Source organism: Zingiber officinale, chromosome 4A (assembly GCF_018446385.1).
Source record: "Zingiber officinale cultivar Zhangliang chromosome 4A, Zo_v1.1, whole genome shotgun sequence".
Taxonomy (NCBI): Eukaryota; Viridiplantae; Streptophyta; class Magnoliopsida; order Zingiberales; family Zingiberaceae; genus Zingiber; species Zingiber officinale.
The window spans coordinates 132,111,675-132,183,763 of NC_055992.1; the positions used below are offsets into that span (position 1 = coordinate 132,111,675).

General features: G+C 36.7%; 2 protein-coding genes and 1 pseudogene across 19 annotated transcripts; all 3 read left to right on the plus strand.

Moving 5' to 3' along the window:
- Nucleotides 1-6,387: 6,387 nt before the first annotated feature.
- Nucleotides 6,388-9,115, plus strand: LOC121971285. Of its 13 annotated transcripts, none has more exons than XR_006109099.1 (5): nucleotides 6,388-7,201; nucleotides 7,869-7,950; nucleotides 8,012-8,139; nucleotides 8,339-8,395; nucleotides 8,904-9,115. XR_006109099.1 is itself a non-coding variant. In XM_042522464.1 (2 exons), exons 1-2 carry the CDS (start codon nucleotides 6,658-6,660, stop codon nucleotides 7,907-7,909), a joined length of 585 nt encoding a protein of 194 aa, XP_042378398.1. In that variant the 5' UTR covers nucleotides 6,391-6,657; the 3' UTR covers nucleotides 7,910-7,951. The 13 variants fall into 13 exon arrangements, 4 of the variants coding, with proteins under 4 accessions (XP_042378398.1, XP_042378399.1, XP_042378400.1 ...); XR_006109101.1 differs by having other exon boundaries at nucleotides 8,023-8,139; XR_006109103.1 differs by having other exon boundaries at nucleotides 7,877-7,950.
- Nucleotides 9,116-13,204: 4,089 nt separating this feature from the next.
- On the plus strand, nucleotides 13,205-15,009 carry LOC121972801 (annotated as a pseudogene).
- A 53,553-nt stretch (nucleotides 15,010-68,562) lies between these two features.
- On the plus strand, nucleotides 68,563-69,730 carry LOC121973688. 6 transcript variants are annotated; one of them, XR_006109704.1, is made up of 2 exons: nucleotides 68,563-69,054; nucleotides 69,308-69,730. XR_006109704.1 is itself a non-coding variant. In XM_042525075.1 (2 exons), the coding sequence occupies exon 1, from the start codon at nucleotides 68,606-68,608 to the stop codon at nucleotides 68,996-68,998; it is 393 nt and encodes a 130-aa protein (XP_042381009.1). In that variant the 5' UTR covers nucleotides 68,563-68,605; the 3' UTR covers nucleotides 68,999-69,022; nucleotides 69,308-69,730. The 6 variants fall into 6 exon arrangements, 2 of the variants coding, with proteins under 2 accessions (XP_042381009.1, XP_042381010.1); XR_006109705.1 differs by having other exon boundaries at nucleotides 69,313-69,730; XR_006109707.1 differs by having other exon boundaries at nucleotides 68,563-69,049.
- The last annotated feature ends 2,359 nt before the right edge of the window (nucleotides 69,731-72,089 follow it).

Consider the following 72,089-nt stretch of genomic DNA (forward strand, 5'->3'; position numbering starts at 1 on the left):
GAAATAGTATACTCATAAATATGGTTAGATTTTTTATAAGTCATGTAAGTCTTCCATGTAGGATCGAAAAGAATTTAGATATCTCCACAATGGTATGATATTGTCCACTTTGGGCCTAGACCCTCATGACTTTGCTCTTGGGCTCTCCCCAAAAGGCCTCATCCCAATGGAGATGTATTTCTCTTTATAAACTCATGATCTTTCCCATGTATTTTTAATGTGGGACTATGTTTGTAACTTTACAACACTAACAATCCCCCACTCAAACAAAGGACCACAGGCTTCCCATGTCCGATCCTCGACCCACCAGGTCTTCCTGCCACTCGGTCCACCCGACCTATTAGGACTTCCTTGCCTAGCCGCAACTAGGACTTCCTGCCTAGTGTCTGGTCCTCTTGATCCGAACATAGGAGCCCCCACTTTCTTTGTTCGTGGTCAATATTGTACCCACATGGCTCAATCAGACCATAGCTCTTGTGTACAGTCGACGATTAAACCTTCTAACAGTTCGGACTCTGATACCAATTGTAGGATCGAAAAGAATTTAGATATCTCCACAATGGTATGATATTGTCCACTTTGGGCCTAGACTCTCATGGTTTTGCTCTTGGGCTCTCCCCAAAAGGACTCATCCCAATGGAGATATCTTTCTCTTTATAAACTCATGATCTTTCCTATGTGTTTTCAATGTGGGACTATATTTGTAACCTTGCAACACCAACATTCCAATATCATTCTGGGGCTATGCCTTAGAAACAACAGCACACACACTTAACCGAGTTCTAACCAAGACAATAGATAAGACTCCTTATGAATTATGGTTTAAAAAGAAACCAAATTTGTCTTACTATAAGATATGAGATTATGATGCTTATGTGAAGAATGAAAATTCTAATAAGCTTGCAGCAAGATCCATAAAATGTACGTTTGTAGGTTATCCCAAAGTTACAATGGAATACTATTTTTATCTTCCAAGTGAGCACAAAATTATTATGCTCGATATGCTACTTTCTTGGAAAGAGAGTTTATTTCTAAAGAAAGTAATGGGAGTAAAGTAAGTCTTGAAAAAATTATAGACTCTACAAATAGGTTGGTAGATGAACAGTTAGATAATGAGACGGTGCCACAAGTACAAGTGTCTTCTTCATCCGAGACTGCTCATGAAATACGAGATCAATGTAAGTCTACAAGAGTACACCGAGAGCCAAACATATATTGTTGGTTGGTAACCCAAGATGAGGAAGTACTACTTATCGAAGATGATGAGCCATCAACTTACGAGGAAGCAGTTGCTTCAAATGATTCTGAGTAATGGATAGAAGCCGTAAAATCTGAAATTGACTCTGTGCACAACAACCAAGTTTGGGAGTTGGTTGATATACAGTTGGGGTAAAAACTATAGGGTGTAAATGGATCTTTAATAAAAAGATTGACATGGATGCGAACATAAGTACCCATAAAACAAGGCTTGTGGCAACGGATTTCAATCAATGTCAAGGAATTGATTATGATGAAATATTTTTGTTTGTTGCAGTGCTTAAGTCTATTAGGATTTTGCTAGCTATAGCAGTTTACAAGGACTACGAGATTTAGCAAATGGATATTAGAAATGCTTTCCTAAATGGAAAGTTATAGGAGAAAGTATATATGGTATAACCTCCCAGTTTTATAATATCTAAGAAAGCCAATAAATTATGTAAACTCAGAATTTATGGACTAAAACAAACATCTCAGAATTGGAATCTGCGATTTAAAGAAACCATTAAAGATTTTTTTTTCTTTGTCAAGAATCTAGAAGAACCTTGCATGTACAAAAAGGTTAGTGGAAGCAAGATTACGTTCCTAGTATTGTATGTTGATGATATACTTCTTATAGGCAATAACATCCCTAACCTAGAATCTACCAAGACTTGGTTGGGAGAATATTTCTCAATGAAAGATATTGGAGATGCAACCTATGTCTTAGGTAGAATATACTGAGATAGACAAAGTATGTTACTAAAGTTGAGTCAAGGTATATACATTGACAACATGCTGAATAGATTCGGTATGCAGGACTCTAAGAGAGGATACTTACTAGTGTCACATGGTGTACATCTTTCTAAGGTTATGTGCCCAAAAACATAAGAGGAGAGGAGTAGAATGGACAAGATACCTTATGCTTCGGCTATAGGGTCCATTATGTATGCTATGATATGTACTCGACCAGATGTCTCATATGCTTTAAACATAACAAGTAGATATCAGTCAGATCCTGGAGAGGGACATTGGACTACGGTAAAGACTATATCCTCAAGTATCTTAGAAGAACAAAAAACATGTTCTTAGTTTTTGGAGGAGACGAGGAATTGTTTGTTAGAGGATACTGATGCAAGTTTTCAAACAGATTGGGATGATATGAAATCGTAGTAATGTTATGTGTTTTGTTTGAATGGTGCAATTGTTTATTGGAGGAGTTCCAAGCTGGAGATAGTTGCAGATTCAACAATTGAGTCTGAGTATATAGCAACTTCGGAAGTAGCAAAGGAAGCTATGCGGATCAATAATTTCATAGCGGAGCTTGAAGTGGTTCCTAACATTGTTAATCTAATTGTGCTATACTATGACAATACTGCGACCATAGCACATACAAAGGAGCCAAGGTCTCACCAACGATCCAAGCATGTTCGGAGGGGTGATGTGTTGATTGACAAAGTAAATACTAGCAAGAACATCGCAGATCCACTCATAAAGGCCTTACTTCTACATAAACATGAGACCCATGTGAGGAGCCTAGGATTAAAAGTCTATAATGTTTGGTAATAGTACAAGTGAGAGATTATTACTGTGCACTTATGTGTAAAGACACTCCTTATATATTTTGTGGATAATCATTTCATAAAGGCAAGTTTTTATCATTAATCATTTACTTTACTATATGTATATGATTAATGATAAAGTTTTACGGATTAATAAATATATTAATCTAAAAACAGACATTGATCGAATAGATATCTAAAGGAAACATGAATATTTAGATCAACGCTGAGTATGACTAAATTGAGATAGATCGAGGGATAGATATCCAAGTTATATTTCGGGGTGTCTTGAGTTTAGAGGTACACTATACACGATCTGCTTAAGAGGAGACCACATATTAAGCATCATTGATCATTTCTCTAATGAACGACTGTAACTGATCTTTTGACTTGAGACATTTATTTATTCGATATGTGGAATTATGTACTTTAACGTTATTAAAAGCAATCTTTAATTGGTTGTAATTAATATGATAGTTGGGTGTATGAGAAAGCGTAGAGAGAATAATATTGAGTCAATAGAGGATTCATCGCTCTCTTGGATAAGGAGTTAACATCCTGGCCTCTTAATAGAGATATTAGTGACTCGAAATCCATGTCTATAGGAGGAATATTTTATCATTCAAGAGGAGTATATTATATACTAGAAATCAAGTAAAACAATTAATTTGGTGATGATGTGTAATGTACTGGATTAATTGGAAGTTAGGCTTAGGCTTAGATGAAGAAATTGAATTACATAGTAATCGGTTCATGATGGCTTATACTTTATGACTAATACTAATTTTATCATGTTGGGTGACTAAAAACTGTTACTAGACGGTTACCTTAATCTGTGAATGGATTTGTACTGTCTTCATGTATAAAACCTAAAGGGTCGCACGCATAGCATGAAACATGAATATTATCGATAATTAATTATTTTAATGGATACTAAAATTAATTAATTAATTATTTCTAAATTAGAATTAATTGGATTATTAATTAATTTTAAAATATTGGAAGCTATAACATATCAAGATCAAATATGGATTTATTTGATCCAAAGGATGATCAATAGAGAATTCGAATAGCTATAATCATGATGATTAATAGATAATTTGAATAACCATAACCATGATGATTAATGAAGATTTTGAATAGTCATACTTCTTCATCTTCCTTGGAGGCTATAAGTAGTCATCCTTGGAAAGATTCTTTAACGATCTCTCTCTCCACTTCTCCCTTGAAGACTTCATCTTCACTTTCTTCTATCGAAAGAGATCGATAGTGCTTCCAAAAGGTTTTGTCAATTTAAGAGGTTAATACCTAACAGATCATGTTAAGTTTGTAATTTAATACGCGTGGATACTGCTAGAGGAGTCACACATGGGACTCTCATTTGTTTGTGATATCTATTCTATTAAGGATTACAAGGTATGTTTTAATTCATGTGATTTTATTTAAAATTATATATTGTACAAAGAGATCCATGATTTAAGGAAAAACATCTGATGCTAATATATGTATTTTGCTGTGCTCCTATTTCAACAGTGGTATCAGAGCTAATTCGTAGTTAGATTATATAGCACGAAACCTCTTCTTAAATTTTTTTTGTGGAATTAGTATTTCGTGAGGAGATGAGAGGGAGACGAAGAGGTGGAGGAGTTCGTATTTGATGCTGTGTTTTTTTTAGGGTTTTTAGAAAGGGTAAAATAGGAATATTACTAAATTTATTTAGAAAAAAATGTGATAAAAAAATTATTGATGAGTCTATTTAGAAAATGAGGTTTGTTTAGTAATAGATAGGGTGTGGATATAAACTTGACCATGGTTCAAAACTGCAGGTTCGACGGTTCCTAATAGGTCGATCATTAACTTTAATCGTCCAAGACGATTACGGTTCATGGTTCGAAACTGTCGATTCACGGTTCGTCATGGTTTATCACGATTCAAGATTATTATATTAAAAAATTATAAATTGATAAAATCGTTTATTAGAGATGATTTATAATTATTAAGAGTAATCATAAGGCAAACGAAAATATATTAATAAGTTATTAAATAATTAATTAGCATATTAAATTATTTATTCATAAATAATTATAAATTAACTAATAAATAAATATCTATATAAAACTATTTATTAGTTATTAAATAATTAACTAATATTAATAGTTACAGTTTAATTCGGTAGAATATTAAGATTTTATTTGGAGACCAATTTAGCTGTTCATGGGCCATAAAGTGGATTTAACCATTTAGTTGTTTATGGGCCGTCAAGTGGTTGCATTATGTGCACAGGTTCAATCGCATGGGAGCATTAAGAAAGAAAGAGTGCGGGCGACGAGTAGAAGCTCAGAGCTCTGGTATGAATCCACATCATGCCTACGCCAATTTCGCAATTACAACGACGACGTTCGCTGCTGCCTTCATAGATTGCGCCGAGGAAGTTACCGCCGCCCCTGCTGCCGCAGCCGCCATCGGCCCCGTCCCCGCAGCCGCCATCGGCCCCGTCGTTGAAGGGCCTGCTGGACTGACTGGGATCGTTATCGTCATCTTTTCTATGAGTTAGGTTATGGGTAAGTTGTTGCGCAAAGAGAGGGCAACACCTCTCAACCTCTAAACCGCGGAAGAAGAGGAAGAGAAAAAAAAGATTGCGCGGAACAACAAGACAAAGACGCACAAAAGGAGAGTAAACACGAGGAAGGAGAAGAAGAAGAGAAAAAAAAGAGTTACCGTGGTTCGGCGACTTGCCTACTCCACAAAACGACCGAAGATTTATTAGAATTCTCTCTACACAAGAGAATCACATCTAATGATTCTTGTGTTTTGTTGTTGTACAATAGGCTTACAATAGTCCCTATAAATAATGCTAAACCCTAGATCCAATAAAATCGTAACAGAATTTTGTTATGAAAAATCACAACAAAATTCTGTTATATAAAATCTTAATAGAATTTTATTAAGAAAAATCTTAACAGATTTTTCTTTTATAACATCCCTCATATTAACCTTTATCCAAATATGAGTCACCCCTCAACAATCTCCACCTTGGCGAATATTCACCCCTTCGAAGAACATGAGTATCTGAACAAAACTCCATCTGGATCTCTGGGTCTGGGCTTCCTTCTTCTAGCATCTAGAGATATGGATCAAGTTCAAGCAATGTTTAAACTTTTCTGTGGTCACTGGCTTTGTTAGCATATCTGTAGTGTGAACTTTCTCAAGTTGAATTTCCCCAGAAGAAATCAACTCTCTGATCTTGTGAAACCTCACATCAATGTGCTTGGTTCTCCACTACAAGAAAATTGGGATTCTACAACACTTAAACGACAACGCTTTTTATAAAAAGCGTTGTCTATTTTTTTTTAACAACGCTTTTAGTGAAAAGCGTTGTCTATTTCATTATTTTCTTATTAATAGATAACGCTTTTCTAAAAACCGTTGTCTATTAGTGATTTTTACATGTCAAAGACAACGTTTCGTAAAATGCGCTGTCTATTAGACTTTGTTTTAGTGTCTACGACAATGTTTTTTAAAAAGTGTTGTCTATTGTTAAATTCTTATCTAAATCTTGATTAATAGAAACCATTGGATCTAAGTAAGAAGTAGAAAACCTGAACCCTTCTCCCAACTCCTATCTTCCGATCGTTTTTATCCCGAACCCTTCTCCCAACTCCTCATCTCACGCGGCCTTCTCCATCCAACTCCTCTCCGGCGAACCACTCCGAACTCCTCTCCGTCAAGACCACACCTTCGTCCACCTTCGTCAAGCCGTAGATCCTGGTGCTAAGGCGATCGACCCCGACAGATCGACCCATCTCTTCGCCTCCTTCACCCCCGACGTTGAGGCAGTGACTGGTATAAGGAGGACAAGATGAGCGTGTGTCCAGTGCTGGCCTCGGACACCCATGGCAACCTGGACGAGCAGATCATGAAGCTCATGCAATGCAAGCCCCTCGCCGAACAGGAGGATACATCTCGCCCTTTCCCTCGCTTATCTTATTTTCGTCCGATCGCTCCTTCGATTTATTCCTTCTCTGATCAGGATGTTTGTTTTGAGGGTTTTCTGCTCGATTCATGTGTATTCTTTATAGATCTGAGGTTGAGTGGATATTTAGCAATTTACAGATCTGCGATGCGTATTCATGCATACCTCTCTTCCTTCCTTGCAAAATTTCCATTTTTTTTAACGTTCTTCCATGATCTTATCACTGCCTGTGGATGCGAGGGGCAGGCCCCGATCGAGCCCAACAAGCAGATTTCCTCCATGGTAGAGGAGGCAGCGAGGTTAGCTAGGCATTTCTGCGAGATGGAGTGGCCTGTGCTCGTCTTCCTCGATTCCCACCACCCAAACAAGCCTGAGCCTCCTTATCCGCCTCACTGCGTTGTGGGATCAGGGGAGGAGGATCTGGTTCCAGGTACCTTCTCACTACTCGTTTAGGGTTGAAGCTAACTTGTTTGTTGAATTGCCTGTGTGGATGAGTTCTAGTGGGATCTGTATATTGACGAGATATTTGTTTCTAGTGTTTCTGTATATTATTTTTTATCTCTTGGATGTTTGCACAATGTCATCTGGAAGCTTCAAGACAGGATGATGCCAATACTGAGTTTGTCTAATAGTTAAAAGCTCTAGATTAACACCCATACTCTCCAAATTTAACACTATGAAAATGCTAGTTTAATTTTGTTTCTTCTATATACTAGCTGCCACATAAGCAATCTCTATTGGTTAAATTCATATTTATTCTACTCACCCTGCACAGACTAAAGGCGCCATCCATTAATCTTTCTTCACGAGAATTCTGTGTTGCCGAACCAGAGTGTTTCCCCCTCCTGTTTGGCTTTAGCAATCATTTTTTGTCCACACATTTAAACTTGTAAGATAAGATAAACAGAGAGATTAAAGATGAAGAGTTTGAATTTGAAACAAGGTATATGGAATATCCTAAAACTTATTATGGGACTTTCGAGCACCAGTAGTACCACAGCTTACCTCTACTACTAAACTGTTCTAAGTTGATCGAAAACTTGTAAATTAGATGTCTGTGCTTTACCACTATTTTGTAGCTGGATCCTTTTACTCAGTTTTGCAGTTTTATGGTTGTATAGCAGATGAGTTGAGCTAGAGCATTTAAAGAGGAGGATTCCGTTGTCATGTATAAAGTTGGTGAGCTTAACATGCCTGTTGGGTTTCTATTCTTTCACAAAGCTTTCATATTGAGCCGCAGGAGGCAAGCAGGAAGAAATCAAACGCCCTGTTGATGGACCAGCCGCAGGAGGCAAGCTTCCAGATGACATTGTGATTGGGTTTCTAGTTACATGCATTAACTGTTTGTTCTATTAACAAGGAATAGAGGTAAATGCTTCTATTCCCTTCTTGTGTCTTGCTAATTGCTAAAAGTTCACAATAAGTTCACATTGTTAAGACATTAGCTTTTGCAGTCCAATGTTTGTTTAGTGTTTTTTTTTCCCTATGAAAATAATATTTGGAATTTCTTGCAGTTTATCATTGTGAGTTAATAACTATATTTATAAGTTTTTAAATAAAATTTCAGGTTAGGGTGCTTTGCGAAAAAGCTAAGGAGGTTTTAATGGAAGAAAGCAATGTTCAGGTAGACATTACTTCTTCTAAGTAAGTTATTCAATTTAGTTAAGGCCCTTGTTAAAGTATAACATTGCTGAATTTCCTTGAAGTTGTTCACTCGCATGCTGGCCATGATCATTCTCTATTAAAATTAGAAAGGAATGTAAACAACACAAACCTCAACTGATGTCTCATAAGAAGTTCTTATAGAACTTCATTGGTTGCAGGCGTAGAAGCTTACTATAGATCTGTATTATTGAACTTCAAGATATTTACATATATTACAAGATATATACTTCATGTAAATATGAAATAAAAAACACTTCAAACTTACTATATATACTTCATGTATTACACGATATTTGCTTTCTTTCTGCAGTTTGAAGAAACGTTGCATTTTTGCCAGCTTTCTTTCTTTTTTTTTCTGCAAGCATTTCATTTCTGAGTTATGAGTTTTGGTTCATTTATAGAAAATAGCTAGTAGAAGTAATTTTTTGGTTCAAACTATTGACTGTAATTTTTTGTTTATATTTCAGGCCAACTGTTCAATCTGTTCAAAGCTCACAAAGATCCTAGACAAAATCCAATTGCTTATTCCTGTAATAGATTGAGAAAGACAAGCTACTTCTTCAGTATTGTGGTAGTAATTACTGTACTGTTTTGTTCTGTTCTCAAGCCGAAAATAATTTTTGAGTGTAGCTAGTAGAAGTAAACAGATTGTTGGCTTCGAGGCCGGCTAGTTATTTTGTGCTCTTTTGTTTTATTTGTGAATATCACTATCTACTTTGAAACAGAATTAGTGTTAATTTCTCATGTAATTAAATACTAATATTATTTCAATGTCAGAATTCTATTATTTTGGTATGAGTTTGAAATCATTAGCTGAGTTGATTATATGTAAAATTCGAATCTAGACATGGTAAAAGAAAAATAATAGTTTCGTAAATATAAAAATAATGATTTTTAAATATTTTTTTTAAATTTTTTTTCTTTAAAACGACAACGCTTTTAAAGCGTTGCAAAAAGTGTTGTCTTTGTAAAAAAACAACGCTTTTAAAGCGTTGTAATAGTGTTGCAAAAGCGTTGTCTTCGCTACAAACGACAACGCTTTAAAAGCGTTGTCGTTGAGCAGACTTTTAACAACAGTGCCTTTAACAACGCTTTTTCAGGCACAAAGACAACGCTTTAAAAGCGTTGTCTATTAGCTTTTTTCTTGTAGTGCTCGCATGATACACTTAATTCTTCGCTAAATAGATAGCACTCTAACTATCGCATAACAACTTGACTCCACCTTGCTGAACACCCAGTTCTCTGACCAACCCTGTAAGCCATAAAGCTTCCTTCGCTGCTTCAATTGCTGCCATGTACTCAGACTCCGTAGTAGATAATGCAATAATATATTGTATCATAGATTTCCAACAAATAGGTCCTCCTGCCATAGTGAACACGTATCCTATAGTAGATCTTCTGTTATCTAAATCTCCTGCATAGTCTGCATCTACATGTCCAGCAACTGAAGGATCTTCCGGTTGTCTACTGAACATGATGCCATAATCAGTTGTATTTCTCAAGTATCTGAAAATCCATTTCACTGCATCCCAATGCGGTCGACCAGGATTTGAGAGAAACTTGCGCACCATACTAACTGCTTGTGCCAAATCTGGTCTTGTGCAAACCATGGCATACATCAGACAACCAATTGCACTGGCATAAGGAACTTTTGACATCTCTTGGATCTCGTCATCCATTTTGGACACTGTGTACTGGATAACTTGAAGTGATGCGCCAGGGGTGTACTTACCGACTTTGCATTCTTCATGTTAAACCTATCCAGTACCTTCTCTACATAGCTACGTTGAGACAACCATAATCTCCCTGCAGCTCTATCCCTATGAATCTCCATCCCAAGAATCTTCTTTGCTTCTCCCAAATCTTTCATGTCAAATTCCTTGCTCAGTAGTCTTTTCAATTTGTCAACCTCTTTCATCTTCTTCGTAACAATGAGCATGTCATCTACGTATAGTAGTAAGAAAATAATGATTCATCTTCAAGGCTCTTCACATATATGCATCAGTCATACTCACATCTCCTATATCCGTTTTGAATCATGTATGAATCAAAACATTTGTACCATTGCCTAGGAGATTATTTTAATCCATAGAGTGATTTCTTCAACTTGCAAACCAACCACTCTTGTCTAGGCTGACTAAATCCCTCGGGTTGTGATATAAAAATCTGCTCCTCCAAATATCCATGAAGAAATGTCGTCTTCACATCCATTTGCTCAAGATGCAAATCGTGATGTGCCACTAAAGCTAACACCGCTCTAATTGACGTATGTCATACCACCGGAGAGAAAAATTCTTCATAGTCAATCCCCTTTCTCTGTGAATACCTCTTTGCTACCAACTGAGCTTTAAACTTCACTTCTTCTCCCTCTGACATTGCTTCTTTCTTCTTGAATATCCACTTGCACCCTGTAGCTTTCTCTCCTTCAGGAAGTTCCACTAGATCCCACGTTTGGTTCTTATGCAACGACTCCATCTCCTCTGTCATAGCACCTGTCCACTTGTCCTTCTCAGAGCTATGTATCACCTTCTGAAAAATTGTAGGGTCTCCGCTACTAGTAATAAGTGCATAAAATACCAAGTCTTCGAATCTGTATCTAGTGGGTGGTTTTACGACTCGTCTCGTTCTACCACTAGCTATAGTGTGATGCTCCTGTGCTCTAAGCTAGAATCATCAGAGTCATGAGTCTTTAGCTCCACCTGCACAATATCTTTCTCCATATTACTTTGTGGTGTTTCCTTTCCTTCTTCCCAAGTACGCTGTAACATGACTTTCTCGTCAAACACCACATCTCTGCTGATCATCACCTTGTTTGCCTTAGGATCCCAAAGCTTGAAGCCTTTAACTCCTTTTTGATACCCTAGAAATATGCACTGTCTTGACTTCGCATCCAGCTTTGATCTTTCTTCACTAGATATGTGCATATAGGCTGGACATCCAAAAACTCGAAGATGAGAGTAAGCTATTTGATTCCCTGTCCATACTTTCTTTGATACTTTGCCTTCTAGTGCTACCCTTGGTGATCTATTAATGAGATAACATGCCATGTTAACTGCTTCCGCTCAGAAATTATTTGTAAGCCCTGCATTCAGCCTGAGACATCTTGCCTTCTCAATGATTGTCCTGTTCAACCTTTCTGCTACCCCGTTTTGTTGAGGTGTTCTGCGAACCGAGAAGTGCCTCATTATCCCATGCTGCTCACAAAATTCTTGAAACCTTGAATCCGTGTACTCAGTCTCATTATCTAACCTAAGGCATTTGATCTTCATTCCGGTCTGGTTCTCTACTTCAGTTTTCCACAATTTAAACTTTGCAAAAGTTTCTGACTTGTGATACATAAAGTATACCCAAACCTTTCGTAAGAAATCATCAGTAAAATTCACAAAATACAAGTGCCTTCCACGTGATGCTACACTGGCTGGTCCCCAGAGATCCGTATGTACGTAGTCTAGAATCTCCTCTGTTTTGTTTGTTGCCGTCTTGAATTGCACTTTGCTCTATTTTCCAAGAATACAGAATTTGCAGAATTCAAGCTTACACGTCTTGACACCCTTCAACAAATCTCTCTTGTGAAGTTCTAGCATCCCACGTTCACCCATATGCCCTAGTCACATATGCCACAAGACAGTACTATCTGATTCAGACTCTACCGAGGCGACTCCACCTACAACTGTAGTCCCTATCAACTTGTAGATGTTTCCTGCTACCTTTTGTCCTTTCATTACCGTCAAAGCTCCCTTGCTGACCTTCAATACCCCGCTCACTGATTTGTAATTACAACTAATACCATCCAGTGTGCCTAGTGAGATCAAGTTCTTCCTTAGCTCTGGTATATATCTGACATCACATAAAGTTCTGATCACACCATCAAAAATCTTGAGTCTGACATTCCCTATGCCAATAACTTTGCATGACTCATCGTTTCCCATCAACACTGAACCAGAATCCACTGCCCTATAGGTATCAAACCAATCCTTGTTTGGAGTCATGTGATATGAACATGCAGAATCTAAAATCCATGCATCCGTCAGCTGCTCCGAACTTGACATAACTGATAGCATATCTCCATCACCGCTCTCTGAATTTTCTTCTTCAACTATGTTTGCAGACTTTGCCGAACTACTTTTGTTCTTTGCAACATATTTCTTTATCTTTGGACAATCTCTTTTGATATGACCTTTGCCTCCACATTTGTAGCACGTGATCACCTTCTTTCTTCTTGATTTAGAATGAGTCTTGTTGTTGTTACCCAATCCATGTCGAGATTTGCTCCTACCACGCGCTCTTGGTTGCTATTTACCACAAGTCCTTCTCCTTGAGAAATTTCATCGCTTGTTTTCTTCCTTTGGTAAAAACTTAGCAACGCACTTGTGATCTTCTCCAATTTGAGAGTTTCCTTACCCCACATCAAAGTAGTAACGTCTTCGACCTGCTTCAGATCACTTACAATGTTGAAAACATTGATGTGCTGACTCAGATTGGTTCCTTCTGTCATTTTTAGCCCGAATAATTTCGCTTGAGATACAGCTTGTTTGTCAATGATTTTAACATGCACCGGCTTTCCAGCTTTTGTCAAACTGTCACCGGTGACTCCTCGTCCATGACATGGTACATCACGCAGAAGTCGCCCCCGACATGTTGAAGAAATCTGCCAAAAGACCTGTAGCTCTGATACCAATTTGTTGTGCCCAAAGGATGTCCACATATCTCCACAATGACATGATATTGTCCACTTTGGATCTAGGCCCTCATGGCTTTGCTCTTGGGCTCTACCCAAAAAGCCTCATGCCAATGAAGATATCTTGCATCCTTTTAACCCCATGATCTTTACTAAATCTTTCCAATGTGGGACTTTGATTGAACCCCAACATGCAAGATGGAGGAGGAGGGAGAAGAACATTTAGGCGTTTAGATGCCTCAGAAGAGATGAAACTGGAACTAAGGCTTGGACTCCCTGGAGAAGACTTGGAAGAAGAAGAAGGAGTCCTCTGTTTTATCGCTTGGTTTCATCTCCAAGGCTTCAAAGACCTCCTCCATTAGGGTCTTTGGAGCAGTTAAATCTAAAAATGAAGGTATTTCTAGTACTAAAAAAGTGTTTTCTCTATCAAGTTTTCTTCTTTTGCATACTCTTCTATTTTTGTTCTTAGGTTTTCAGCATCAGAAAACTGGATTTTTCAAGTTGCAGAGCCAAGCTGGGACTGAAAAGGAACACAAGACCACTTGAGCTAATGGGGAATTTGAACAACAATAAAGCCTCGAGAAGGAGAAAGCATATGGAACTGCTGGACCCAGCACCAGCTCCCAGAAGAGGTTAGTAATGATGATTGGCCTATATGCCATTGTGGCTGTGTGGCCTATGCCATCTCTTCCAAGATGGCATTTTGAGAGTAGCACTTTGAATGCTTAGATGGCAAACTTTGTTGTTTACTTGTGCTAATTGCTAGATTATGTATTCATTCCTTTACTATATTCCTGCCGTCATATTTTGATACTGAAAACTACCTTTCTACTTCTTATGTGACTCACAAGGGAGTTACATTTGGTAGTCGAAACACTTCAATTGTCCCAGTGAATATCTTTTCTCGGCTTCCTAATTATTAGTATAATCTGAACATCAAATTAGAAAATGTGAGCCTATAAAAGTTTTTCTGTCGATGCTAAATTATTCCTTAGTCTTTCATATTCTAAAAATTAACGAGATGGTAGATTTTGTAGTTGAAAGATACACAATTGAGTTGTTGTACTTCTACTTGCTACTACTGAAGCCACTGAAATACATTTTACATCATACTTCATTTATGTGGAAAATATGCAGAGCTGCTGCTGTTCCTGTTGTTGGTTGGCCTCCCATTAGATCCTTCAGAAAGAATCTAACAACTAATTTAGCCAAACAAACAGTGGAGCCAGAGACTGGAAGAATAGTGGAAGAAGTGAAGCTTGAGAGCAACAAGGGTTTGCTTGTGAAGATCAACATGGATGGTATCCCAATTGGGAGAAAGTTGATTTAAAAGCTTATGATACCTATGAGAAGCTCTTCAATGCAGTGGAAGAGCTCTTTCTAGGCTTTTTGAAGGTACTGGAACTTTAGGTAGACAATTTTGTGTTCTAGAATGATGCTAATCTTTGCTTGTCTTAAGTTATCAGAGTTGGCTAGGATTCACACAATAGATGAAGAATTCTTCCTTTTTCAGTTTTCTAAGTACTTTGTTCAATACCCCCCATTTCCTCCCGTTAGTAGGTATATGCACATGTTGCTTTCACAAACTATAATTATAGGGCCTTAAAGGTGTTCTTGATTTTCCCATCCATTTTCTTTTACTAAATGGACAGGTCAAAAGGATATCTCTGCAAATGGCATTCAGAAGGATGAGGAAGCAAAAAAAGCATTCACAGGTTTAATGGATGGCTCTGGTGACTACACTTTGGTTTATGAAGACAATAATGGTCACAGAATGCTTGTTGGGGGATGTTCCATGGGAGTAAGCCTTGTTTTTTTCTTGAACTTACCTAATTCCATCATTTGTCTTTTTGTAATGCCAAAGTATGAACATGACAGCACTTTCGGCTTGATTACTGCTTGCTCCCTCTTAGAAAATCAACGTAGATGCATGCCTATGGCCAGCAAGGTCTAGAAAAAAATGATCTTGTAATATATGTTTCTTTAACTAATACCATTGACCACTTGCTTGTGCTACTACACTCTGTCATTAGAATATTAGAAAGCTTTTAATGACCTCACAAGCTACAGAACAAACTATCGCCTAATTCTCCTGGCTGGTTGTATCTTTGTTTAATTGATACTTGTTTACTTTGAAAACTATAAGTTCTAACTCCCATAATTGAACTGATCAATATTTAGCAAGAAGGAAAAACTACTGAAATTTTCAATTAGATCCTAGTACTCTCTAACTCATACCAAATTAGGATACTGAATCTCAAAACCTTGTTGGCACCTTAAATAGTCAGCAGTGATTCGGGGATAATTCAGCTCAAGCTTGAATGTAAACCATGAAAAAAACACAAATTAAAAAGAAGAAACTTGATTCAATTTTCTCTAATGAATTATAGTACATATTGTAGTAATGAGAAACAACCAATTCCACCTTTATTGACATCAGTTCTGACACTTGCAGGATGTTTGTATGCGCATGATGACTTGTATCTGTTTGTTAATATTACAGAATAATTAGTTGGTGCTTCTGTTCCCTCTAGTAGAAGTTCATTAACATACCAAAAAGTATTATTATTATTATTATTATTATTAAATAGAAACCTAGTTTACCCTATTCTAATGCAAGCAGTAGGCTATGAAATCATTACTGTCAAGCAATTAAGCAAGGAAAAGGACTAATTTGCCATGATATTGCAAACAAAATGCATCCTAGGAATTGGAGGTGTAGAATATACAACTAATGCGAGTGTGGACCTTTAGGAAACCGATACACTGTCTGCCTGAAAGGTCACTAAGCACTTGTTTGTATACTAGTGACTCAGCAAAAGGCACCCTTAAGCATTGCAGATGAAAGAGTAGCTTTCACACGGATTTTTTTCCTAGATACGTGATGCAGTGGGTGGAAATCATAAGAGCATTCATAATAATTTGGGATATTTTTCCCAAATATTTATGATCCCATTTTTACATTATCTTTCAAATATTTTACTATTTAAATATCTTAACTTTCATAATAAAATATCCCACCAATCAAATATGATGAGACTCACCATATTCAATTAAAAAATAAAAAAAAAATCAAAAAGTAATGACAACCCACTTTTTTGAGCCCCACGTGAGGAAATCATCGAGCACATATCTATGTCGGGTGATTACCATTAATCCCTCAAATATTCCCATAATGGGGGATATTTGAGAGGGGGGATATTTAAAAAAATATCCCCTCCAAATATCCCTCATTGAAGATATCCTAAGGGACGAAGCCACGTACGGACTGTCCTAGGCTATAGCCCAGCCCTTGAGTGACTCCATCATTCATGGCACCAACTAAAAGAGAAAAAAAAAAAAAAATACAAAAATCATAATTCTCAAGTCCCAATCATCTGGTAAATACCAAGTCACTGAAAAAAATGAAAAAACAACCTATGCTATTTTATTTTCAATTATTTTCTTTTTATTAATTAAAATCTTTTAATTTACTTGTAAATTAGAGATATTACGGCTGTTAGTCTTCGTATTTTTACAAACACATTTTAGCTCCCTATAATTTTATTTTTAATTCAATTATATATTTATTTAATTATTATTTTTATTAAAATTATAAATACGAATCTCATTTTTCGATCTAACTTGTAATATGCTTGTTTGTTATTTCCTTAGCTATCAGTTAACTCTGATCGTGGGTTATAACTATTGCTTCCACCCTCCTTGTCTTCGACTTTGAGACCACGTTCCAATTCTCTTTTGACTTTAGTTGTCTCACTCGCCCTGCTCCTCCCGTCATCCTCCTCTGTTCGTCCTCCGTTAACTATATTGTCTGCTTTTTCAGCATCGCTTATTCATCTCCATGCCCTTTCCCTGTTGCTGCTTGTGGCCATTCCCTCACCCCCGAGATGTAGTTATCAACATGACCGCCCTCAGTCGTTATGACCTTCAAATTTCTAATATCTACGAATTAGATAATATCGATAAATTAACTTAACAATTCATAAATAATAAAAAAATATTTTCTAAAAATAATAAAATTGGGTGAAATATAGAAAATAACGAGATGGTAGACTTAGCTAATTTAGAATCAGTTTAGTTCATCTCTAATGCCTGATCCATCCTTGAGAAAGCTGATCCAATCCACTGCAATAGCAGTGTGAGTCATCCGGCTAGATTCCAAGATGTTCAATCCGAAGTGGTGAATTCACAAGGTGACGCTGACGCTGATGCATACAGTGACCGTTACCTTCCATTTGGACCGTCTGATCGTCTCAATCATTTTTGAGGTACTAGGCGGAAATTTTGATCTGTATTGAGATTTCAGTCTTAGATCGGAATGATACGATTTTGGTACCATATCGTGTCGTGTCGATATAACTTCAGTTTTTTTAAAATATAAAATATATTAATTAAAAACTAAAATATTTAATATAAATATTTAAAAAATAAATAAGATAAAAAATAATCTTTTTAAAAAAAAGAAAAGATATGAAAATAAATAAATAAATAAATAAAAATTTTATTATAATTTTTAAATTAAAATAAATGAAATATAAAATTAATTAGATAATTTTAGTAGACTTTAATAAATTCTCTTTAAATTATCTCTATCATAACTAGGAGTTGATTAAAATAATTAACCTAAGTTTAATTTAAAAAAAGTCTGAAATCCGACACCACTCGCGAGCCTGCACGACTTCGGCGTTGTCGCGGGGTTGCGCTTCGGCGCTGTCGCGGGGTTGTGTGATCAGCCATGGCTGCGGGGATTGCGTGATTCCTTCGGTGCGACTACGTTGGCCGTGTGACTCCTCTGTAGTGATCGCAGGGTCACACGATACCTCTGCAGCGACAACGGAAGGATTATGCGACCCCTCCGCTACTGTTGCAGGGTCGAACGACCCCTCCGTTGTGACCACGTGGTCGCGCAACACGTCGCACCTGTCGTGGGTCTGGTGCAGGAGTCGTGCCGGTGCCGGTCGCCAAGCGGAACGACACGTTTCGCCCGTTTCGACATGACACTTTAAACCATGAAATTTTTTTAATATTTTTTAAAATAAATATTATTAGAAATATTTAATTTTATTAGTTATAGCAAAAGGTGGAATTTGCCACATAACAGCCCAACATGACCGACCCTACAAGCATTTGTAAGGAGATAAATCGGGAAGTGTGCAGTTGGTCACTACAGGAAGAGCATTTTTCTTGATTTTGTCGAGATTCGACATCTTGCTCATTGTAACAAGTATTAGTCAACTCAAGTATGTCCCTGGACGATATTTATTTTTATTAGTAAAATGGGTAATTTCATATATTGCCAATGATTATTTATTGTGCAAAAGGCGGGTCCCGCCGCCCAGCGGCCCCCTAGGCCTGGCCGCCAATGATTATTTATACAATTGGAAGCAGTGGTCAACTAGGCCACGTATCAATAATTTTAAAAATATCAATTATTTTTAACTCCGAGAAAGGAAAGTCTCAGACATAGCGGTAAAATTATTGTATGACCTAGAAGAAATATATTTGAGTACTAGATATAGTCACTACTTATAATATACTATTCCTCGAAATCCCGTATTGATGGGAGTTTCGTGAACTAAATTATTTTTTTATCAAATTTAACTTTGATAAATTATTAGCAAAATTTATTTAGTCAAAAATATTTAACTAGAAAATATTGATGGTGAATTATTAAAAAAGTGAAAGGAAAATAAAATTTAAGAAAGAAATAATATTACAATATTAAATATGTTTTTAACTTTGAAAAGTAGTTTTATAAAAAATATTAATAAAGTATAATCAATAAATATTTTTAATTTATTAACAAAATTTAATTTTGATTAATAAATTAAATTTTTAACAGTAAAAAATTTAAAATTACTAATTAAATTTTAATAAAAAAATAAAAAAAAAATAGCAACCAAATGTAATTTTAATAGTAAAAAAATTAAAATTATCAATTAAATCTAGCACGAGTAAAAAAATAAAAATGATCCAGATTTAATCTATAAAAAATTTAAAATTTTTGACGAAATATAATTTAGCTAGTAAAAAAATTAAAATTACCGATGAAAATAAATCTCAACTAAAATATATTTTAATTATAATTTTAAATAGTTAATATCTAAACTCATATATTTTTAAATTAATATTCATATTTGATTTATGGAGATATATATATGTAAAATTTATAGACTCCAATATAATAGAGGCTCTAGACATAGATCTTAATGGTCTATACCTTCCTTCCATCCCATCCCACTCGTGCTTGTGGTTAATAATTGGACTTTCATGGATTACGACTCAGTCAAACTATCTATCTTTTGTTTGTTCTCATAAAATTTCTGGTTCAATGAAAGCATAAGAAAAAGAAAAGAAGGAACAAAACATCAGGAACGTTGACTCTCTGTTTCCTAAATGAAAAATGATATGGATCATAAAACATGAAATAATAGATCATGATTTTGCATGTTTGTTTTTGAATTTTTTCTTAAATTTTTTTCTTAAATTTTTTTCTTTTGAACATATCATTGTTCTTCCTAAATTTCGTGCCCATAAAAAAAAAAGGGAAGGTCTCTTTCGCTGGGCCAAGCCTGATCTAAGGACAGTCAAGAACATGGAGACTTTGCTAGGCACACGAAAGGAATACGAGAGCTTTGTCATGTAGCGAGACAGCTATACCTGCATCTATATCTCCTTTCAATACAACCCTCTTCCCCACATCAAGTTTCTTTTAGAAAATACTATTCTATTACACACCGTATGCTTTCGAACTCGGGAACTCGGATTAGTGAAAAGGAAGAGAAGATCGACACCAATTTTCTTATTAAAATATATAATTTAAAATAAAAAATTATTTTATTAAATTTAAATATTTATTTTTCACTATATATCATATCATGTATTAATTTTTCTATTCAAAATTTAAAGAAGTATTATTTATAAATATAAATTTTAGAAAATAGATAGGGTAACTGATACAAAGATTTTTTAACTACTCTATTCAAAATTTAAGATTTAGAATAAAATCTTTGAATACAGTAACTGATGTGGATGTTCTAAGATTTATTTTGCAATATTGTTTTCGAGAATTTACCAAGGGCACATAGAGATTTGAAAAATTTTCGAATCATGCATTATGGGAATGACTAAAGCACACATTAAATTAGATGATTTTTCTGTTTTATCCCTCCTGTCAACATTAACTTTCCACATGTCGATTTCTAATGCATCCGAATTATATTTGAAACGTTTAATTTTAAAATAATTTTGATAATTCAAATGCATGCAATCTCAATATCTCTCTCTCCACTCATGAAAAGCAAATCTCTTCCTTCCATTTACTTGTCAATTTATATAACTCATTTTTTTTTAAATTTAATTAACTACTAAATCAGAATCAAGATTTGACATCAAATCTACTTTCTCTAAACTCTACTATTTCATATGGGAATTCATAAAAAATCTAAATAGTCTAACTTTATCAGTAAATTTTGATCAAAATTTATAGATCGACCTAAAGTGCTTCGATTGCACTCATTCCAAGTCTTGTGAGTTTTTGAAGTACTAAGGAGTCCAAATGTAACGCCTCAAGTTTTTTTTAAAGAATTCATAATTTTTAAGAAAATACATAAACTGTGGACATCACTTATTCATACTTCTATAACAGTTTCTTAGTTCAAATAAAACTACATAGACGGTTCGAAAGAAAAGATAACTAAATGCGGAATTTAAATTTGATGGTCTTCGGGTTGTACTGCTCTTGTTCCGAGCTGGCTCACTGGTCAATGCCTCCTGTCTCATTCATCTCATTGTCTGGAAAAAAAGTTATAATCTGTGAGTTGAGAGACTCAACATATTCAAAACTATGTTAAGCAGTAGTTAACATCTATAATCTAGTGTATTAAGGGAGACCGCATTCAAGGTAACTTGGGACATCCCTATTAACATACTATGAACATATGCTCAGACAGTGACATAAGCGTGACAACATAGAGATAAGCATGGTACATGAACTAAGCATAATGACAGACTTGATCACGAGCATCTCCATAGGCATAGGCATAAGAATAACATAAACATAAACATAAACATAAACTTAAACATAATTATAAACCTAAACTTAAAGATAAAGATAACATAATCATAAACCTAAACATAACATAATCATGAACCTAAACTTAATCATAAACATAAACATAAACATAACATAATCATGAACCTAAATATAAACATAAACATAAACGTGAGCATAGGCATAAACATGAATATAACTTGTGTTGGTTGCTACTCGGAAAACCTAATGGTTCCACTGTACAAAAATTTTGTACAAAGGTCTGAACCTTTTTCCTAGCTACCATGTGTTCTTTTATATTAAACTTGGATCGCCTGCGGAACTTAACACGTTTGATCCAAATTTAATCTATTTGTTCTTTTAGGTTTTGACTTGGATCTCCTGCGGAACTTAACACGTTCGATCCAAATCACCTAGGTTATTAATTCCATTAAATATTAATTTCCATAATTGGTTCCCAGTACTGACGTGGCGAGGCACATGACCTTCTTGGATATGGAGCAACCACCACCGACTAGACAAAACCTTTTAAGGAAAGCTAATATTTAATTTCCTAAAATAACTTTAGGTCAACCGAAAAGAACAATCAAATCACAAGGAAAAGAAAAATAAAAGAACATTACATCGAAAACAAATTCGAAACACTAAAATCGTATGCCTCTTGTATTTGGTATTATTTCCAAAAATAACTAGTATGATGCGGAAAGGAAAAATATTAGTTATATCTTCTAGAAAGACCTCTTGATCTTTTACCGTATTTCTCTTCTAACCTCGGACGTTGTGTGGGCAACGATCTTCCAAGATGAGGACCACCAAAGCACCTTCTTCTCCTCCTTGCTAGGTTCGGCCAAATCAAAAGCTTTACCAAGGATGAAGAAAAAACACCAACCAAACTCCAAGGGATGAAAGCTTTCTCTCCTTCTTCTTCTTCTCCAAGTAGTATCCGACCACCACAAGAGCTCCAAGCAAGAGAAGGTTTTGGCCACCACAAAGAGGAAGAGAGGGAGAGAGGATGGCCGGCCACAACACCAAGGAAAAGAGGGAGAGAATAATAGAGGTTGTGTTTCATAAAGGCACCCCAACCCCCTCTTTTATATTCCTTAGCTTTGGTAAATAAGGAAATTTAATTACAATAAAATTTCCTTAATTTTCCTTGACATGAATTAATTAAGAAAAATAAAATAAAATTTTCCAATTAAACTTGTAATGGTCGGCCACCTCATGGAGAGCAAACAAGACAATTTTCAATCAACAATTAAAAATTCCTTATTTGTCTTCGAAAATTTAAAAAAATAAAATTTCCCTTTAAAATCCCTTCATGGTTGATAAAAAGAAATTTCTATAATTTTAATCTTTCAACATGTGAATAATTTTCAAAGAGAAAAAATAAAATATCTTTCCTATTTACAAATAAGGAAAGAGATCTAATCTCTTTTCTTAATCTTTTGTAAAAGAGATATTTTAATTTTAATTCTCTTCAATAAATTATATCTTCCACATAAGAAAAATTTAAAATTAAAATTCTTTTAAATTTAATGGGGGCCGGCCACCTAAGCTTGAGTTCAAGCTAGGGCCGGCCACCCATGAACCAAGGCTTGGTCGACCCTAGCTTGAACCACAAGCTAGCTTGGCCGGCCCCCTTATCATGGGTATGAAGGTGGGTATAGGTGGGTATAGTACTTTATAAATAAGAGGCTACGATAGGGACCGAGAGGAGGAATTGGTTTTGGTCTCCCGATAAAATTAAGCATCCCGTGTTCGCCCCGAACACACAACTTAATTTTATCAATAATAATTCATTCCACTAGAGAACTATTATTGAACTACCGCACCAATCCCAAATTACATTTTTGGGCTCCTTCTTATTATGAGTGTGTTAGTCTTCCTGTGTTTAAGATGTCAAATGCCCACTAATTAAGTGAGTTACTGACAACTCATTTAATTAATATCTTAATCCAAGAATAGTATCACTCAACCTTATCGTCATGTCGGACTAAGTCCACCTGCAGGGTTTAACATGACAATCTTTATGAGCTCATCTTGAGGACATTATCAACCTAGATTACTAGGACACAGTTTCCTTCTATAATCAACAACACACACTATAAGTGATATCATTTCCCAACTTATCGGGCTTATTGATTCATCGGACTAAATCTCACCCATTGATAAATTAAAGAAATAAATATCAAATATATGTGCTTGTTATTATATTAGGATTAAGAGTACACACTTCCATAATAACTGAGGTATTTGTTCCTTTATAAAGTCAATATAAAAGAAACAACCTCAAATGGTCCTACTCAATACACTCTAAGTGTACTAGTGTAATTATATAGTCAAGATAAACTAATTCCTAATTACACTACGACCTTCCAATGGTTTGTTCCTTTCCATTTTGGTCGTGAGCTACAGTTTATAATTTATAAGGTACTGATAACATCATCTTCTGTATGTGGCACCACATACTATGTTATCTACAATATAAATTAATTGAACAACTACAACTAAATGTAGACAATTTGACCAAATGTGATTCTTTATTTAAAATAAATGTTTACAAAAGCTTAGGCTTTCAGTATACACTCTAACAATCTCCCACTTATACTAACGACTAAGGTACCATATCTTCTGCCATACATCTGATTCCCATTCTCTCCACATGCCGATCGAAAGCTTTTGCTGGAAGGGCCTTAGTGAAAGGATCTGCCAGGTTATCTGCTGATGCAATCTTGGCGATGACAACTTCTCCTCGCTTCACGATATCTCGTATCAGGTGGTACTTGCGCTCTATATGTTTACTTGCCTTATGGGCTCGTGGTTCCTTCGAGCTTGCAACTGCACCGCTATTATCACAATAAATTGTGATGATTTTGGGCAAACCAGGAATCACATCTAAGTCCATTAGAAAGTTCCTGAGCCATACTGCTTCTTTAGCCGCCTTAGAGGCTGCTACATACTCAGCTTCCATGGTTGAGTCCGAAACACATTTCTGCTTAACACTCCTCCATGCAATGACTCCATCTTCTAAAGTAAACACATAGCCTGATGTAGACTTACTGTTGTCCCTATCTGATTGGAAATCTGAATCCGTGTAACGCACAGGGAGCAAATCGTCTGCTTGGTAAACTAGCATATAATCTCTAGTCCTTCTCAGGTACTTTAATATATGTTTTACCGCAGTCCAATGTCCTTGTCCAGGGTTACTCTGATATCTGCTAACCATGCCCACGGTAAAACAGATATCAGGTCTCGTACATAGCATTGCATACATTAGACTTCCTACAGCCGAAGCATAAGGAACTGCTTTCATGTCCTCTATCTCCTTTGATGTTTTCGGAGACATTTCTTTAGATAGAGCTACTCCATGCCTGAAAGGTAAGAAACCTTTCTTGGAATCCTGCATGCTAAAACGAGCAAGGATTGTATCTATATATGAAGCTTGGGACAGACACAACATTCTTTTCTTGCGATCCCTTATAACTTTGATCCCAAGAATGTGTGCACAATTTCCTAAGTCCTTCATATCAAATTGTTTGGACAACCATACCCTTACGCCCGATAATACCTTGACATTGTTGCCAATTAACAAAATATCATCTACGTATAGTACAAGAAATACCACCACGTTTCCGTTACACTTCTTATATACACAAGACTCATCCGAACACTGAATAAATCCATATGACTGGATTACTTCATTAAACCGGATGTTCCAAGACCTTGAAGCTTGTTTTAGTCCATAAATGGACCGATTGAGCTTGCACACTAGATGCTCTTTGCCTTTTTCAATAAACCCTTCTGGTTGCTTCATATGGATGTTCTCTTCAAGACTTCTATTAAGGAAAGCTATCTTGACATCCATTTGCCAAATCTCATAATCCATATGAGCAGCAATGGATAAGAGTATCCGGATAGACTTAAGCATGGCTACCGGTGAAAATTATTTTTAAAGTTTTTAAAATAATTTTTAAAAGAATTTTAAAATGAGTTTTAAAAGTTTTTAAAAGAATTTTTTAAATGATTTTAGAAGTTTTTAAAATAATTTTTAAGATAGTTTTTAAAATGATTTTTAATGTTTTAAAATAATTTTTAAAATAATTTTTGAAATGATTTTAAATTGTTTTTTAAAATTTTTTTTAAAGAAATTCTAAAATGATTTTTAAAGTTTTTAAAATAATTTTTAAAAGAATTTTAAAATGAGTTTTAAAAGTTTTTTAAAATAATAACTTATAAGTTAAAATAATTTTTTAAAAAAATTTATGTTTAATTTTTTAAAAAAATTTATGTTTAATTTTTTTTTAAAAATAAATTTTAAGTTAAAATAAATTAAAAAAATGAAGTTTGATTTTTTTAAAAAAATTTAATTTAATTTTAATTTAATTTTGATTTAATTTAATTTAATTTAATTTTAATTTAATTGTCATCTCACCCGATCTATGTTTTCAATTAGGGAATCCTCTAATTTTGTGAGATGAGTTAGGTTCAATTTTAGAGTTTGATTTTAACTTGTGTTAGATTCAGGTTTAGCTTTGGGCTCAACAAATAGGCATTATTTAGATAAACTTCTGGGCTATGGTGAGTCACTTGGATATCATTAAAGTAACAATGCCTTCGAGGTTTTCCAAATAGTCTTATCCATTGAACTTACTACAAAACCTTGGTCTAACTGGTTAGGATCCGTAAAGGATAGCTTTGACTAGTTCCACTTAGCCAAATGCACCAGGCCGAAGTCATATCTTCCTAGACATGCATAGACTAAGCTTCCCTAACGTACTATCATCCAAAACTTCACCAGTACCATTTTTCAAGTTAAACTTGAACCCTTTTTAACTAGTCCTAATTACACTGTCGGGTAGGTTGGTTAGAGTTACCCTGTCGGGTAGGTTAGTTTTGGAGGTGCTAGCTATTCTGGAGCCTCCCCCTGAATTATTAGTTTTTTATTTTAAGATTTTTGTATAATTAGAGTTGGTTTTAGTTAAGTTTTAATGTTTAATTTGTAATTTAAATTTAAGTTTTTAATTTTGAATTAATTAAATTGGTTAAATAATCTTTCTTTAAAAGAGTATATTTAATATTTAAATTTTTTTTCAATTTCAATTTTATTGGGTTAATTGAATTATCTCTCTTTAATAGATTATTGTTAATGTTTAAGATTTTATTAATTTTTAAATTTGAATCAATTAAATTATTTGAATTATATTTTCTTAAAAATTTATCTTTTAACCTTTTATTAACTATTAATTTTGAATTTTCTAGATTATCTTTGTTTAATATGTTATCTTTAACATTTAGTTTTAAGTTTGTTAAATTTATTTTTGATTTTATCAGAGTGTTTGACTTTATCCTTGTATTTTCATTATCTTTTAAGTTGACATAATTAGTGGAATTTATTAAATAAGTCTTATCTTTAAAATTTAATTTTTTGTTAATTAAATTATCTTAGGTTTGGATAAGATTTTCCAGATTGATATTGTCTAGATTATTAAACAATTTATTAATTATGTCTAGATTAATATTGACCTTATCATCATTATTATTTGAACTTTCAGATTTATTTAGGTTTAAATTTGAATTTTTAGGGTTATTAATTATTTTCAGATTTTCTGAATTTTCCAAATTAATTAGATTTATTTTATCAGAAAATATCCTAAGGGTATTTTTGTAAGTATTGCCAGCTACATTATTTTCACAGATATTTTCAGAAATATCTAAATTAACATGTATATTCTTTAAACTACTATTAGCAGGGGTAGTTTGGTAAATATTACTCACTTTAACCGCATCCCCTAATTCAGTAGGCTTTTCGATTGGATCTGACCCGAGTTCGGATTCGATTTTTTACTTGATCCTCGAGCTCCATTGGCTCCTCGTGAAGTTTGATCAACTGGGTACAAAGCTCATGTGCATCTTTGTACTTTTCTAGTCTGCATGAAATATTGTTAGGTAAAACATTACAAATAATTTTACTTACATTTGTGTTTAGTTCTAAGTTTTGAGAAGGTTTTCTCAATATCAGCCAATAATCAAAGTTTACGCTTCCTAAGAAGCATTCCATTAATCGCTTCCAGTAGTTGAAATCTTGATCGTATGGTGGTGGTTCGTGGGGGTTTCGTCCTTCTTGAAGAGTCATTGAATGCTGAAGATGGAAAACTAAAAAGTGGTACCAAGACTTGGTCTTGGATTAGCAGTGTTGGAGAAAAAAAATATAATTTTTCACCAATTTTTTTAATAATAAAATATTATTAAAATATTAATAAAAAATATTATCTCAAATTTTTGAAAATGTAATATTTTGTTGATACTAAATAATGGTGAAAAGATGATGATGTATTTTTCAAAAGTAGTTTTGGAGGGAAAAAAACAAAAGGTTGGTGGTTGCACCAAATCAGAGCGTTACCTGCTCTGATACCACTTGTTGGACCGTGAGATTCGATAGAGGGGGGGAGGGTGAATATCAAATGTAAAATTCGTTCGAGTATAAACGCAGCGGAAATAGAAAGACAATGCTAACACAAACTGATTTTACTTGGTTCGGAGCCTGTGTCGACTCCTACTCCAAGGCCTGCGGTCGTTGACCGCTTTCGGTGGGCAATCACTAGCAATTCAAAATTTATTACAAGCTACGTACAAGAAATGCTAATGAAACTTAAAGAAATACCGACAACGGAATAAAATGAAAGGAAGAAGTGTGTTGTCGGAGCTTCGTTAGCGTCGCAGGAGCGTAGAGCAGCAGAGCAAACAGTAGGAGATCTTCTTGTCAGTTGTGTATTTGTGCTCCACCTCTAACCCTCCTTTTATATGAGGCTCGGGGCACCCCGGATCCCTTCCGAGCGCCCTGGTGAGACGTGGCAGGTCCAACCAACGAGCTCCACATGGCGACGCGCGATCGGGATAAAAGTTGCCTCCCGGGCGCCCGGATCCCCTCCTTGCGCCCGGACCACCTTTCTCCAGAAACCAGCTTTCCTGCAAGACAAGGTCAGTCCGAGACAAATAAATAATGTATATCCTGCAAAACAGAGTGTTAGCACAGTTTATAAGTTTGAAATAAAAAGTATAACTTAGATTCCGTCTTTCCGAGACCGGAATCTAGTCACAATCTCGACTTAGATATCTGAAATGGATCTAAGCCGGATCGATGCCTAATGTTCCCTACCCGGGAACGCGTCCTCACAGTCACTCCCTTCCAGTGACTTACCTTTACCCACCTGCCAGACGTCCGGTCAGCCCTTCGATCCGTCTGGACTTCTCGCCAAGCGTCCGGTCAGCCCGTCGACCCGCTTGGACTTCTCGCCAGCTATCCGGTCAGCCCATCGACCTAGCTGGACTTCTCGCCAAGCGTCCGGTCAACCCGTCGACCCGTCGACCCGCTTGGACTTCTCGCCAGCTATCCGGTCAACCCGTCGACCTAGCTGGACTTCTCGCCAAGCGTCCGGTCAGCCCGTCGACCCGCTTGGACTTCGTGCCAGACATCCAGTCAGCCCGTCGACCTATCTGGATTTCGTCTGCATACTCGGTCAGAGTGTTAGATCACGACAAACCTAACTTAACCTAATTTGTCATTCATCAAAACCTGAGTTAGACCGTTTAGTGCTAACCGCACTAACACATACCACCATCCCAGAACATATCTTGTTTGATTCTGGCGCGCTCACCGGGCGTAGGTCCCCAGATCATACCACTATCCCAGAACATGATTTGGCAAACTCCCCAGGCTTAAGTCCCTGATTCATAACTTAACTCATAACAAGATTCGATACACTTTCCTGGGCTTAGGTCCCCTGGTGCAACTAACCACATTTATCTCATAAGCATAGACATAAGATCAAACATAAATATAATCATGATCATTGTATAGGCATGAATATAAACATGTACAGGCGCACAAACGTAAGCATGTTCATTTCAGGAGCAATTTAAGTTATCATGATGAGAAGAGGAAACATAAGCCTAACTATCCTAAATTCAAACCTTTCCTAAACTAGAGCCCATAAGTCACATGTAGCATATAAAATTGATGACGAGCAAGAAGAAACATAAGCCTACCTAACTAGAAATCCACAAGTTATAAGTTCTAGGAGCTAGCATGGTATCAACTTCCAAGTAATAAAAGAGCATGAGGACTTATACAATCCGAACCCTACAAATCTATAAAAGCTAACATGGTATCATCTCCTTAATACATACATACAACTAAAACTGAAACTTATATAGGGTACCTAAACATACATGAACTTGAGGAACTAAAATAAAACAAGATGTGAGGAAAACATGGAACAATGGTAGAGCAACATCATGATGAATAAGTCCCCCTAAACATAATTTAGAACTACTCCCATAAATTTGAAATTTACAAGTTTAATACTTAGAATTAAACATGGATCTTCTAAAGGAAGACATCTAGAAGCATGGTCCAAATTGTAATACAACATTCATGTTCATAACTCTTAAAACAAAATTTAAACTTACATTTATCATGTCCGAAACTTGCAAGGTCTATAACTTATTTAGAGCATGCATAGTTCTCTAGTTCCTAAGGGTATACGATTAGTAAAATATGAAACAACTCGTTAAAAAAGATCATGATGAGTAAAACCCTAAAATAGAATTTAAAACTCACCACAACAGAACCAAAAACAGCAAGGTCACAACATAATTCCATATTCGTTAGTCAGTGGTGTAAAAATCATATGTAATTCATCTTTAATCCAAAAAAGGTTCTATAAATTTAAAATGAAAACTAACTAAATTTCCTACATTTCAACATAAGACCCTAAAATGGAATTCGTTCACCCATTAAGGCTAATTCACACCATAATAGAACCAACACTAGCAGGGTCATCACATAATTTCATATTCATCAGTTAGTGCTATAAAAATCATATGAAATTCATCTTTGATCCAAAAAGGGTTCTATAAATTGATAATAAAAACTAACTAAATTTTTTATATTTCAACAGAATACACCAAAGTGAAATTCGTTCACCCATTGAGGCTAATTTACACCACAACAGAACCAAAAGCAGTAGAGTTATAGCGTAATTCTAGATTCGTCAGTCAGTGTTATAAAAATCATATGAAATTCATCTTTGATCCGAAAAGGGTTTTGTAAATTGAAAATAAAAGATAACTAAATTTTATACATTTCAACAGAAGACACTGAAGTAAAATTCGTTCACCCATTTAGGCTAATTTACACCACAATAGAACCAAAAGTAGCAAAGGATCAACATAATTCCTGATTCTAGGACATCTATGAAGCATCAACCCAATCTAAGGTACCCGAAATTCACAAGACATAGAAGCTAAATAAAACAATAACATGGTTGAGAACATGCTTTAAGTACTTAGCCACCCCCTCCTTGTCTTCTTTGGAAATCCTAGCACCAGTGGAGAAATAAGAGGGTGAGAAGATCTTCCTAGAGCTGGCAGCAACCAACAATCAAGAGAGGGCTTTTGAAGGTAAGGTTTAAATAGAGAGGGGACTTAGGAGTTGGTATAATTTCTATTTCCATATCTATCTACATATAAAAATCACAACACATAAAATTTGCTAAGCAATTTATTTATTTTTTTATAAAACTTAATATCAAGTTTAAATAGAAACTTATCTCCATGGTTATATAATTCCATAAATAGTTTTACTTATTCAGTTCTATTTATCCTTTATAATTACACCTTATATATCACGTAATATTTTATTTCCATATTGATTAGATGAATATTCTCTACAAATTTATACCTATAAAGTTTTATCCCTAAATGCTAAGTCTTTCAATTCATAGATGCTAAGTTTTATCCATTTATAAATGCTAAGTCCTATAATTTTTATATGCTAATTCATTAATTTGATTTTAAATTAAATTTCCTATATCTATCCATATATATCATATAGACATATTACTATAGACACGATTTTATACATATTATAGTCTCTTATATAATTTATTTTACATATATACATTTATAATACGATATTTAATATACATTTATTTTACCTATTATAGTCTCTTATATACATTTACTATATATATATAATTTATATTTCATTTCCATATTTATTAGATGGATAATTTATACACATAAATTATATAAATACTAAGTCATTATATATATTTGCATATTACTATTTTCTTAATATAATTCACTAATCCAAATTTCCTAATTGTAGGCTAATTTAATTAATTAGGTCTATTTATGTAAATAAATTCTTAATTAAATTCAATGAACAATTACAATTAACCTAATAAATATCCTTAATTAAATAAATTCAAAAACTAATTAAATTGTAATTTAATCTAATAACTCCTCTTAATTAAATAAGTGGTTTCGAATACTACACCAAATATGTTCTCCTTACTATTTTTGGATTTCCCTAGTAATGTCAAGGGGAAAAAGGTCTTCAGTTAGCACACTAGGACCTGGTCTCCTAGAGATCAAGACCATGTTGGACCGGGCCTAAGAGTATACTAGGACCAAGTTGGGAATGAAGATCATGCCTAACTTGGTCTTGGTCTGCTCTTAGATATGCCCTAATGTGGTCCTGGTCTCCAGGAGATCCAGCCCAAGCTTTCTAGCTTAAAGTTAGTATAATATTGGAGTACCTCTGGACTCCTTGCAACCTTAGAAATTTATAGTATCTAAAATGGGTACAATCTGAGCTCTTTAAGTCGATCAGTATATTTTAACTGATGGACCTATACTATTTGGATTTTACAAACTTGCACTCATCCGGTAAAGTTGAGTGAGAGGAAGGTAGATATACTGTCAAACCTTAATTTTGATCAAGGAACACTGTAGGTCCCCGGAGAGGGAACAGGTATACTCTCCTGAGTGGAGTAGGTTGATCTGGAGGATCGAACTGGCAATAGGTATACTCTCTTGAGTGGAGTAGGTGAGGATGCGTTCCCCGGAGAGGGTACAGTAGGCGTCGATTCGACCTAGAATTTCCGGTCAAAAATTTGAAGTTAGAACCAGATAGTCCGGAGACTGCCAAATACTTCTGTTATCATGTTTATTATGTGCTAACTTTATTTTGCAGGATATGTTATTGTTTTGTGGACTAACATAGCTTGTAGGACGAAGAAAAAGTTCAAATCCCCGGATGAACAGTGTCCAGGGTGCCTCCAATGAGCTTAGAGGCGCCTCAGATGCTTTGGAAGAAAGAGCGCGTGAAGTCAAGCTGGAGGCAACCTCAAGGAGTGCTGAGGCACCTCGGATGGGCTTGAAGGCACCCTCCATGGCATTGGAGGCGCCTTCAAGAGGATGAGCGGCGACTTCTTCAGCCCTTATTTTCACCGTGGAATCGGCGGAGTTGAGGGCGCCCTCAAGGAGGTTGAAGGCGCCCTCAACGGACTTTATATACCTGTCTCGACCAGTAGTTTGGGGATATCAACTTCTAAGTAATCTTTCAGCTGTTTATTGCTAACAAGACATTCCAGCTAAGCCATAACAAGACCCCGACGACCCGGAGCTGCGAATTTCAAATTCCTATTGTCGGTATAATTTTAGTTTAGTTAAATTGTAATATTCTTCTTGTAATATTTGCGTGATTATAGTTGTTGGCCAAAGTAAACGTTCAACGAGTGTGAGCTTTGGAGTAGGAGTCGCCCTAGGCTCCAAACCAAGTAAATCTTGGCATCTTCTCTGTGTGTGTATTATTTATTATTCTGCTGCATTTACTCCTAAGTTTTTCGAATATGAAAAGTGAAAGCCACGAGCGCTATTCACCCCCCCCTCTAGCTCGTCTCAATCCAACAATTGATATCTGAGCGAGGTCGTTCTGAATTGGTGAAACCACCAATCGAGCAGGGGGGTTCTTTTTTGAAAAATAAAATTAGATATCGTTTGTGTTAAAAATAAAACCTTACGCTTTTCATTTTTTTCCTTCAAAACTGTTTTTGAAAAATTCATCTTCATCTTTTCACCATTGGTTGGTATTAGCGAAATATCGCATTTTCAAAAACTTGTAAAAATATTTTTATTAATATTTTATTATTTTTCAAAATTAGTGAATTGCTAGTTTTATTTTTCTGCCACACTACTAATCCAAGACCAAGTCTTGGGACATTTGTTGTGTTTTTTTACTTTTTGCGTATGAGATTTTCCACTATAATGGCCCATCAAGAAGGCTATAGCATAGTCCGCTCGTCGCTCTTCTCCGGTGAAAACTTCGGCTACTGGAAGGGTCGAATGAAGTCCTACCTCCAAACCCAGTTCGAGATATGGATGATCATCAAGACTGGGATCGCACTTCCACTCGACGGCTCGGGAAAACCACTTTCGTGCGAGAACTGGGACGCAAATACAATAAAGAAGGTCGAGGCCAATGCCAAAGTGACGTATACACTTCAATGTGGTCTAACAAAAGAGGATCTAAACTGAGTCGACCCGTTCTCAAGCGTGAAAGAGCTATGGGAGAAGTTGATTAACTACACAAAGGTACTTCCGATACAAAAGTAAGTAAGCATGATTTAATAGGCAAATTATTTGAGTTACATGAGCAGACTAATACTACTTCAGCCGAGAAAGGTATTGTGTTGGTTGCAGATAAAAGCAAGACAAAGGAGGCTGGAAAGAAGAAAGCACTGAAGGCAACGTGGTCCGAATCATCAGATGAATCCGACGAAGAAGAAGAACAAGCAAGCATCCTCGCTCTACCAGTACTAGCGTATGTTGCCGAAACCGAGAGAGAATAAGAAACCGAGTCCGAGCGAAGCCATGGATTCGTATTCATTTCCGAAGGGCCTAACCCCACTATAAGCTCTTTAATTTCTGGTGTAGATAATTTAGAAAATTTAGTTTCTTATTTATTAAAGAAATTAGCCAAATCCAATGTTCGGGTCAAGCCCAACAACTTAAGGAAGTGACTAACTCGAGTTCTTTGACTGAGCTAGTTTAAATTGGAAGTTCAACTCAAGCCCAACAACTTGAGGAAGAAAATTCTAATTTGAAAACTCAAGTTAAAGAACTTAAAGGCACGTTGGAATGATTCACGTTGGGTTCCAAGAATCTTAATATGATTCTTGGAAAACAAAGAGTCATTTACAATAGACCCGGACTTGGATTTAAGCGTAAACAAAAATTCAAATCATATTTGTCAATTATAAATAGATCAAATAGAAACGTAGTCCAAGCATGGGTCCCCAAGTCAAACTTGGTTAATCAAGTTGGACTTAAACTATATTGGGTCCCCAAGGATCAAATCTACTACCTTGACAGACCCTATCGAGGCTATGATTCAGGGGGAGCCAATAGAAAGACCATCTTTATCAATAGATAGAATTGCCTGATGCTTGCTTTTACTGCTTTTTACTATGCATGTTTAGACTAGGATAGTTAACGACCTAGGTGTGATTTACACTTGACTAGTTAAACCTAGGAGTTAAAATAAGAAAATTAAATATTCAATTTCTTTGAAAGGCTTTGTCTAGAAGTGGTGGATTATCCCATACCCAAGAAGGCCTAATGCCTCGCCACAACCTGGAAACCGGTCTTCGAAATAAAATATTTAATTAACTTATTTTAAAACCTGAGTCTAACTCAAATGTAAATCAATCCTTAGGTGGAATTTAAATTGAAGATTAAAATTAATCATCTCACAAAATTATTAAGGTTCCCTGATTGATAATTTAGAAAAAGGGTGAGATTGATCTATGATTAAAATAGTTAATCAATTCAATTAAGTGAAATTAATTAATTTCAAAAAATTAATTTCAATCTTGATTTCGATATCATAATTAATTTTAAAAATCATAATTAATTTCAAAATCTTACTTAATTTTATAATTAATTTTAAAAATCATTTCAAAATCTTACTTAAAATTTATAAATTATTTTTCAAAATGATAATGACTTTCAAATCATCATAATTATCAAAAAGTTAATTATTTTCAAGTAATTTAATTTTCAAAATCTTAATCATGGTAAAGATGCAAAAATCTTAATTATTTGATTATTATAATTAAAATTTCAAATTATTAATTATTAGACTTTCAAAAATCTTGATTAATTTTCATGATAACTAACTCGAAATCTTCATTTTCAAACTTATTTTTTTAATATATTCTTAAAATCTAAAAATTTTTAATGTTTACTCATATTTTAAAATATGAAGTTCAAACTCATTGAAAATTTAAATTTATATTCTCAATATTTTTTAAATATTGATAAAATTAAAATAAAGACAACTTCATCTCATACTCACTTATAAGATGAACATGCTTGATAACTTAGAATGAGTGAAATGAAAAATTAGGAAAATATAAAATAATTATTATGTTTTCTTTAATGCACATGCTTGGACTCTAGGACCCTAAGGATTTACTTTGACATTAATTAAGGGGGAGTGCAAGAAATTTAACACATTATTTTTTTTTGTTAAAACATTATTTTTCAAAGGTAAACTTTTCAAAAAAGGTTCAAAATAATTTTAAAAGTATTTTCTAAAGTATTTTTCAAGATAGTTGTAAAGTTAAGCTTTTATCAAAGTTTTTTTTGAATACTTCTAACTAAGCTTTTTTTTTAAAAAAATCTTATTTTGAAATCTAAGTACTTGACAAGACATTTCAAAGTTTAGCTAAGTTTAAAAACAAAAAAAAATAACAGTTTCAAAAATTAAGTTTATCTATGTTTTTGTTGAAAAAACTAAATATTTTTACAAGAAAATCCTTTTTCAAACCTAAATGTTTATTAAACTCCCTTTCAGCTAAGCTTTTAACTAAAATTTAGCTAAGTAATTTTGAAAACTAAAAGCTAAACTTAGTTAAAGTATTTCCTAAACTTAGCTATTTAGCAAAGTATTTTCTCAACACAATCATTTTAAATCTAAATTCAAGCTAAGTCTCTTTTCAACAAAGGACTTTCAACTAAGTTTCTTTTAAAAATATTTTTCAAAAGCTAGGTCCTTGACAATGTTTAAGGAAGCTACCCTTCAGGGGGAGCTTAAAGTTAAACACAGTAATATTTTTATTATTTTTTAAACAATCTTCTCCCTACTTCCTTTCTTTTAGATTTATGTCAAAGGGGGAGAGGAAAGTCAAAGTTAAGTAATGGGGAGTATAAGGAAAATTTTTTTAGATTTTTTTTTATTGCATTTATACTTATGCTTAAAATTTCTTATATTACTGTTTTTTTACTTAACTTTGAACCGTGTTGTCATAATCAAAAAGGGAGAGATTGTTGGTGCGGAAAATATTCAACAATCGAACCTGTGTTTTGATTATGTCAAAGGGTTCAAAGTTAAATTGTCTTGTTATCTGTTATGTTTGAATGAAGATTGCAGGAAAGTCCTAAGTGTACTTAGGCAAAAGTCCTAGTTGTGGTTAGGCAGGTGGAAAATCCTAGGGGGTGGTAACCCTAGGTCCTAGGGGTGGTAACACTAGGTGAAAAAAGTCCTAGCTGCGGTTAGGTAGGCAGGAAAACCCTAGGGGGTGGTAACCCTAGGTCCTAGGGGGGTAACCCTAGGCAAAAAGTCTTGGCGGGTCGAGGTCTTCAGGCAAAAGTCCTAGAGTCGGATACTCTAGGTGAAAATTCCGGTGTCGCGGATCGGGTGGAAAGTCTGGGCGAGTCGTGGAGTGGACGTCCAATGGAAAGACCCGAAGACTCGGGCCCTGAGCAAAAGTCCAGTCAATGTGGAGGATTGAACTTGCAATAGGTATACTCTTCTGAGTGGAATAGGTGAGGATGCGTTCCCCAGAGAGGGAACAATAGGCGTCGGTTCGACCTAAGATTTTCAGTCAGAAATTCGAAGTCAGAATTGGACAGTTGGGAGACTGTCAAATACTTCTGTTATCATGTTTATTATGTGCTAACTTTGTTTTGCATGATATGTTATTGTTTTGTGGACTAACATAGCTTGCAGGACGAAGAAAAAGCTCAAATCCCCGGATGAATAGTGTCCAGGGCGCCTCCATGGAGCTTGGAGGCGCCTCAGATGCTTTGGAAGAAGGAGCGCGTGAAGTCAAGCTGGAGGCGCCCTCAAGGAGTGCTGAGGCGCCTCGGATGGGCTTGAAGGCACCCTCCATGGCATTGGAGGTGCCTTCAAGAGGATGAGCGGTGACTTCTTCAACCCTTATCTTCGCTGCGGAATCGGCGGAGTTGAGGGTGCCCTTAAGGAGGTTGAAGGCGCCCTCAATGGACTTTATATACCTATTTCGACTAGTAGTTTGGGGATATCAAGTTCTAAGCAATCTTTCAACTATTTGCTGCTAACAAGACGTTCCGGCTAAGCCATAACAAGACCCCGACAACCCGGAGCTGCGAATTTCAAATTCCTGTTGTCGATATAATTTTAGTTCAGTTAAATTGTAATATTCTTCTTGTAATATTTGCGCGATTATAGTTGTTGGCCAAAGTAAACGCTCAACAAGTGTGGGCCTTGAAGTAGGAGTCATCCTAGGCTCCAAACCAAGTAAATCTTGGCATCTTCTCTGTGTGTGTGTTATTTATTATTCTGTTGCATTTACTCCTAAGTTTTCCGAATACGAAAAGTGAAAGTCACGAGCGCTATTCACCCCCCCTCTAGCGCATCTCGATCCAACAAATGTTTGGGCCTGATCTCTTGGAGACCAAGACCACGTTGGGCCTAATCTCCTGGAGACCAAGACCACGTTGGCCCTGATCTGAGAGTATACCATGACAAAACTTGGAATGAATGCAATCGAAGCTCTCTAAGTCGATCAATGAGTCTTGACCAAAATCCATTGATGGATTTAGACTATTTGGATTTCTATGAATTTGCAACTACATGAAAGAGTAGAGTTTGGAAAAGATATTGATGCAGATGTATCTAGGGGCCCAAATGGAATTGTGGAGAAGGGAGAGGGTATTTTTGTCATTCTACTATTTAGGGCTTTAAGAGGGGAGAGAAGGCATTGTTCAAGAGGAGGGGCTTCGTGTTTTTCTCGACCTCCTCACACACAGGGATGGTGAGGCGCTCGCACTGCCATAACCGCCCGAGATCGCCAGCATGCCGGTAGCCCATATCCCTCTAGGTATATACGTGCCGACACTCAAGTACGCCGACCAACTACCGTTCCCCCTTTTCCTCTGCTCTCTCTCGACGAGGAGGTCGATGGCCCCTCGCCACCTTCGTCCTTAGCCAGACGTCGCCGCCTCCAACAGCTGCCACCTCTAGTAGTCGTCGGTAGCCAAGCACCGCCTCCATCTCCATCTTTTTCAACGTCCACAGCCGCCCACCGACAATCTCCTCTTCCCCGTCTACTGTCACCACCTCCTTTCGGCCTTGGACGCCGCATTACCTCCTCGACTCTGACCAACGACGCCGAGCAGATCTCCGATCTCCCCTCTTCTTGGTTGCCCTCGCGGTCAGCTGACGCCGTCCCCCGGGTCATTTGCACAGTAGTATGCTTTTGACGTTGATCTGGCATCTGATCCACTGTGTTCCGACCATCGAGCTACTATGTTTCAACCTTCGCACACTATTATGATTTTGAGATGTTGGTATTATCCAGTCTGTGAGCCGTTATTATGATCTGGCCTTCGTGCCGCTGTACCATTCTGTCCTGCGAGCCACTATTATAGTCCATTGTTATGCTCTGCCAGATCCAGCTCATCATCTGGCTCATATTCATCTACTCTTCCGGGTCACGACGACTTGATCAGGGTTATGACCAGCTCACTGATCTACCAGAGGGCACCCCTGGCTTGGGTATGTCACCGTACTCATTCTTTATTCATTTGATTATTCTACTATTTAAGGGGTGCTTGGTTGGATGGAATGAAAGTGGCGAATGAGAAAGAGATTGAAAGTGAGTGTTTGGTTTGAGGGATTAATGGTGGGTCCTACGAATTCATTACCCTAAATATGAGAATTAGTCATTACCTAACAAAAAGAGGGGAATGAGAAAAAGAATACTATTCAGATTCAAATCATACCCATACCCATTCTTCACTTTTATCAATTTCATTCTCATTCCCTTCCGTGAACTAAGTGCCTCCTTAAACTGTTTCTTATATATTATTGGGACCTACCTCGAGTATCGAGGTGTCAAGGATTGAGGCAACCCGATCACTGTCTACAGATAGCGTTGACCAGAGGCATTCTAACAACTTGATTAACATAGAGAATAACTTATCATACCCTTCTCCTCCAAGTCATAACAATTCAGTCAATATTTCAACTATATTATTTTAATCATTTTATCTTCTCAATTTTCCAACAGGATCAGATATACTTGATGTTAAATGTTAGTGCTAAATTTAATAGTTAAATTAAAAAAAAAAAGTTCGACTTGTATAATTCAACAAGTGAGATAAAAGGAAGGAGAGATTTACTTTTAAGAAGTGGAGGTTGAAAGAGATATTAAGATTACATACATTTAAATCATAGAAATAATTTTTATATTTAATTTATCTTACTCCAGCAAGTTTAAGATTAGGTGTGGATTTGACCTTTATCATTCACATTTTACATATTATAGAAAAATGTCTTGTGAAACCTTGGCATAATTTTATTTAAATATGAGCTAATGGTTTTCCATCAAATCATTTAATGAAATAACAACAAGATGATTCCTATTTAAACCCTTGAATGAATCATGTCTCCTGTAGAATCTTTACTACATGGGATGAAATATTTGTTCAACAATCTCTGATAAATTTGGAAAATTAATTGAATTTAAATTATATTAAATTAAATTTAACGTATCTATCAAGATGACATGAGCAAATAATCTCAGGCTACCACTAGGGACTGATTTCTACCAAGTACTTAGTGGAGACTGCACAGTGGTTGAGTGGGTAGAGCATATAGTCGGGCATGTGGCCAGGCAAGTAAAGTGGCTGAGCAAATGAGCAGAGCAGCGAGCGGTTAAGCGAATGAGCAGAGTGGTTGAGCGGATGAGCAGATGAACGGATTTGCAGAGCGAGCTGAGCGAATGAACGGATGAGCGAGCAGAGCAGATGAACAGATGAGCAAGCAGAGCGGATGAGCGGACGAGCAGAGCAGAGCGACCGAGCGGTTGAGCGAATGAGAAGAGCGGATGAGCAAATGAGTAGAGAGGTCGAACGGATGCTCGAATGAGCAGAGTAGATGAGCAAATGAGCAAAGCAAGTAGAGCAGATAAGCGGATGAGTGAGCAGAGTGGATGAGCAGATGAGTGAGCAGAGTGGATGAGCGGATAAGCGGATGAGTGGATGAGCGGATGAGCCGACGAGCAAAGTGGATGAGCATATGAGAGGATGAGTGAATGAGCAGAGCAAGCTGAGTGAATGAGCAAGCAGAGTGGATGAGTAGGCAGAGCGGATGAGCAGGCAGAGCGGATGAGTAGATGAGCAGAGCGGCTGAGCGAATGAGTAGAGCGATCGAGCGAATGAGCAGAGTGGACAAGCGGATGAGCAGAGTGGCCAAGTGGTTGAGCGAATGAGCAAAGCGGCCGAGTGGATGAGTGGGTGAGTGAATAAGTGGAGCGAGCTGAGCGGATGAGCGACAAATGAACCGAGGCCTACGATGGATGTAGTTTCCTTGAAATAGATTCACCCCACCTTCGGCTGTACTTTGAGGATTTTTTGGATTGTCTATTTCCCAAGATACAATGATTATCCGTGATGCACACCAAACACTGGTGGTCACGATGAATTGAGCGGTACCGGACTGCTATCATGGGTATACTACCGAGCAAGAGCACGACAGAAGAGGAGGGGAAACGTAGGTGGAGAGCTCCAGCTTTTTGTGTGTGTAACCTCTTTTGCTAATGATTACAACCTCCTTATATAAGAACTTAGATAAATGGATAACGTCAATGATCAATCAATGATCATTACTCCCTGAGCTGTGAAACACCAACATTGACATTTCACTCGACCGTTTAAATTCTGCATTAATCTTAATTTAATGCATCTATTACACACTTAAATAAGCAACAAAAGGATTTATGTGGCAAAATGTTAGTTGTTCCACTTGGGCAAGCTTTGCCCAGATTGGTTCAGCATTCGACGCACGCAGGTCATGCTCACACACGAGTCAGCTTGGTTAAGTGCAATCCGGGCCCTGGATTTGCACCCCCCCCTACACACCCACGCGTGAGAGAGTCTTTCCCCATGCATTTGTTCATATCATCAATGCATGTGAATCAATATAAACCAACCAATATGCTTTGAAACTCCCAATGTGGGACTGTAGTCCCATTCACACTGGAGCTTCTTTTCTCTTTCACCTCTTCTCCATTCACATATATCCAACAATTCCCCACATGAATAGAGATATGATATGTGATAGCATTCAACAGTTGAGTCTAGTAAAGGACAGGTAGGTTTATCCTTTGAACTTTTCTTTGTGAAGATCTGTTTACTTACTAGCTGACAGTAGACACGATGCCCTTGAACTGTTCTACCGTCTGTGTAAGCATTGTCAAATCTTACCCAAGATTTTTCCTAATATAACTCAATTCTCATGAGTGTGCTCGTTCTTGGCCATTAACGCGCCTAGTTCTGTGAGAAGTTATAAGAATTGTGTCTCTAATTCTCTTCGAAGCGACCCCACTTCTTTTTCGCATAAAAGCCCATCGGCTTACCCTGGTCTGGTCACTATTTTATTGGGTTATCCCCCATAGTGTAAATAGTCAGTGTAAATTAGTTGTCCCTTTAAACTTAGTTCTTGGGATCTCCAGTCAGCATAGGTTGGGTGTCCTCTGTACTGATCGTTGACAACGACATTAAACTCATCCCTTACAATGAGTTTATAACTAAATCTCTGTTTAACCCCTTGGTTAACAAATTTTCTAGGTTATCCTTTGACTTCACATAGTCAACAGTAATAACTCTCATTGAGAGTAGTTGTCTAATAGTATTATGTCTACGATGTATATGTCTAGACTTCCCATTATATAGATGGCTCTGTGCCCGACCGATTGCTGATTGACTATCAAAATATATGAAAATTATCGACACGGGTTTCATCCATCTCGAAATATCTTCTAAGAATTATCGTAGTCATTCAACCTCTTCACCATATTTGTCAAGAGCCACGAATTCAGATTCTATTGTAGATCTGGTTATTACCGTTTGCTTAGAAGATTTCTAGAAAATGGTTGCACCTCCCAAAGTGAATACATATCCATCCGTATACTTAGAGTCTTTTATATCAAATATCCAACTCACATCGTTGTAGCCTTCGATCACAGAATGATATCTCATATTATGCAGTTCATATTCATGAGTATACCTTAAGTACCTCAGTACTCTTGTTATCCCTTTCTAGTACTCACCACCAGGATTTCTTGTGTATCTACTCAGTTTACTTACTACATAGGCCAAGTCTGGTCGTTTACAATTCATTAGGTACATGAGACTTCCAATCACTTGAGAGTACTCTATCTGAGAGATACTTTCACCTCGATTTTTTAATAGATGTTGACTCGTATCTATCTACATTCGTGCCAACGTAATATCACAATTGGTGAATTTCTTAAGAATCTTGTCCACTTAATGGGACTGACTAAGAACAAGTTATTCTGTTGTTCTAAAAATTATAATTCCTAAAATCATATCAGCTAGGCCCATATCTTTCATGTTAAATCTTAAGTTCAGCATTGGATTTGATTATCTTATCATTACTCACAATGATAAGTATGTCATCTACATATAGACATAAGACGACATAGTCATTATCTATGTCTTTCATGTAGACACATTTATCACATTCATTAATCTTGAATCCACATTTCTTCATGGCATTATCAAATTTCTCATGTCATGCTTTGGTACTTGTTTTAGGCCATATAATAACTTCACTAGTTTACAAACCTTATTTCTCTGTCCTGGCACAGAAAACCCTTCTGGTTGCTTCATGTAGATTTTCTCTTCTAAATCTCCGTTTAGAAAAACTATTTTTACATCCATCTGATGCATTTCAAGATCTATAGAGTGATAATGACCAACAATACTTTAATGGAAGTTATTCTCGACACCAGAGAATACATATCAAAATAATCAAAGTCTTCTTGTTGTCGGTATCCTTTGATTACCAATTTGGCCTTATACTTATTAATTGTGTCATCTGACTTTATTTTGTTCTTGAAGATCCACTTGCAACCTAATGGTTTACTTTCCGGAGGAAGATCCACAAGTTCTAAAGTGTGATTTTTCAAGATAGATTCTATCTCAAATGCAATTGTCTCTCTCCAGTGAGGTTTATCAGAAGAGCTTACGACTTCAAAGTAACTTCGGGGCTCACTTTCCAACATGAAAGTGATAAAATCTTATCAATAGGATTTTTCACCCAAGCTTTTTTGCTCCGTCTAGGCTCAACCTTGACTGGTTCATTATCTGCTTGTTCACCTTGTGTTTCATATGCCCATTTTGAGGAACTAGTATCATGTCGAGTCTTATATAGAAACACATGCTCGAAGAATGAGGTATTTCTCGATTCTATTATCGATTTCTTGTGTATATCCGGTATTTATGACTTATAAACAAAAAATTGATACACATTACTGTTATGTGCATATCCAATAAATATGCAATCAACAGTCTTTAGTCTTATCTTAATCCTTTTTGGATCAAGCACCAACACTTTGGCAAAACACCCCCATATTCGTAAATATTTATAGAACATTTGTCTTCTATTCCACAACTCATAAGGGCTCTTATCTATTTTCTTGTGAGGCACTTTATTTAAAAGGTAATTAGCTTTTAACACAGCTTCCCCCCACATGAACTCTGGCAGTCCAGAGTTTAATAGAAGAGCATTCATTAGCTCCTTTAGAGTTCAATTGTTACGCACAACAACTCTATTTTGTTGAGTATAAGGAGTTATTATTTCATGGTTGGTCTCATGTTCAGCACACAACTCAGCGAACGGTGATACATATTCACCGCCTTAGTCACTTCGAACCGCCTTAATCTTTCTATTAAGTTGGTTTTCAATCTCATTCTTATAGAAAGTAAATTTCTTTATAGCTTTGTCTTTACTTTTGAGAAGATACACACAATAATATTTTATGTTATTATCTACAAAAGTGATGAAGTGTTTGTTCTCACCATGTTTTGGAGTACCTTTGAGGTCGCACACGTCGGTATGAATTAGCCCGAGTGGTTCATTTCTTCTCTCAACATGTTGAAAGGATGACCTTGTTATTTTCGCTTCAACATAAATCTCACACTTATGTTTTGGGTCAAGATGGAATGTAGGAATGTTATACATGTTTATTAATCTGCACAACACATTGTAATTAACATGTCCTAGGCTACCAGACCACAAACAAGAAGACTCAAGCATATAAGTGGAAGAGTTTTTATTTTTATTTATTTTAGGTCTAATAGTCATTACACTGAGCTTAAATAGCTCATCAGATACATAGTCTCTTCTAACATATATTCTATTCTTGGACAATAAAACTTTGTTTGACTCAAAGACAATGCAAAAGTCATGCTTTCTTAACAATGATTTGGATATTATATTCTTCCGAATCTCTAGAACATACTATTGGTGTAATCCAATAGTCCGTGCGACCATGTGTTTTGGTGTTTGGGCAAAATGTTTAAGTTAGGATTACCCTCGTTATTTGATATGTGTATGTGAGTGTGCAGGTTTACAGGATACACATATGACTCATCTTGATGACTTCGGGTCTGGTGAAGGATAGAGCATCCGAGGGACCGTGGACAAGGCAACAAGGATAAAGGTCGAATGAAGCGCACTTCGAGGCATACACAAAGGATGGCATTGAGACAAGCTGTGGGCTTGAATGCATCTGAGGGATGAGAGCCAAAGGAAGAAGGCTTGAAGGTAAAATCTAAGGGAAGCGACTTCAAGACATACGTAAAGGATGACATTAGGATGAGCTGCGGGCTTGGATGCATCCGAGGGACGAGAGCCAAAGGAAGTAAGCTTGAAGGCAAGAGGTTAAAGCTGTGAAGAAGAGTTAAGTGAGTCGTGAGGGTCCGAGTGCTGAGAGAAATGTACTCGGGATGAGAACCCCTGGGTTTAGGGTTGTACCAGTCGACTGGTACTGGGATCAGTCGATTAGGGGTGAACATAGAGAGCTTCTATGCCCGAAACGGTTGGGACCAGTCGACTAGTCTATGAACTAGTCGATTGGTAGAGAGCCGTTGAGAGAACCGTTGGACTGACACCAGTTGACTGGTGCAAAGACCAGTCGACTGGTAATGGTAAAACAACAGGGTTGTTTTCTTCCAAGCTCTATAAGAAGGAGCTTGGGATGGTCGGCCAAGGTGACAAAATTAGACTTGGTTAAAGTCTAATTAGTAGTCACAAAAGTTCTCAACTTCTTGTGTAATCCAAGAGGTCTTGGTGAGTTTGTGGTGAGATTTCTCCACCCACAAGAAACAACTTGAGATAATCGGAGTTTGTCGGGGGCTAATCTACCAATGGATTGAGGGATCGTCTGCCTCAAGGACAACCATGGAGTAGGAGTCCTAATCTCTGAACCACGTTATATCGACGTGCATTGGTTTGTTTATTCTTTTTCTTTGTCTTTAGCTTTCGTATTCATATTAGTATTTGTATTTTCGCTTGCGCACTAATGAATACGTAGGAAGCGAACGATTTGGGGGGCACGTCTATTCAGCGCCCCTCCTTCTAGCCGACCATACAAGATCTCCTACACATACAACACATTGTTTAAAGTAAAGTCCTTGCCCGAGTCATCTTTAGCACCACTTTTCCTTAACACATGATGTTCGAGGTCGCTGAATTCCCCATGAATAGCTTCTGTCCATTGACTTCTTTAAAGTTGTGGAGTAACTCATTATTATAGCAAACATATCTAGTAGCTCCAGTATCAATCCACCATTACCGTGGATTTAAAGCTACTAGGTTCAATTCATAGACCACGGTGCAGAGGCCGTCCATTTCAGGTCCCTTGTTCAGATTGGCCTCCTGCTTCTTCTTCAACTTTTTACACTTCGAAGATTTGTGACCGACTCGATCACAGTTGATGCATTTCCCAGAGAACTTCTTTTTGCTGATGTCTTCTCTGGGTCCCATCTTGGAAGACTTAGGGCTCTTCCATTTTGAGTTTTGACCGTTCTCGACCACATTGGCTTTTATAGTAGCCTGAGAGAACAACTTCCTCTCTAAACTTTTGTTATCTTCTTCGATACGTAGTCTAACACTGAGCTCCTCCACATTCATCTCCTTCTACTTGTGCTTCAGGTAGTTCTTGAAGTCCTTCCAATTGGGAGGTAGCTTCTCAATGATAGCAGCCGCCTGGAAGGTTTCACTCAGAATCATCCCTTCTGAGTGGATCTCGTGCAAGATCACCTGAAGCTCATAGACTTGGCTGATCACCATCTTGGAGTTAACTATCTTGTAATCTAGGAATCAACCCACGATGAACTTCTTGGGCCTTGCATCCTCTGTCTTATACTTCTTGTCCAGGGACTCCCTTAGTCGTTCTCTTCATGCTATACATAGTGTACAATGAGTCGACAAGGCAGTTGAGGATGTAATTTCGGCAAAGGAACTCAGAATGAGTCCATGCCTCCACTGCATTGATGGTCTACGCATCAGCATCCTCAGCATGCATGGGAGAATTCTCGATCAAGAACTGAGCTAGATTGAGTGTGGTCAAGTAGAAGAACATCTTCTACTACCACCTCTTGAAGTTCACTTCAGTGAATCTCTCTGACTTTTTCCCATAATTGATTGGTACAGTTTTTAGAGTGGAGAGAGCCTTTAGATGTTGAGTCTATTGCACCTCAATACTTTATTTTGTGACTGTGGCCAAGATTTATGGGAGAGGATGACAACAAAAACATTAAAAAGGATTAAAAAAAAAAGAGGGAGAGGAAGAGGGGAAAGGCATGGTGTTGCGATAGGACATCCAGGTTGCCACCCATGTACCCACGGTTTGAACCCTAGCTACGACATATTTGTAGGAATTTTTCCTCCAAATGGGGGGTGTAATCAAAGGATGTTGGGCTTCTAGACTAGTCGCTGCGTGCGCTTCCCGATTTATCCTGGTGGCCGGTGGGAAACTTCCGTGGGTCCGGGTCGGTCACCCCCAGGGATAGTCAATTAGGCTAATTAGGATTATCATTTTTTTTTTATGGCTTCACTTTGCTTTTTCCTGGATTTGGTTTTCAATTCATCTGCGTAGATTTGGGAGGGAATCGAGGCAGGGAAGTGAGGCCCGACCGGGTGTAACTTTGAGACGACCTTGTTTGTGGTATCGAAAATCCACGTGGAATGTTACGGACTGCATACACGATTAGGATCCGATTGAGAGGCGCAGGCTTGCAGATCTCTTCCATTTCCTCTAAAATTAATTTAAACTTTAGTCGACATTCTATATATTTTTTTATTTTTAAAACTTTAATAAAAATTAATGAAATTTAAAATAAAATTAATAAAACATTAAAATATTTTTTCCCTATTTTTTAATATCTTCTATATTTTAATATAAATATAAATAAAATAAAATAAATATGATTTTATTAATAAAAATAACAGTAAAATAAAATAAAAATTACTCTGGTGTTGATTTTTAGGAATCAGTACCATAACTTAAATACCAACATTGTTGTGGTGTTAATTTTCTGAAAACCAACACCACCGTGTAATTAAAATTTCATCATTTTGAGAATTATTGGAAGAGTCTTAAAACAGTAAATGAGGGTTTATATAGACTCGATTTCACCTGATAAATATATAGGAGTTAAAATTAGTTCAATCAGAGTTCTCTAGATCCATCAATAGATCTTAACCAAAACTCATTGATGGATCTAAGGGATTCAAATTTTTGAAAACTTAAAATGAGATGAAAGAAGTGAGTATGTAGAAGGAGATATGGTGAGAAATCTTGGTCCCGAATCTCCTACACGAATTTATAGATTCATGCTAATTGGCACAAAATATGAAACTTTCTAAACCTTCTGAGCAATATTGAGAATTTTTTACAATGATAACGAAGGACACCCTTGGACTTTAAGGCGCTATAGAAGCCGACAGGAGTTAGAATGAATCTGGACAGAGCTCTCTAGGACCATCAATTAGTTTTGACTTAAACGCATTGATAGACCTAGATGATTTGAGTTTCTGAATGTTTGTAATGAGATGAAAGTGTAGAGTGTATAGAAGGTAGATATGGTGAAAAAAATTTAGTTATGAGTCTTCAACATGAAGTTATAGGCATGTGTCAATTGACACGAAGTCTAAAACTTTCTAAACCTTTTGAGCAATGTTGAGAATTGTTTACGATGATTACGGAGGACACCCTTGGACTCAAGGGAACTTTAGAAACCTATAGGAATTGGAATAAGTCCAATAAGAGTTCTCTAAGTCTATCAATGAGTTAATCTAGATTACTTTGATTTCTGAAATTTTACAATGAGATGGAAGTGTGGAGTGTATAGATGGTATATATGGTGTCTAATCCTAGTCCTAATACACGTAGGTAAAATTATGATTGTGTGCCAACTAGCTCAAACTATGGTGTTGGTTTATGAAGACCAGCACCATAGTGTTGGTTATGGGTGAAGTATGTGAGAAGTGGCGGCCCACTTGATGGCATTCTAAGATGCGGAGAGGAGCACATTGACAAAGTTATGCAATGACACTCGCTGCTACCTCCACTCCGTGATAGTAGCAGACTAGTGGGAAGAATAAAAAGCGCTACCACTGCAATATTGTCTGCCAGATCCAAGAAATAGAAAGTAAGCGTACCACTCAATGATCCCCTCGCCTCCATTTTTTTTCCTTCTAGCTGTAAACTTGAAAGAGATGAACATCATAATTTGTTTTAGATAAAAAATGGAAATAGATATGAATTTGTGATACAATTCAATCTTAATAAATAAATAGGTTGTTTAAGGAATGACACATGTTTTTCACATACAAAAGCTCATCGTCGTGCTCCTCTTCGCAACTAAGAACACCATCGAGTAGGCCACCACTTCTCACATGCTTCACCCACATCCAACATTGTGGTAATGGTTTCTGAAGATCAGCACCACTATGGTACTAGTTTTCAAAAATCAGCACCATAGTCTATGCTAGTTGGTATGCAATTATAACTTCGTCTACGTGTATCAGGACTAGGATTGGAATTATTCCAGCACTTGTAAGTTTCTATAGTTCCTTGGAGTCCAAGGATGTCATTCGTTATCATCATAAAATATTTTCAGCATTGCTTAGAAGGTTTAGAAAGTTTCATACTTTGTGCCAATTGACACAGACCTATAACTTCATGTAGGAGACTTTAAATCAGCATTTCTCACCATATCTATTGATGGTATCCAAATTTATTCCCGAGCATCTCAAGTCTTTAAAGTATTCTCCTGAGCAATCACATTCTTAGATGTTATAGTGATGCTACAGTATATTGGAACCCCGTGGTGATTTTGATGTGATCAACTATGTTAAGTTAGATTCTATTATATTTGATCCTTGTGTCTAAGTGTGTAGGAGCTTAGGAACACAAGAAGTCGAGCGGAAGATGCAGCTAGCGAGAAGGATGGCACAGGAAGGGAGCCAACGAGCTTGGAGCATCCGAGGGACGAGGTGTTGCGGAAGAGTACACCGGTGGATGAGAAGGACGTGTATGACATTCCGAGGGATGAGAAACCAGAGGGGTTCGGGTGAGCCCTATCCCGGATGATCGCGATTACCAAAGCAATCAGAGTAGCAGAAGAGAAAAAAGAAGGCTGAAAATACTACTAGAGGTACCTTCAAAGGGAGTTGAAGGCGCCTTCGCACCTTCACTATGGAAGGTGTCTTCCAACCCTATGGAAGACACCTTCGACCAAGTAAAGATTAGTCGTTGCCAAAGGATAAAGCTTTATCCTTTGGCGCCTCACTGGAGGCTCCTTCCAGTTTGTTGGAGGCGCCTTCCACCCACGGATAGGAATTTTCAGAAGCTATAAAAAGGCCCCTGGAGCTAGAAAATATAGATGAACTCATGTATTCTTAGCACACTTCTGAGCTGTCAACGACTGTAATGGGATTCTTTGCCTACAGGAAGGAGATCTTTTCAGTGCTTTCTTCTGTGTTGGATTAACAACCACCTACGTTGTAACCAAGTAACTCCTTTGTATCTTTTACTTATTAGTTGCTTAATTTTCTGTTTATAAGTGTGCTACTAATTTGAGTTGAAAGATTGAGAAGGATTTTTTGTTTTTATTTTTTCACAAGCAATTCACCCCCTCTTGCCAGCCCCGCTGCGCCAACAAGTGGTATCAGAGTCCAACCGCCTCAGAAGGACTAATCGCCGACTGAAGCACCGAAACGATGGCTGGACCAACAATCTACCCACCAAAATTTGAGGGAGAATTTGCATCATGGGAAAAATGCATGGAGGTATTTTTAAAATTGATTTTGAGTTATTGTTAATATTAAAATATGAATTTGTAACACCGAAAGACAAAGTGGAGTATCAATGGACCAAAAAGGAGCAAGCAAATTTTGTGGCAAATGGGCGAGCTGAATTTCATCTACTGGGCGTGCTACCTCCGCAAGAAGTCAACAGAATCGGCGCCTACGAATCAGCAAAGGAACTTTGAGAGAAGTTCCTGGAACTACATGAAGGTATGTTCGAAGCCAAACTCGCAAGACAGGATCTACTCCGGAACCAAATCAGCAATCTCCGGATGGAAGAAGGCGAATCAGTTGCTCAACTACATGGAAGAATCAAGGAGCTAATCACCGGTTCAATAAACCTCAGAGAAATGGTAACCAATCAAGACACTCTAAGGTATGCTTTAAATGTGTTCCCAAGAACACTATAATGAACATCTATAGTAGACTTCTACTGTATCTTCAAAGATCTCAAGGTGAGTACTTTAGAAAATCTTTTCTCCACTTTCGAATTACACGAATCTCGGTGTGTAGGACAAAGAAAAGGACCGAGTCAAAACATTGCCTTAAAGGCAAGAACGGATGATCCAGACTCCGAAGAGTCAATTGATGAAAATGAAGCGGCTCTAACGGTAAGAAAATTTAGTAAATAGATTAAATCTAATAAATTTAATAAGTCACGGGCAAAGAAGCATTTTCAGAGTAAAAGAAAGGGCCGATGCTACAACTGCCAAGGGGAAGGGTACATCAAAGATGAATGCCCTAAACTAAAGAAGAAAGAGAAAGACAAGGGCAACAGACCAAAGTACAAGAACTTGAAGGCCACATGGGATGAATCATCATCCTCTGAGTCCAAGATCAAGGCTTTCTCTGGACTAGCCCTATTGGTCGACCACCAAGAAAAAGATGAAGGCAGCTCAGAAATAAGCATCGATGAAGGGAGAGGATCATCAGAAGAAAGCTGCGATAAAGGGGAAGCATCAGAACATGAGGTAAGTGAGGTATGCTCACTATCTCCCAAGCAGTCTTTTAATTTCATTCAGATTCTTTTCAAAGATTTAGTAAAATTAGAAAAAGAAAATGCTAAGTTAAAATTAGACTTAGCAAATGTTGGAACCCCAAGGTTATTTTGGTGTGATCAACAAGTTAAGTTAGGTCCTGCGTTGTATTTAACCTTGTGTCTAAGTGTGCAGGAGCTTAGGAGCACAGGTACTCGAGCGGAAGACGCAGCTAGCGAGAAGGACGGCACGCGGTGCGTCCGAGGGACGAGGTGCTGCGGAAGAGTACACCGGCGGACGAGAAGGAAGTGTGCGCGGTGGTTCCGAGGTACGAAAGCCGGAGCGGAAGATTGCTCGGGGAGCAAGAGATGCAGCTAGCGCGAAGGTCGGCACGGGGTGCGACCGAGGGACGAAGTCTGCGGATGAGTACGCTAGTGGACGAGAAGGGACACGCGGTAATTCCGAGGGACGAGAAGCCGGAGGGAAGCACGCTCGAGAAGACCGGAAGATGGGTTCGGGTGAGCCCTATTCCGGATGTTAGAGATCACCCAAGCAAGCGGAGCCGGAGCAGAAAGACCCGGACCAGAGGCGAGCTGAACCAGAGAAGAGAGCTTCTGAGCCTAAACGTTCTGTGCCTAAACGTTGTAAGAGGCTTCTCCGCCTGAAGGAGTTTTTGAGCTTAATCTTCCTTGGATTAACAACCACATCGGTTGTAACCAAGTAAACATCTGGTGCCTCGTCTTTTCTTTTATGCTTTTATTTATCTGCTTAATTCATTTTACAAGTGTTAGCTTAATCGTTCGAGGAAGGGTTGTCTGTTTTTAATTGACAGGTTATTTACCAACCCTTCTAGCCGGCCCAACGGTCCTACAGCAAAGACATGTCCCTTAGATTTGTTTGACAATTTAAAATTAGAAAATGATAAATTGAAAATACAAATAAAAGATTTGGAAAAAGAACATACATATTTAAAATTAAGTAATTTTCAAAAATAAAAAATTAAAAATTATGGTAGGCTAAACTGGTACAATAGAAAACACTAGGGACAACTTAGAAAAATCCCTAGAAGGTATGTGCCCCCAAATTTTTAATTAACCCAGTAAATAGGAACCTATATTGGGTTCCAAAATCATGCTTATTCTAAAATTCTTTTAATTTTTAAAAGAGTTAAAATGTCAGAAAGCAGATTAAATATTAATTTGTTTAAAAGATTTTGTCTAACAAAGTGGTTGTTGCTCCAATATCCAAGAAGGCATAGTGCATCGCCATAGCCTAGAAGCCGATTATTGAAATAGATGTTTAATTGACTAACTATTAAATGATTTACTATTATAATCTTTTAACAAGTTAAAAATTAATCAAATTTTTAGAATTGATAAAATGTTTTTAACTCTTTTATTTCTTGTCAAATTCAAAGTATGACTTTATGGAAATATTTTTAAGTACCCCAAAAATTATTTCCAAAACTTTCTAACTTCTTATGTTATTTTCCTTTTTTTTTAATGTGATCAAAGGAGGAGGAATAGGTATACAAGCTTAGGGAGAGTTAGGATTTTTATCAATTATTTTTCAAATTTTCAAATTTTGCTAACTCATTTGCAACGTTATACTTAATGTTTCTATAATGTTATTTTTGCATTTCTTTACAATACTTATTGCAATTTGTTTGATTTTATCCCTAACTAGAACTTGGGTTGATGCACATCAAAAAGGAAAAGATTGTTGGAACCCTGTGGTAGTTTTGATGTGATCAACCAGGTTAAGTTAAGTCCTGTTGTGTTTAATCCTTGTGTCTAAGTGTACAGGAGTTTAGGAACACAAGAAGTCGAGCGAAAAATATAGCTAACAAGAAGGATGACATGGGAAGAGAGTCGACGGACTCGGTGCATCCGAGGGACGAGGTGTTGCGGAAGAGTACACCGGTGGACAAGAAGGATGTGCACGATGTTCTAAGGGACGAGAAACTGAAGCGGAAGCCTGCTCAAGGAGAAGGCCGGAAAATGAGTTCGGGTGTGCCCTATCCTGGATGGTCACGATCACCCAAGCAATTAGAGCAGCAAAAGAGAAAAAAGAAGGCTGGAAATACTACTGGAGGCGCCTTCAAAGTGAGTTGAAGGCGCCTCCGCTCGTCTCTGCACGCCTCCGCACCTTCACTTTGGAAGGTGTTCCATTGCTGGAAGGCGCCTTCAATCAAGCAAAGATTAGATCGTAGACGTGTTAGAGGGGGGTGAATAGTACTCGTGGCTAATTCGCTCATTTCGAAAAACTCAAAGTAACACAGCGGAATAAAGACAAATAACAAAGGCAATCGCTAACACGATTTCTTTTACTTGGTTCAGAGCCTATGATGACTCCTACTCCAAGATCCGCGATCGTTGATCGCTTACATTGGGTAATCACTATAGATTCAGAAATTAAGTACAAGTACAAATATGAAGCTTACAAGTATTGCTCAAAATTAAACTTGTTACCGATGACTTGAAGAAACAGAACTTCTTGCTCAATCATCATCGAGTAGCATCTGGACGTTTTCGGAGTGCGTGCAAGAGCTCAAGTTGTTCTTCCAAAATTGTTGACGAAGCACCTGGTCGAGCCCTCCTTTTATAGCCGAGCTTGATTTAATCCAGATCCATTGATCTTGGGATCAGTCTTTGACTCGTTACTGATCGGTCGATCGATCCCTTGGTTCGGTTGACCGATCCCGCCTGGATCAGCCCCGCTTCCCGTTCAGATTCTGTCGCTTCGGATAAGCCTTCATTCGGTCGACCAATCTTGTCATTCGATCGACCGATCAGTGACGATCTCTCCCCCAATCAACCTGGCCTGATCCAGTCATCACTTATCCTTGGTTCGGTTGACCGATCCCCCGGTCGAACCCGGTCCACTCGCTGGAACTCTGATCTTATTGCTTGGAGGTCCGGTCGATCGATCCAGATGTTCGATCGACTGATCTCGGTCGATTCTAACCCTGCACAAAGTGTTAGACTCCTACAAAATAGAGTTAGCACGTAGCAGATAATATGTAAATAAAAGTTTTGACAGTTTTCGGACTATCTGGTTTTAACTTCGGATTTCCTACGAAAATCTTAGGTCTAATCGATGCCTACTGTTCCCTCAACGGGAACGCGTCCTCACCTACTCCTCTCAAGAGAGATTACTTGTTACCAGATTGGTCCTCTAGATCGACTGGACTTTCTACCTAGGGTTACCACCCCCTAGTGTTTTCCATAGCCTAGGGTTACCACCCCCTAGGACCTAGAGTTATCACCCCCTAGGATTTTCCACAGCTTAGGGTCACCACCCCTAAGACCTAGGGTTACCACCCCCTAGGGTTTTCCACCTGCCTAGCCGCAGCTAGGACATTCCATCACCTAGGGTTACCACCCCTTAGGGTTTTCCACTTGCCTAGAATCCACTAGGACTTTTGCCTAAGACAACTTAGGTCTTTCTTGTAAGCTCAATCAACCTTATTAGACAATAAGACATCTTAACTTTTGAATCCTTTGCCATTATCAAAACACAAGTTTGATCGTCTGATACTTCCTGTACCAACAATCTTCTCATTTTTTATTATGATAATCAGGTTTAAAAGTTATGTAAATATATAACAGTTTAATGACAAATATTTAAAGAAAAAATATAACATTTTCTCACTAAGTATTAGGTTCTCTTAATTTATTACTCCCGTTAACTTTTGAGCATTCTTTTCCCCTTTGTCATATATCAAAAACAATTTAGGGAGGAAAAGGTAGTTTGAGAAAAAGATTTTTACTCTGTTTAACTTAAGCTCCCCCTGAAGGGTAGCAATTAAAAAAAAATTTAGCTAACTTTTAAGCATTTGAAAGTAAGTCAATTTTTAAAAAAAACTTAGCTAAACTTAGTTTTTGAAAATAATTGCTTTGAAACACACTTAGCTAATTTAGAAATGCTTCAAAAATACTTAGCTAATTTTGTCAAGTACTTAGCTTTCAAAAGAAGTTGATAAAAATTTAGCTTTATAAATGTTTTAAAAAAGGCTTAGTTAAAAGTACACAGCTTAAAAAGCATTTTGATTAAAGCTTAAAAAAATTGATAAAAAACTAAGTTAAGTACTTAGCTTAAAAGACCTTTGATAAAAATACTTTAGCTTTTAAAAATATTTTGATAAACACTTAGCTTTACAAATATTTTGATAAAAATACTTAGCTAAGTAACTGATTTCTTCAAAAAAATACTTAAAAATACTTTATCCAAAACTTAGTTTCTGTCTTTTCAAAAATACTTTATTTTCTTTTCAAAAATAGTGTTTTTTTAAAAAAAATTGCACCTTCAGAAATATTTTAAACTTTTGAAAAGTTTAACTTTTAAAACCAATGTTTTAAAAAAATAAATAAATAAAAATTAATGTCTTAACTTCCCTTTCACTCTCCCTTAATTAATGTCACAAATGTTTGAGGGTCCTAGAGTCCAAATATGTAAAATAAACATAAAAGTTATTATTTTTCTAATTTTCCATCTCACTCATTCTATATTATCAAGCATGTGCAGCTTATGAGTGTGCGTGAGACGGAGTTAAGTTAAATTGATTTTGTCTTTAACTTTGAAAAAATATTTATGTTATAGAAGTATATTTTAAGTTAAATTTGGATTTTTAAAATATTGACTTTGAGATTTTAAAATATAAGTTTTGAATTTGGAGATTTCAAAATGTTGAAAACAAAAGTATTTTAAATTTGAGTTTCAGAATAATTAAGTTTGAATTTGAACACATATACGTTTGAGTAATTGAATTTTGAATTTTAAAACTTTTTTAAAATTAATTATGATTAAGATTCTGAAAATTAAATCCCTTGAAAATAATTAACTTTGATTAAGGATGGAAAGTAATTATATTTTGAAAATAATTATAATTTAATTATGATTTGAAAGTAATTAACATTTTAAAATTAATTATGATTTGAAAATAATTATAATAATTAGATTATTAATTAAAATGACTTAGTTTAATTGAATTAGTTTTTAGTTAACTTAATTACGTTTAATTAATTTGAGTTAGGTTAACTACTTTATATTTTAAATCTAAATCCATCTCACCCTTTTCTAGATTTTCGATCAGGAAACCTTAATAGTTTTGTGAGATGGTTAATTCATCTTCAATTTAAATTTCAATCTAAGGATTGATTAACATTTTAAGTTAGATTAAGTTTTAACAGTTAGTCAATTAAATATCTATTTCAATAATTGACTTATAGGCTGTGGCGAGGCACTAGGCATTCTTGGGTATGAGATCATCCACCACTTCTAGACAAAGCCTTTTAAAGAAATTGGATATTTAATTTCCTTTTTGAAATTTTTAAGTCTAACCAATCAAGTGTCAATCAAGCATAGGTTCTTATCTACTCTAGTCTAAGCATATATAATGAAAAAGTAGTAAAACAGACATCAAATAATTTTATCTAATAAGGATGGTCTTTCTATTGGTTCTCCCTGGATCATAGCCTCGATAGGGTCTATCAAGGTAATGAATCTGATTCTTGGGGATCCAATATTGACCAAGTCCTATTTGATTAATCAAGTTAGACTTGGGAACGCATGCTTGGACTATTTTTCTATTTGTTTGATTGACAAGAGATAAATATGATTTGAATTTGTATTTAGTCTTGCATCCAAGTCTAGTTCGATTGTATACGACACTTTGCTTCTCAAGAATCAAATCAAGATTCTTGGAACCCAAGGTGAACTGTTCCAATGTTCCCTTAAGTTCCTTGACTTGATCTTTCATACTGGAATTTTCTTTCTCAAGTTGTTGAACTTGAGTTGAAGTTCCAGTTTGAATAGGTTTGGTCAAGGAGCTAGGGCTAGTCACTTCCTTAAGGGCTGTTACCTCTTTTTAGAGTGACTTGACTTGGATATTTGACTTAGCTAACTTGCGCATTAAATAGTTAATTAAATTATACAGTGTATCTACTTGAGAAGATCTTACAGCAATGTTTGATCCTTCGAAAATGGATATGGATCCGTGGCTAGTTTCAGACTTGGTTTCCAATTCGCTCTCGGTTTCAAACTCGGAGTCAATTTCGGCAACGTACACTTGTACCGGTAGAGCGAGGAAGCTTGTTTCCTTGTGTTCTTCGTCCGACTCTTCCAATGACTCAGACCATGTTGCCTTCAACGCCTTTCTTTTTTCGTGCTTCCTTTTGATCTCCTTTTTGGTTAATCCTTTCTTTTTCTTGTATAGCCTTCAGGTTAGATTCACTAGTTCAGCAGCAATCTCATCGTCGTCTTCTGAGTCCGGTTCATCTTCGGATTCGAGCTCAGTATAGCGCTTGAGTTTTGAGTCTCGTGTTCTGTTTTCACCTGCAACTAAAGCAATACCTTTCTCGACCAAAGGTGTATTAGGAAATACAAACTCTGAGAATAATTCATCTAACCTAATCGAAGAAAGATCCTTAGAGACCTTGTAAGCATCTACCATTGATGCCCACAGGGTGTTCCTAGGAAATGCATTTAATGCATACCTGATGACGTCGTGATTTTCCACCTTCTATCCGATTGCGTGGAGGTCGTTGAGAAGGTCTTGGATGCATGCGTGTAGTTGACTCGCCGATTCACCTTCCTGCATTTTTATGTTATATAATTTATTCAAAATTAGATCTCTTTTACTTACCTTAGTATCGAAGGTCCCTTCATGCAGCTCAATTAGCTTCTCCCACAAGTCTTTGGCGCCTAAGAACGGGCCAACTCGGTTTAGCTCCTCCTTTGTTAATCCACATTGGAGAGTGCATGTCGCTTTGGCATTGGCTTCGATCTTTTTGCGGGTTGGTGCGTCCCATTTGTCACAGGGGACGAGAACTCCATCTTCGGTGGGAAATGTGAATCCGGTTTGGATTATTATCCACATTTCCACCTGTGTCTTGAGATGACACTCCATTCGATCCTTCCAGTAGCCGAAGTCTTCGTCGGAAAAAAGAGGCGGGAGGGCTATGTTGTAGCTTTCTTGGTGGGTTATAGATATAGAATCTCACACAAGAGAAAATTACAAATATTCCAAGACTTAGTCTTGGATTAGTAATGCAGGAAAAAATAAAATACTAATTTCGAAAAAGAAATAATAAAATATTAATAAAAAATAAAAAAAAAATATTATTACTGATTTTGGTAACTTTGATATTTTGCTAATATTAACTAATGGTGAAAAGATGAGAATAACTTTTTAAAAATAGTTTTGGAGGAAAAAATAAAAGGCGTGCTAGGGGGGGGGGGAGGAAAAAACGATATATAGTTTGTTTTTAAAAAAGGAGCCCCCTCTGCTCAATTGGTAGTTTCACCAATTTAGAGCAACCTGGCTCTGATATCAATTGTAGGATCGTAGACGTGCTAGAGGGGGGGAGGTGAATAACACTCGAGGCTAATTCGTTCGTTTCAGAAAACTTAAAGTAATGTAGCAGAATAAAGATAAATAACAAAGGTAATTGCTAACACGATTGCTTTTGTTGGTGTTGCAAGGTTGCAAACATAGTCCTACATTGTAAACACATGAGAAAAATCATGGGTTTATAAAGAGAAAGATATCTCCATTGGCATGAGGCCTTTTGGGGAGAGCCCAAGAGCAAAGTCATGAGGGTCTAGGCCCAAAGTGGACAATATCATGCTATTATGGAGATATCTAAAATTCTTTTCGATCCTACAATTGGTATCAGAGCCCGGACTGCCAAAAGGTTTAACCGCCGACTGTGCACAAGAGATATGGTTTGATTGAGCCATGTGAGTACAATGTTGACCTCGAACAAAGAAAGTGGAGGCTCCTATGTTCAGATCAAGAGGACCAGACACTAGGTAGGAAGTCCTAGTTGCGGCTAGGCAAGGAAGTCCTAGTAGGTCGGGTGGACCGAGGGGCAGGAAGTCCTGGTGGGTCGAGGATCAGACATGGGAAGCCTGTGGTCCTTTGTTTGAGGGGGGGATTGTTGGTGTTGCAAGGTTGCAAACATAGTCCCACATTGTAAACACATGAGAAAAATCATGGGTTTATAAAGAGAAAGATATCTCCATTGGCATGAGGCCTTTTGGGGAGAGCCCAAGAGCAAAGCCATGAGGGTCTAGGCCCAAAGTGGACAATATCATGTTATTGTGGAGATATCTAATATTCTTTTCGATCTTACAACTTTTACTTGGTTCGGAGCCTGTGACGACTCCTATTTCAAGGCTCGCGATCATTGATCACTTACGTTGGGCAATCACTATAGATTCAAAAATTGAGTACAAATACAAATATGAAGCTTACAAGCATTGCTCAAAATTAAACTTGTTATCGACAACTTGGAGAAACATAACTTCTTTCTTGATCATCGTCAAAATAACGTCTGGACGTTTTTGGAGTGCGTGTAAGAGCTCAAGTTGTTCTTCCAAAATTGTTGACGAAGCACCTGGTCGATCCCTTATTTTATAGACGAGCTTGATGTGATCCAGATCAAATGATCTCAGGATCAGTCTTTGATTCATTACTGATCGGTCGACCGATCCCGCCTGGATCAGCCCTGCTTCCCATCCAGATTCTTCCACTTTAGATAAGCCTTCGTTTGGTCGACCGATCCTACCGTTCGGTCAAGCGATCAGCCGATGATCTCTGCCCCGATCAACCCGACCTGATCCAGCCGTCGCTTATCCTTGGTTTAGTCGACCAATCTCGAGGTTCGGTCGACCGATCCCCTGGTCAAACCCGGTACACTCGTTGGAACTCTGATCTTGCTACTTGGAGGTTCGGTCGACCGATCCAGACATTCAGTTGACCAATCCCAGTCGATTCTAACCCTACATAAAGTGTTAGACTCCTACAAAACAGAGTTAGCACATAGCAGATAATATGTAAATAAAAGTTTTGACAACCTTCGGGCTGTTTGGTTCTGATTTCGGATTTCCTCCGGAAACCCTAGGTCGAACCAACGCCTACTGTTCCCTCAACAGGGAATGCATCCTCACTTACTCCTCTCAGAAGAGATTACCTGTTGCCAGATCGGTCTTCCAGACCGACTAGACTTTCTGGCTAGGGTTACCACCCCCTAGGACCTAGGGTTACCACCCCCTAGGATTTTCCATAGCCTAGGGTTACCACCCCTAGGACATAGGGTTACCACCCTTAAGATTTTCCATAGCTTAGGGTTACCACCTCCTAGGATATTACCACCCCTAGGGTTTTCCACAGCCTAGGGTTACCACTCCCTAGGACCTAGGGTTACCACCCCCTAGGGTTTTCCACCTGCCTAACCGTAGTTAGGACTTACATCACCTAGGGTTAACGCCCCCTAGGACCTAGAGTTACCACCTCCTAGGGTTTTCCACTTGCCTAAAATCCACTAGGACTTTTGCCTAAGACAACTTAGGTCTTTCCTGTAAACTCAATCAACCTTATTAGACAACAAGACATCTTAACTTTTGAATCTTTTGCCATTATCAAAACAAGTTTGATCGTCTGGTGCTTCCTGCATCAACACCAACCTATTGGAGGCGCCTTCGACCCACAGATAGGATTTTCCAGGAGTTATAAAAAGGCCCCTGGAGCTATGAAATATAGATGAACTTTTGTATTCTTTTCTTAGCACACTTCTGAGCGTTCAATGACTGTAATAGGCTTCTCCGCCTACACGAAGGAGATCTTTTCAGCGCTTTCTTCTGTCTTGGATTAACAACCACCTACCTTGTAACCAAGTAACTCTTTTGTGTCTTTTACTTATTAGTTGCTTAATTTTCTATTTATAAATATGCTAGTAATTTAAGTTGAAAGATCAAGAAGGGTTTTTTATTTTTACTTTTTCACAGGCAATTCACCCCCTCTTGCTGGCCCCGCTGTGCCAACACAGTAATAGTATTATTATAATTTGGGAAACCATTCTAATTTCCCAAGCAATCTAAGTGCTCAAAATGCTACAGTACAACACTGCTATACATTAATTTATATTGTAGATAACATGGTGTGTGGTGTCACACACAGAAGATCATGTTATCAATTCCTTATAAATTATAAACAGAAGCTCACGACTAAGATGGAAAGGAACAAACCATTAGAATAGTCATAGTGTAATTTGGTATTAGTTTATCTTAACTATAAAATTATACTAATACACTCTGAGTATATTGAGTAGGACCATTTAAGGTAAGTTTTTTTTATACTGACTGCATAAAAGAACAAGACCTTTGTTATTATGGAAATGTGTGCTCTTAATCCTGATATAATAACAAGCACATATATCTAGTATTTATTTCTTTGACTTATCAAAGGGTGTGATTTAGTTTAATAAATCAATAGGCCCGATAAGTTGGAAAATGATATTATTTATAGTGTGTGTTGTTGATTATAGAAGGAAACTGTGTCCTACTAATCTAGGTTGATGATGTTCCCAAGAGGAGCTCAAAAGGATTGTCATGTAAACCCTGCAGGTGGACTTAGTCTGACATGACGATAAGGTTGAGTGATACTACTTTTGGAGCTAGATATTAATTAAGTGAGTTGTCAGTAACTCATTTAATTAGTGGGCATTCTATATCTTAAACACAGGGAGACTAACACACTTATGATAAGAAGGAGCCCAAAATGTAATTTGGGATTGGTGCGGTAGTTCAATAATAATTCTTTAGTGGTATGAATTATTATTGATGAAATTAAGTTGGGTGTTTGGGACGAACACGGGAAACTTAATTTCATCGGAAGACCAAAACCAATTCCTCCTCTCGGCCCCTATCGTAGCCTCTTATTTATAAAGTATTATACCTACTCATACCCACCTTCTTGCCCACCTTAAGGTGGTCGGCCAAGCCTAGCTTGGAGCCCAAGCTAGGGTCTACCAAACCAAGGTGAGTTAGTTTCATTAGGTGGCCGACCCTAGCTTGAACCCAAGCTTGGTGTGACCGGCCACATTAAAATAGAAAGGATTTTGTTTTTAAAAATCTTTTCTTATGTGGAAGCCATGGTTTTAAAAGAGAGTTTAAAATTTAAATCTTTTCTTTTATAGTTTTCTACAAAAGTTTAAGTGAAAGGTTTGATATCTTTCCTTATTTGTAGTTAAAAGAAATATTTTAATTTTTGATAAAACTTTCCTTTTTTTAACCATCCTCATGATTTAAAAGAGAGTTTTAAAATTAAATCTTTCCTTTTATAGTTTCTACAAAAGATTAAGAAAAGATTTGATCTCTTTCCTTATTTGTAGATTGAAAAGAAGATTTTAATTTTAGAGAAAACTTTCCTTTTTGTAAATCATCAACATGTTTTAATAGAGAGATTTTAATTTATAAAAGTTTCCTTTTATGACCAACCATGAAGGAAATTTTCAAAAGAGAAATTTTTATTTAAAAATTTCTGGAAACAAATTAGGAAATTTTAATTTTGTGTTTAAAACTTTCCTTGTTTGGAGGGATTAAGGTGGTCGGCCATATATAGTTTGTAAGGAAAATTTTATTAAACTTTCCTTTCATTGGCAAAGAGAATAAGGAAGTTTTAATAAAACTTTTCTTATTTGCCAAGACCAAGGAATATAAAAGAGAGGGTAGAAGTGCCTCACCTCATAACAATATCTCTTCTATTAGTTCCTCTCTTCCTTGGTTGGTGGTCGACCCCTCTCTTCCTCTCCCTCTCCTATTCTTCTTCCTTGGCCGGCAACATCTTCATCTCAAAGAGCTTGGTTGGTGGTCGGATCTTGCTAAAGGAAGAAGGAGAGATAGGAGGCTTTGTTTCTTAGCATCCCTTGGAGCTTGGTGGTGGTCGAACCTCATCTTCTCTTAGAGTTCTTGTGGTGACCGAAACTTGCTTGGAGAAGAAGGAAGCTTGGGTGGTTCTCGTCTCGGTAGATCGTCGCCCACACGACGTCCGAGATAAGAAGAGGAATACGATAGAAGATCAAGAGGTTGTTGCTTACAAAGAAAGGTATAACTAGTAATTCTATTCCGCATCATACTAGTTTTCTTTGTATGGATTTTGAAATACCAAACACAAGAGGCATATGATTCTAGGTTTCGAATTTGTGATTCGAGTTTGTGTTCTTTTATTTTTTTTCAATCTTGTGATTCGATTGTTCCTTTTGGTTAAACCTAGGGTTACTATAAGGAAATTAAATATTAAGTTTCGTTGAAAGGCTTTGTCTAGGAAGTGGTGGATGCTCCCATACCCAAGAAGACCTAGTGTCTCGCCATGTTTAATCTGGAATCCAATCTCTGAAATTAATATTTAATTGAATTTGTAACATGAGTAGATTTGGATCAATAATGTTAAGTATTATTTACGATCCAAGTCTAAACCTCTAAGAACAGATAAGTTAAATTTGGAATCAATAATGTTAAGTTCCATTTGTGATTCCTAATTTAATTTCTAAATAATACAATACGTTGTTAGGAATGGTTCAGGACTTGTACAAAATTTTTGTACAGGGGAACCGGTATGATATTTTGAGTATCAACCAACAATTCTTTCCTGAGTAATTATCCAAATGCTCACTGTTACAATGCTACAGTCTGAATAATTTAAGCAATAATTAAAAATTAAATAATTAATAAAGAAAAGGCAAAGCGATTTACTTAGTTATTGTTGGTTGCTACTCGGAAAATCTAGAGGTTCCACTGTACAAAAATTTTGTACAAAGGTCTGAACCTTTTCCTAGCTACCATGTGTTCTTTTAAATTAAATTTTGGATCGCCTGCGGAACTTAACACGTTTGATCCAAAACTTAATCTATTTGTTCTTTTAGGTTTTGACTTGGATCTCCTGCGGAACTTAACACGTTCGACCCAAGTCACCTTAAGTTATTAATTCCATTAAATATTAATTTCCATAATTGGTTCCCAGTACTGACGTGGCGAGGCACATGACCTTCTTGGATATGGGAGCAACCACCACCGACTAGACAAAACCTTTTATAGAAATCTAATATTTAATTTCCTAAAATAACTTTAGGTTAACCAAAAAGAACAATCAAATCACAAGGGAAAAAAAACAAAACAAAAGAACACAACTTCGAAAAACATATTCGAAATACTAGAACGTAAGCCTCTTGTATTTGATATTATTTCCATAAATAACTAGCATGATGCGGAAAGAAAAATTACTAGTTATACCTTCTAGAAAGACCTCTTGATCTTCTACCGTATTCCTCTTCTAACCTCGGACGTTGTGTGGGCAACGATCTTCCGAGATGAGAAACCACTAAGCACCTTCTTCTCCTCCTAGCTAGGTTCGGCCAACACAAAGAAGCTTCACCAAGGACGAAGAACAAAACACCAACCAAGCTCCAAGAGATACAAGTTTTCTCTCCTTCTTCTTCTTCTTCTCCGAGTAGTATCCGGCCACCACAAGAGCTCCAAGCCAATAGAGAAGGTTCGGCCACCACCAAGAGGAAGAGAGGAAGAGAGGTTGGCCGACCACAACACCAAGGAAAAGAGGGAGAGAAATAATAGAGGTTCATCTCATGAAGGCACCCTCACCCCTTCTTTTATATTCCTTGGCCTAAGCAAATTAAGAAATTTAATTACAATAAAATTTCCTTAATTTGCTTAACATGATTTAATTGAGAAAAATAAAATAAAATTTCCCCAATTAAACTATATTGGCCGGCCACATCAAAAGGAAGTAAATTCGACAAGTTTTAATCAACAAATTAAAACTTCCTAATTTGTTTCCGGAAATTTTAAAATTAAAATTTCTCTTCTAAAATCTCTTCATGGTTGATAAAAAGAAATTTCCATAATTTTAATTTTACAATATGTGAATAATTTTTAAAGAGAAAATAAAATATCTCACCAATCTACAAATAAGGAAAGAGATCTAATCTCTTTCTTTAATCTTTTGTAGATCTTTTACAAGAGAGATATTTTAATTTTAATTCTTTTTAATAAATTATATCTTCCACATAATAAAAATTTTAATTTAATATGGCCGGCCCCTCTAGCTTGGGTTCAAGCTAGGGCCGGCCACCCCAATTTATACCTAGGCCGACCCTAGCTTGGTTCCCAAGCTAGCTTGGCCGGCCCCTTTTAGGTGGGTATAGAAGGTGGGTATAGGTGGGTATAGTACTCTATAAATAAGAGGCTACGATAGGGACCGAGAGGAGGAATTGGTTTTGGTCTCCCGATAAAATTAAGCATCCCGTGCTCGCCCCGAACACACAACTTAATTTTATCAATAATAATTCATTCCACTAGAGAACTATTATTGAACTACCGCACCAATCCTAAATTACATTTTTGGGCTCCTTCTTATTATGAGTGTGTTAGTCTCCCTGTGTTTAAGATATCGAATGTCCACTAATTAAGTGAGTTACTGACAACTCATTTAATTAATATCTTAGTCCAAGAGTAGTACCACTCAACCTTATCATCATGTCAGAGTAGGTCCACCTGCAGGGTTTAACATGACAATCCTTATGAGCTCATCTTGAGGACATTATCAACCTAGTATCTCTAGAACACAGTTTCCTTCTATAATCAACAACACACACTATAAGTGATGCCATTTCCCAACTTATCGGGCTTATTGATTCATCGAACTAAATCTCACCCATTGATAAATTAAAGAAATAAATATCAAATATATGTGCTTGTTATTATATTAGGATTAAGAGCACACACTTCCATAATAACCGAGGTCTTTGTTTCTTTATAAAGTCAGTATAAAAGATACGACCTCAAATGGTCCTACTCAATACACTCTAAGTGTACTAGTGTAATTATACAGTCAAGATAAACTAATACCTAATTACACTACGACCTTCTAATGGTTTGTTCCTTTCCATTTTGGTCGTGAACTACTGTTTATAATTTATAAGGTACTGATAACATCATCTTCTGCATGTGGCACCACATACTATGTTATCTACAGTATAAATTAATTGAACAACTACATTTATCACAAATGTAGACATTTGACCAATGTGATTCTTGTTTCTAGATAAATGTTTTATACCAAAAGCTAGACTTTTAGTATACATTCTAATAGTTATAACTTAGGTGGTTGTTAATCTAAGATATTGAAAGTATTCCATTAGAAGATCTCCTTTGTTGAAAGAGGAGTAGCCTCTTATAGACATTGGCAGCTCAAAAGAAAGACTAGGAAGTGAATACAGTTGTTGTAGTTCAGTTGTTGTTCATTTTCTAGCTCTAGAGATCTTTTTATAGCCCATGGAAAAATGTTACCGTTACTTGGGGGTGCCTCCAAAAAGGTCTAGGGTGCCTCCATGAGGATAAGATTTTATCCTCTCACAATGGTAGCCTAACGACTACTATTTGCTTGGTCCAGGGCGCCTCTAAAGGTTGGAGGCACCTCCCACAAGAGGCGCTAGGGCGCCTCTAAGGAAATGAAATGAAGGTGCTAGGGCGGCTACAAGGAAATGAAGGTGCATGGGTCATTCATCCCTGGCGGGGCGCCTGGAGTCCAGGCACCTAGACCCAATTCAGGTGCCTAGGCGGTAGCAAAATGATTCCGTTTGTTCTTCTGTTGTCCAATCACTTGGGTGATTTCGGTGATCCAGAATTGGGCTCATCCGGACCCATCTTCCGGTCTTCTTGTCCCTCGGACCTCTGTGCGCGTCCTTCTCATTTACTTGTGTACTTTTCAACAGCACCTCATCCCTTGGATGCACCGAGATAGTTGACTCACTTCCCGTGCCATCCTTCTCGCTAGTTGCGTCTTCCGCTCGACTTCTTGTGTTCCCAAGCTCCTGCATAATTAGACACAAGGATCAAATATACAAGACCTAACTTAACCTGTTAATCATATAAAAACTAACCCGGGGTTCCAACAGTATAGAGTGTAGGCTTGTTTTGAGGGTGAGAAAGAGAGAAGTCGATGGGAAGTGGCCTTGAGGATAGATAGTGTTGGTTGCCATAATCGAGAGATGTCGGGTGGTCTTAGCTTGAGACATGATCCTGAGACATGTACCTGAGATGTGATCCTAAGAAATGATCTTGATACGTGATCCTAAGACATGATCTTAAGACGTGATCCTAAGACATGAACCTGAAACATGGTCTTGAGACAAGGAGAGGTCGTTGAAACATAAGGCACTAGGGCGAATGGCTGCGTCGAGATTAGGAGTTGAGACTAAGAGAGGTTGCTGAGATCTAAGATTGAACCAGGGCAGATACCTGTATTGAGGTCAAGAGCCGAGGCTGAGAGAGGTTGCTGTTTGTGTTAGGGTCAAGAGTTAAGACTAGAAGAGGTTATTGAGACCCAAGACTGAATCAAAAAGTTGAGTTTAAGTCTCGTTTAGACTAAGTTGACCATTTGAGAGTCATCATTTTAATACGAACTTTAATCTCGCGAAACACATGGGAGCTGCATAATTTGCCACATCACATTCGATTTTGATTTTCTCTATTATCTTTATGTTGTTCTTTATTTCAATATCTACCGGTATCACATTCAAGAAATGAAATTAAGGTGGCATTTGGTTTGAGTACAGGAATAAGAATAAGAATGAATTTAATAGTAGAATAGAATGAGAATGAGTTTGAGTTTAATCATTCCAATGTTATTATTTACTTTATAAGATAGGATATTATTATTTGGTTTGTAGATTTGGGAATACAAATACAACAAATACTAAATTTATGATTAAAACAAATAATATTATTCCTATAAGATTTCTATAATTTTGTCTCTAAAATTATTTCTATGGTATTTTATAATTATTTTTTTATTTACTATTCCTAATAACTTAGAAACATATTATTGTATTTAGTTAAGTATTTTCTTGAATGTTTTAAAAAATTTTGAAGGAGGTTTAAAATAATTTTCTAAAAGGATTTTTTTAAGGTTTTTAAAATAATTTTGAAAGATTTTAAAAAGAACTTTTAAAAGAGTTTTAAAATAACTTTTTAAAAGTTTTTTTTCAAAATTATTTTTAAAAGGTTTTTAGAATAATTTTTAAAGAATTTTTAAAAAGATTTTAATAGAATTCTTAAAATGATTTTTTAAAATTTTTTAAAATTAATATATTGTTAATTTAATTTAAAATTTTGGATTTAATTAACCTTATTAATTTAATTTATGACTTTAATTTAATTAAGACGCGTAAGAGATAAGAATCAATTCAAACAAAATTATTATCCTCAAATCCAAACAATTTAAATTTCTTTATTGCATTCCTTTCCAAACCCTATGCCACTTAACTATTTAAATCCGTTCCTTCCAACCCTAGTCCACCAACATGGATCGCAGCAGCCGACCTGCCGCGACCTACGCAGCCATCGCCGCGAGCTACTCAAACGCCGCCGCGAGCTACTCAACCGGCGCAGCAGCCTACCTAGCTAATGGTCCCGTCGGCCGTAAAACTGCCGCCGCGGGCTATGCAGCTTCCGCCTCGGCCTATGCAGCTTCCGCCGCGGCCTATGCAGCTTCTGCCGCGGCCTACGCAGCCGACGACGAGGCGGAAGCTGACGACCCCCTCGGCGACCCATCTGCCGCCGCGTCGTCCGTCGCCGTCCTCGCCGTCGACCTCGCCGTCGTCCCCGCCGCCGACCCCGTCGACGACCTCAACAACCCCCCCGCCGACCCCGTCGCCGGCCCCGTCGTCGTCTCCGCCAACAACCTCCGCCGCTGATCCCGTCAACCCCGCCGCCGCCGAGTATGGTGGTGGATTTTGTCTTGCTTGGTTGAGTATGAATTAGAAAAAAATCTCTAGTAGTACTTCAAGCCTAGTATTGATTTTGTTTAAGAGTGATGAAACTCATGCATTTTAAACTCTAGAATTTACTTTGCTCCTCTTTGAAACCATAGTAGCATTGGCATGCATTAAGATGATAAAGAGTATATTCTATGTTCCACAAAATTTTCTGAATTCATATATTACTTTTTGTGTCATCTTCTCCTTGAAAATTTTGGTGATTGACTTGATGAGTTATTTTGCCAGGACAGTCAAAGATTAATTGTGGGGGAAGAGAATGTGTATGAGATGATGAGGTAAACTAAGATATAACAATTGGGAGTTGGGTTTCTGCAGGATTTGGTTACCAAGTTTTGATTTGGGAAGTGAATATTTTGTTTACTGGCAGTCACTTTATTCTTGGAAATTTATGACTGATAATGATGGATGATTTCTAGCGATTGTTTATGGCTAATGGAATGCCACACACTCCTCAATTCTGTATGGGAGCATAAGGATGAATTATGATCACTTGGAGATGAAATTTTCCAACTATATAGTTGGTTGTATGCAAGAAGAGTTAATTTCTGGAAATGAGTACCAGAATTGAGTTGTTCTGTTATGAGCTGTTAACTAAACAAAGTTGGGATAACTGTTCAGGAATTGGAAATCAGTGAAAAAAATGAAACTGTTTTGTGCAAAATCTTGATGAGTTTTAGGATCATTATTAGTTTAGATTGAATCTCTAATTCTCTCATTGCTATACTTTACTGGTATATCAGTGTTGCCTGAGTATCATAAATTTTGACACTCTTTGTTCAACTTAGTAGTCTTCTGTAATTCTGACTCTCTTGGTCGATACCTATATCTAATAATTTGATTATATAATTATGATATAAGTATATTGATGCAGATGCATATAAAGAGAATTTTAATGAAATATTCATAAAAATGTCTGTTATAGCATCGCTGATTAATAATGTTAAAAGTGTTTTAATTTCACAAGCTATCACAAGTTTGACCCTTATAAAGGATTTAGCAAATGTATTTTACCTCTTCGGAAGGAAGATTGCAAATTATAAAAATCTTGAGATGTTGAAACCATAACCTTTGTCCAAGCTCTAGGCACTTTTTGTTGACGAGCAGAGTATTTTTTTCAAGTGCCCAAAAGTTCTCTCTAAATTTATTTTGATTACTGTAGTTTTTCAGTGTTAGTCATGATCATTGTCACCTTATCAGTGCATTTCTTAAACTGCAACCGTTAGCCTTCATCATTTTATGACTCATTCAAAGTCAAATGACTGTAGTTCTATACTGCAGCAACAGCCAAATATCTGTGCCTCTAGTTTTGCGACCACAACACTTCAACAAATTCTCGCTTTGAATCTTTTAAATCCTTTTCGTCTGCTTGATCTAACTTATTTTTCATCTAGATCCCTACTGTAATTTAAACTCGTTCGTGACATTGTGACTTGAAAAGTTCTAGATATCCCTTTCATTGCCTAGCTTTAAAAGTAAGCCTATCACTCTGACGATGCATTGAGCCCTTCTGGTCTTCACTGTACCTACACTTTACAAGTTGAAGCATGCCAATGTGGTCTCCCCTCGCAGACACTGTCAGCTGTGACCCATGAAAATGACAGGTAGATTGCAAATGGAGCACGCTGTCAAATCACAATTTGCAAGCAATATTATTGGCTAACTTCTTCTACTTCTTCCTTTTCCTTCTCGCTGAGTATCATCGTCCTTTTTGAACGTCTCATCTCTTGGCTGGTGGTTGGGCTCATATCTCGCTTATGTTTGACCTAGTTGAGGAAGGGATTTCTCTTCAACCTTGAAGAATACCTTGTATATTTAAAGACTAGACTTAGTGGACTGCCAGCTATAAGATAGGTCAATCTGTGATGGGATGGATTGGTCCGTTACGGGCCATCAATTTATCGACACAGATGGATTGATATGTCATCTTAGCGGATTGATAAATCTTCAATCCAATATAATCCAAGGTAGGTTACGGGATTAGATAGATCATCATACGGACCCATAAACTTTTTTAAATAAAATTTTAAATATATATATATTTTCAATATTTTATTTCTCATCAATTAAATATATTAAAAACAGATATTTTAAATGTAAATAGACATAAGAAATACTCATGTTTGATAAAAATATTTTTTTATTTAAAATTATAACAAAAAAAATACTAAATTTACTTAAAATTTGATTTATATGTGTTTTTCAATATACGGGTCAACTCAAGCCCGCTACAAGTTAACCTATGTGGATAGTGGGTCTAGGTAGGTTAGCTTGTGATGAATTTAAATTGATAAAATATTAATTCAATCATTTTAAATTATTTGATAGGACTCCAACTTCTTCTCCTTCTTTCTTCTCGCTGAGTATCATCGTCCTTTTTGAATAGCGTTAGATAGGCACTATGACCCAGGGGCACGTCTCATCTCTTGGCTGGTGGTTGGGCTCATATCTTGCTTATGTTTGACCTAGTGGATGAAGTGATTTCTCTTCAACCTTGAAGAATATCTTGTATATTCAAAGATTAGACTTGAGTGGACTGCCAGATGTAAGACAGGTCAATCCGTGGCTTGTTATGGGCCATCCATTTGGCAGGACAGATGAATTAATTCGTCATCTTAGCAGATTGAAAAATTTTCAATCCAATCTAATCTAAAATAAATTGTGAAATTAGACGGGTCAATTCATGGATTCATAAATTTTTTTAAATAAAATAAATTTTTTTATATATTTAATATTTTATTTCGGAAAAATTTTATCAATTAAATATATTTAAAAATAAATATTTTAAATATAAATGAATTATGATAAAAAAATATTATTTTATTTTAAAATTATAACAAATAAAAATAATAAATTGATATAAAAATTAATTTATATATATTTCTCAATTTAAGAGTCGATCCAAGTGGGTAGTGGGTCCAGTCCGATTAAATTATTTGACGGGATCGACTAATTCGTTTTCAACTCAAATTAACAGTTTCTATCAACATCAACATGAGGATATTGGTTG

Coding starts and splice junctions, on each gene's coding strand:
- LOC121971285 (XM_042522464.1), top strand. CDS start 6,658: ATGAGCGTGTGTCCAGTGCTGGCCTCGGACACCCATGGCAACCTGGAC. Junction 7,202..7,868: donor GGAGGAGGATCTGGTTCCAG/GTACCTTCTCAC, acceptor CCTTTTACTCAG/TTTTGCAGTTTTATGGTTGT.
- LOC121973688 (XM_042525075.1), top strand. CDS start 68,606: ATGGATCGCAGCAGCCGACCTGCCGCGACCTACGCAGCCATCGCCGCG.